At 41.7% G+C, this 72,089-nt stretch overlaps 1 protein-coding gene and 1 pseudogene across 2 annotated transcripts; both read right to left on the bottom strand.

The window, feature by feature from the left end:
* Positions 1 to 16,991: 16,991 nt before the first annotated feature.
* On the bottom strand, positions 16,992 to 68,372 carry THEGL (theg spermatid protein like). 2 transcript variants are annotated; one of them, XM_004775483.3, is made up of 9 exons: positions 67,763 to 68,372; positions 54,283 to 54,313; positions 45,113 to 45,178; positions 37,957 to 38,085; positions 34,215 to 34,352; positions 25,928 to 26,042; positions 21,516 to 21,647; positions 18,545 to 18,720; positions 16,992 to 17,360 (listed from the first exon to the last, which is right to left on the bottom strand). In XM_004775483.3, the coding sequence occupies exons 1-9, from the start codon at positions 68,253 to 68,255 to the stop codon at positions 17,273 to 17,275; spliced, it is 1,368 nt and encodes a 455-aa protein (XP_004775540.1). In that variant the 5' UTR covers positions 68,256 to 68,372; the 3' UTR covers positions 16,992 to 17,272. The 2 variants fall into 2 exon arrangements, with proteins under 2 accessions (XP_004775540.1, XP_004775538.1); XM_004775481.3 differs by having other exon boundaries at positions 16,992 to 17,334; positions 67,763 to 68,371.
* On the bottom strand, positions 22,355 to 22,528 carry LOC123392069 (annotated as a pseudogene).
* Positions 68,373 to 72,089: the final 3,717 nt, after the last annotated feature.

Raw genomic sequence — 72,089 nt, 5'->3', positions numbered from 1 at the left:
TCATCCCTCAGCTGCAAAGTGTTGCTGGTTCCCTATCTTCCAGATCCTTGCAGATTTCACGCCACCAGGAGTTTGGCTCAGGAGTTTGCTGACTGCTCTTTAATCTCAGAACTGACCATGCGGAGGCGCCTGGGTGGCTCAGTGGGTTAAAGCCTCTGCTTTCCTCTCAGGTCATGGTCCTGGAATGGAGACCCGAGCATCGGGCTCTCTGCTCAGCGGGGAGCCAGCTTCTCTCTCTCTCTCTCTCTCTCTCTCTGCCTGCCTCTCTGCCTACTTGTGATCTCTGTCAAATAAATAGAATAAAATCTTTAAAAAAAAAAAAAAAAAAACCTGACCATGGGAATTCTCCCTGTTGGTGAGTGAAAAATGATACAACCACTTTGGAAAAACCCTTCTGGCAGGACAGTGGATAAGCCTTTATATTATGAAAAACTACACAGCAATATCAGAAGAACAAACTATAGATACGCATAACAACATGCGTAGACCCCCAAGACCTTATTCTCTGCAAAAGAAGCCATGCACAAACCAACCCATGCTGTGTAATTCCATTCATATGAAGTTCAAGAACAGGTACAACTAATCCATAGTGATAGAAACAAGGACAGGGCTACTTCTGGGTGAGAGGAGGGGCTATGACCGGGAAGAGTTGTAAGAGACTTTTCTGGGAAGAGGGGAACATTCTCCATATTGATTTGGCCCGTGGTTTCAGAGATTTCTATATGTGTACAAAATCACTCAGCTAGATTGAGACGTGTGCTTAATTCTAGAAAGTTAGTTGGTTTCCACGGCTCTCAAGAAGCAGATCCACATGTCTACACTTCCTACTTCCCTACCCGTCCTGCATTCCACAAGCCTCCGCGATTTTTTGTGTTCTTATTTACCAGAAGTTTCCTGAAGTCGTCCGTCTCTGCCTAGTGTTCCTTCGAGAGTTTCCTCTCATCGCTGTTGCTCTGAGTGGCGCCAAGGCTGATCCCGTGTGTTTACTGCCGTCACCCACCTCAAGAGAGGGTTACCAGCCAGAGCTGCACAGGCTTGACCTTCAAAGCCTAAAAAGTAGCTGTTGCTGATCCTTTTCTTTTTTTCTAGTTCTTTTCAATTTTCTATTTTTTTAAGTTCTTCACCAATTTCTTTTTCACAAATTGCCTCCAGCTTCTGGGGAAGAATGAAAAAAAAGGTTAATACTTCGGTTGGTTGGTGGATTTCATGAGGGCCCCTGTGATTTGAGACCCGATCCCAGAGAGTTTAGCCAAACAGTGCACGTGGCGCCAAAGCAAGTTGGTGATCTGCTGGGCAGCGGAGGATTCAGGACCCAAGAGGCTGGGGCTCTGGAAGGCTGAGATTAAAGACGGTTCAATAAAGCCGAGACTTAAACAGCTCGATTAAAAATAAAAAGAGGGGTCAGCAGCCCGGTGTAAAAGTCTTCACCTTCCCGGCTCCTTGCATCTTATTTTTTTGTTCAGAACTTCACAAACTATAACATCCAGATTTTTCAGAGCAGAAGTACCAACCCATTTGGACAGAATCCAACTTCAGTTCCACGTGGAAACAAAGATGCTCGCTGAGGAACAAAGATGCTCGCTGTCCGCAGCTGAATCCCAGCAACCCAACCCACGGTGAGAGAAGAATGGGAAAGCATAAAATAGGCCCTCTTGGAGGTACCAAACATTCCGAGTCATCCCCAGAAAGGAAAATAGCAGGGAATTAGGGGGGGGAGGTTAAGGGGCCGTATTGACTTGGAAGAGAGGCTTGTCCTTGAGGGCCATGCAGCTTTCCTTGCCCGTTACAGTTACTGGAAAGGAGATTGAGCGGGAGAGTGGTCACTTCTTTATTTTTTTAAGATTTTTATTTTAATTATTTGACAGAGAGAGAGAGATCACAAGTAGGCAGAGAGGCAGGCAGAGAGAGAGAGGGGAAAGCAGGCTCCCCGCGGAGCAGAGAGCCCGATGCGGGGCTCGATCCCAGGACCCCGAGATCATGACCTGAGCCAAAGGCAGCCTCTTAACCCACTGAGCCACCCAGGTGTCCCTCTTTTGCATATTTTTACATGGGATTATTTTTCTTTCTATTGTTGAATTGTAAGAAATCTATATGTTGTGGATATGATACCCTAACACATGTATGGTTTGTGGGTTTTTTTCTCCCATCCTGTGGGTTGTCTTTTCACTTTCTTGATGCATAAAATTCTTCATTTTGATGAAGTCCAATTCACCTAACTTTTCTTTGATGGCTTGTGTATTTTGTGTCATATTTAGGTCATACTGCTTTGATTACAAGTGAAATGGTCACTTTCTTTCTCTCTAGCTGCTGTAGGCAGCACCAAAGATGGCTCCAGTGACCCCTGTCACCCGATACTCATTCCATTGCAGAATCCCCTTCCCTTGACCATGGGCAGGACCCTATGGCAAAAGCGATGGCATGTCACTTCCAAGATTAGGTGACAAAAAGACCATGACTTCTGTCTTGCTCTCTTTTGCACACTCTTATTCACTCTGAGGGAGGCTGCTGCTGTGTCGTGAGCTGCCTTCTGGAGAGACCCACGTGCCAAAGAACTGAGGGGAGCCTCTGGGAGGGGGAGCTAAGTCACCTCAGCTGCTCCTAGAATTCAGACACACAGAAACTGAGCTGCTAAGTATTCACGTTAAGCCACTGACGTTCGGGGTAGTTTGTTACCCAGCAATAGGTACCTCATACAATGAGTTTTTTGCAAGGGCGAAATGAGGGAAATTACTAAGCTGAACTAAACCCCAGCAGTTAAGCCCTCTTGCCCGTGAAGGTCAAGTGAATGGAATTCAGCTGGTTAGCACGAGCAGTCAGTGAGCCCTCATTGCACAAGCATTTCATTTACTAAAGGGATTTCCAACCAGATAAGTATATATGGTAATTTAATATATGATATGCATAATAGAAATATAATGATACATAACTAGTTGCAGCTCAATAACACCTGTATCTCTGAAACACTCTTTCAGATCATCTGAACCATTTTCTCTCTTCCTTGCTTCCCCTCCCCCACAGCTGTTTCACTACCTTCAGGCTGGTGTGAGGTTACAGAGAACAGGTAATTATACTACCTAAGCAAGGCAAGGTTAGGGAAATGACTTAGTTACCTAAATAATATGCAACATACATCAAGTGATTATATCTCTTGCTCCCAGGGCAGTCTTGATTTCAAGTCCTTCTCATGCTCTGAATGTGTCCTGTTTGGGATTCAGAAAATGGGATTATAGGGGCGCCTGGGTGGCTCAGTGGGTTGAGCATCCAACTTTTGATTTTGGCTCAGGTCATGCTCTCAGGTTTGTGGGATCAAGCCCCCCACCCACCCCACCTCCCCGCCCCCCAACATTGGGCTCTGCGCTCAGCATGGTGTCTACTAGTCCTTCTCCCTCTGCTCCTCCCACCGAATGTGCTCTCTCTCTCTCTCTCTCTCTCTCAAATGAATAAATAAATAAAATCTTGAAAAAATAAAAATTAAATGGGACACCACACACAGACTATAAGGTCAAACAGTAACCATTTGGAATCTCCTACAGGTGTATATAATTCACTTCTGTTTCAACTCACTCAATCCATTTGCACCGTAACTGGGAGCTTTGGGGGCTCATGAGTGAAAACTTGACCAAGAATTCGAGATTCTATAATTCAAAAATAGGTCACAGACCATCTTCAAAGCCCAGAAAGTTCCAAAAGAGCAGCAGCAACCTAAGGGCTCCTGTGTATGGATTTAGCTCAGTCTACACAAGGATAATAATAAAAGAACTTGCCTTACACTGTCTGGGGGAAAAGCCACGGCAGGGTCATGTTTAACACAAATCCCAGACAGAGGGTTGTTTGGCTCTGCGGAGCGGAGCTGCTGGCTGGAGGGAAGAGGGAACCTTTGGTGTTCTGTCCCAGCCAACTGTCATTCCTTTCATCTTTCCTCATCAGGAATCCACTATGTTGTCCAGTCCTGGTGCAAAATTCTTATTCCATAAAAGCACATGCGTGTCTGGTCTGGCAATAAGAAGGGCTCTCTCCCCTCACTTTCTACTCCTTTGCACGATGTACTCTTTACTGTTTGGGGGGAGCGGAAGAATGTGAATCTTCTGAGTCAATTAATAAAGTTAATTTCTCTTTTAATGAGCCAGAAAATTGGGGGGATGTTAAAAAGCTTGGTAAAGTAGACCCAGATCCCATAAATGTGGGTTAAATGCAGTTTCATTTCATGATGATATATATCTACTGAGCAACTCTGGGGTGGCAGGTCTGGGGCCAGAAACTGGGGTGCAGGAATGAACGCTCCTAAACCTACTCTCACCAGATAGATCGCTCAGCATCCAGCCCCGGCACTGCAGCTGAGTCCCAAGGGCCGTGGGCTCCGGCCTCATGTAGTACAGCTGCTCCCTGAGGCCGCGAGCAGCTTCAGAACTGAACTCAGCTCAGGATCAGGCAGAAGTCCAGACAGGGTTTCGGTAAGGGTCTCTGCCTTCCTTGCTTTTAAGAGGGGCAAAGCCGGAAATGGATATGCTCAGCCCATTATGAGATGTCCCAGCAGGGACCTCTTAGCCGCTTTTCAGCTCATATGGGGATCAGGGATCACCCCAGAGCCACTTAAGTGGGAACTGGAGAGGGGAAGTTGATCGCTCTAAGCAGCCGGTTCTCCATCTTCCGCACGCGACAGAAGGTTGGGCACCCAAGTCACTTGGTGTGATCCAGCTGGGGCAGGATGGACCCGTTGTTGGAGAGGAAAGGCTAGAGGACTAGAAAGGTTTAGAATGAAAGAGTTAATGGCCTTGACAAGGTTGCAGGTGGCCGTGGCTATGGAGAGCACCTCCAGCCCTGCTGTCCCAGGACTGGCGGCAGACTGGGCGGCTGGAGCAAAGAGCTCATTCTCCCTTCCTAGTCAGCATGGCACCTGTCAGTGGTGAGACACCCACCCGGGGCCCTGGGACTCCAGCGCACCCAGCCTGGGGGGCCGCCTATCCCTACTGAGCGGAGCGGGGAATGAAAAAGCTATCATTGGACAACTCACACTGAAGAAAGTCCATAGGCTCATACAATCCCTTTGCCCCAGAAATAGGGTCTCTGTATCCTGGACCAAATTTTGAACTTTTGTCCTGGTTTCTGAGCCCCTTTCATACTTTATTTCTAATTCCAGTCACCCATGGGAGACAGTGGCCTTTTCCTTTTCAAGTTTTCACCCTTTTCCATCACAATGTACCTGTCCTGTCTCATTCCTTCAGGGTTTCTGTTCCGCTGAGTAACTACCAAGATAATCTAAGACCATCATCAAATAGCACGTTCACATTTTAAGATGGGCCTTTGGTGCCTCAGTTTAAAGGAATATAATATGTGAAAATTTTGAATCAACACAGCAGCGTTTTGGGGGTAGGAGACTCAATGTATTAAGGTTTCTGCCTCTTCCCTCCCTGCCTCCCACACACTAATACTAATATGATGACTTATACTCCCTATTTAATGATTTAATGATTTAAATCACCCTATTTAATGATTTAGACCCAAACCTTGCCACCTGATGAAAAAGTTTTAAAATTGCATCCATTCTGATGAACTATGTTCAGATATATGCAGTATCTCCAAAGGTGACCAAAAAGGTAATAGTTGTCAATGAATGAGAAGGGAAGTCTTGTGATTTAGCGTCAGGGATGTGACCATCATAACCCTACAGGAGCACTCCAGAGCCTTCCTCAAAAATGGACAAGACGTAAAGAATAACAACCCAAGTTTGTCAGAAGACACATCTTCTCTCTCCACAGGCATTGTGGAGGACACAAGAAAACAATTCAGACTATCAGAAGGCTTAAAATATACTAGGGGAAGACAGACCTACATACAATTAAAATATATGGCCAAATACTATTTTGAAATGCGGATTTCTTCCCTTTCTTCTCTGTAAGGCTCCTTTCCATCCCTGTAGGCTTCAGCCTCCTTGCCTTGGGGGAGGGAGGTACCAAGGGAGAAAAGAGATAGAGTTTGCAAGTAGTTTTGCTCCTTGTTCCAAAAGCTTATATGTCCTTAGGGAATCCTTGGGGTGGGGCATTGCGGGGGGGGGGGGGGGGGGGATGAAAGAGAATCTGTGTCATCCCCAGACTGGAAATGTTTGCTCATAGGTGGGAGTAAAGGGGCAAAAATGAGAGGTCATGGATTCCAGGAGCAGAAAGGATCTGTGTCTGGCTTTGCAGAATAGTCACTACTAAGGCAAGCAAATCCCGGGGAATATGGCTGTGTTTAAGCAGGCAGGATCAAAGGCGGCCCTGCCAGAGACTCCCACATCCCCGCCCCAGCAGGAAAGCAGCAGAAAGCTGGAGGACCTGCCGGGAACATATGGAAAGGGGATGACAAGTCTTGGCAGTAACTGTGTGGACCGAGCCCAGAGGACCTTCCCCACCCCACCCCACCCTCAAGCCCCAGTACTCAACATCTTGGCACTGGGGAGGCTCCTGGAACCCCAGAAAGGTGTGAGGCTGTTTTTTCCACCAGCTCAGTGGCACAAGGCTCAAAGTTAGAAAGCAAGCAGAGTTACAGAGAGGAAAAGAATGTTTTCCACAGACCTGAGTGTATGTCCATGACCAAAGGCAGAGAAGTGAGTGGTCCCAGGGCTGGGGGAGACTGGGGTCCAGTTGTGGACACCGAGTTTGAAGTCTCCTGGATTACCAAACTTCCATCCCAGGGAGGGCGTTAAGGAGCTGGTTCTCTGCCTGAGTAAAAACTATGTGTTCTGATGGTGAACTTAAATGAGGGATTGCTGATCAACGAGATACTAACAATTAAGCACTTTGTTAAACACCTTCATATATGTCTGTTGATGCGGTGAATCCTTTAATAAGAATCACTAAGATACAGCCTTTATTTACTGAGTAAACTGAGGGAGATTTGGAACCTTTCCTAAGGCTGAGATTTACTTCTCTGAGACTGATTGAATGTTCATGGTTGTTAACCTAATGAGAGAGCTTATTTTGGCAGTGGCTGTGAGACATGCTATTGCTCTCGTTTTGTTCTTTTATGCCCTTGCAAAATAAACAGTGCACCTTTATGCAAAGTAAATGAAGAACCAAAAGCATGTTTTAGCCTGATTTGTGTTGGATGATTCAAAATTTCCTCAAGAAGGTACCTACCACGCAGCAATCTCCTTCTCCTTAATAATTCCATTTGGGGGGCAGCTTTAGGTTTTCAGAAAAGTCGAATGGAAAGTAGAGAGTTCCCATGTCCAGGCATACCTCCTTTTATTGAGTTTCACTTTATTGAGATTTGCAGATACTGTGTTTTTCACCAGTTTAAGGTGTGTGGCAGCCCTGAGCAAGTCTGTCGGTGCCATTTTTCCAGCAACACCTGCTTTGTGTCTCTGTGACACATTTTGGTAATAGTCACAAATATTTAAAACTTCTTCATTATGATTATATTGCTATGGATGATTTATGATGAGTGATCTTTGATGTCACTATCGTAATTGTTCCAGGCACCACGAACCATGCCCATATGGGATGGCGAACGTAACTAACAGATGTTGATGTCTTCTGGCTGTTCCATCTATCAGCCACTCCCCAGTTTCTCTCCCTCTCCTCAGACCTCTTTGCTCCCTGAAATTAGGTCTATTAATAACCCTACAATGGCCTCGAAGCATTCAAGTCACATATCTCTCATTTTACATCAAATGCTGGGAATGATTAAGCTTAGTGAGGAAGGCATGTTGAAAGCCAATAGGCTGAAAGCTGGGTCTCTTGTACCAGTCAAGTTGTGAATGCAAAGGAAGAGTTCTTGAAGGAAACTGAAAGTGTGACTCTAGTGAACATATAGCTGATAAGAAAGCAGAACAACCTTATTGCTGATATGGAGAAAGTGTGAATGGTCTGGACCAATGATCAGGCCAGCCAAAACATTCCCTTAAATCAAAACCTAATCCAGGGGCACCTGGGTGGCTCAGTGGGTTAAGTGTCTGCCTTCAGCTCAGGTCATGATTTCAGGGTCCTTAGATCCAGCCCCACATCGGGCTTTCTGCTCAGCAAGGAGCCTGCTTCCTCCTCTCTCTCTCTGCCTACTCATGATCTCTCTCTCTCTCTTTATCTGTCAAATAAATAAATTTTTAAAAATTTAAAAAAAAAATCCAAACCTAATCCAGAGCAAGGCCATGATTCTCTTCAATTCCAGGAAGGCTGAGAGAGGGGAAGTAGCTGCAGAAGAAAAGTCTGAAGCCAGCAGAGGTTGATTCATGAGGTTTAAAGTAGGAAGCTGTTTTTATGACATAAAAGTGCAAGGTGAAGCTGTAAGTACTGATTAGAAGCTACGGCAAGTTCCCCAGAGGATCCAGCTAAGAATGAAGGGAGGAGACTAGAAGAAACAACAGACTGTTAATGTAGATGAAACAGCCTTGTACTGGAAGACGATGCCATCTTAGACTTTCATAGTCAAAGAGAAGAAGTCAATGCCTGGCTTTAAAGCTTCAAAGAACAGGCCTTTGTTGGAGGCTAATGTAGCTGGTGACTTTTAAAGGAAGCCAGTGCTCATATGCCATTTCAAAAGTTCCAGGGTCTTTAAGAATTATGCTGAATTGGCTCTGCCTGTGCTTTGTCAACGGAACAGCCCAGCCTGGATGACAGCACATCTGCTTCCAGCACGGTTTACTGAGTATTTTCAGCTCCCTGTTGAGACCTAATGGGCAGAAAAACAGATTCCTTTGACAATATGACTGCTCATTGACAATGTACCTGGTCATCCAAGAGCTCTGATGGAGATGGACAATTAGACTGATGTTGCTTTCATGCCTGCTAACACAATGTCCGTTCTGCCGCCCACGGATCAAGGGATCATTGTGTCTTTTCTCAAGTCTTATTACTGAAGAAATACATTTCATAAGACTATAGCTGCCACAGATAGTGAGTCCTCTGATGGATCTGAGCGAAGTAAATTGAAAACCTTCTGGAAAGAATTCACCATTCTGGATATCATTTAGAACATTTGTGATTCATGGGAAGAGGTCCAAATAGCAACATGAATAGGAGTTTGGAAGAAGTTGATTCTAACTCTCAGGAGGACTTTGAGGGGTTCCAGACATCAGCGGAGGAAGGAAGTGCACATGTGGTGGAAATAACAAGAGAACTAGACTAAGGGCTGGAGCCTGAAGAGGGGACCGAATTGTTGCCGGCTCATGAGAAAACTGAAGGGATAAGGAGTTACTTCTTATGGGTGAGCAAAGAAAGTGGTTTCTTGAGATGGAATCTACTCCGTGAAGATGCTGTGAAGACTCAAAATGACAGCAAAGGGTTTAGGATGTTACATAACCTTTTAGAGCAGCAACAGGAATTAAGAGGATTGACTCCAGTGCAAGAGAAGTTCTACTGTGAGCAAAATGCTATCAAACAGCATCACTGCTGCACAGAAATTGTTTGTAAAAGGAAGACGACTGATGTGGCAACTTCATTGTTTTATTTTAAGAAACTGCCACAGCCACTCCAAACTTCAGCAACCACAGCAGCATTCCACCATCAAGGCAAAACCCTCCACCAGCAAAAAGATTATAACTCACTGAAAGCTGAGATAGTGCTTAGCATTTTTTTTTTTTTTTAGCAATAATTTTCTTCTTGTTCTTCTCCTTCTTCTTCTTCTCCTTTTTTTAAGGCAGACTCCATAACCAGCATGGAACCCAAAATGGGACTTGAACTATGAAACAGAGATCAGGACCTGAGCTGAGATCAAGAGTTGGATGCTTAACCAGCTGAGCCACTCCAGTACCCCCGAGTATTTTTAAAGTAAGATATACACAGTGTAGGGGTGCTTGGGTGGCTTAGTCAGTTAAGCCTCTGCTTTTGGCTCAGGTCATGATCCCAGGGTCCTGGGATGAGTCCTGCATCGGGCTCCAGGGAGCCTGCTTCTCCCTCTGCCTCTGCCTCTCTTCCCCTGCAACCCCTGCTCATGCTCACTCTCTCTCACAAATAAAATTTTTTTAAAAATATATGTACAGTGGTTTTTAGACATTAATGTTATTGCACAGTTAATAGATACAGTATAGTATAAACATAATTTTTATGTGCCCTGGGAAACTAAAAATAATGTCTCACTTTACTGTGATACTCATTTTATTGTGGTAGTCTGGAACCAAAGCTGCACTATCTCTGAGATGTACCCGTACCCCAACACAGGTTACTTTCTCCCTTAACGTGCTACTTAACACACTACTGCCTTCAATCATGTAGCTCTAGGAAGCTCTAGCCTAAAAAGATGAAGTTGCAAATAACTTTTATCCCTGGAAGTATTTCACTGGTCTCATTAATTCTCAAAGCCTCCTTCAGAAACTCTTGCCCTGCTGTCTCTATCAATCCGTCACCCAATCCTAACTGATCCCAAACTCATAAATACCTCGCCACTGCCCTTTCCTTACTAGATGCGGCTAACATTCCATGATGGTAGAGATCTCCCTGATCTTAGTAAGCTATAAATTCAGCTTTGCCTCATTCACAAGCTCTTTGGTGGTGCTTTGAGGGGAAACATTTGGCAATACTAGTCTTACCTCCATTTTACAAGTGAGGAAATTGAGGCCCAGAGAGGTTGGTTAATTTATCCAAGACCAGAGCTAGGAAGTGGTGGGTCCGGGGCTGAAATCCTGCCATTCTTCTTCCAGAAAGTGCACTGCCAGCCACAAGTCTATACTTCCTCCCTGTATATTTGAAATCATGCAGTGCAGTCATTTATTCCTTCTACACCAATGGTCAGCCTTGCAGTAATGATCTCAAAGAAGCCAGATCTCAAAATGGCTTCCTGAGCTAGGCTATGCTTTAAGCTTGCTGAAGCCAGGAATGTGGTGCTTTCAAAGTCTCTAAACCCTGAGGCCCTCTCACCTGCTTAAATTGTTACACAAAAAGAGGTGTATTACCTGGGGTCTGTTACCGCTTTCCTTTGATGTCCACCTGCCTAGGCCACTGCTGCTTTCCACAGAGTGGCTACCTGACCACCACCATTGTGTCTCTACTATCCTGGGGCGACTTTGCCCCCCCCCCCCCCCGCCGCTTCACACTGAAAGCAAACTGCTTCTTTCTGCTCCCCTACGGCACACAGCCACCCTTCTCTGTCCCCTGTCTTATGCCTGCCCTGTCTTGCAATCCAGCCCAGGATGCTCAACGTCCTGGAAGTTCCAGCAGACTACGCCTTGGCAACAGAGAGGGGGCAGGCAGACGCAAGCTGCCATGGGTGGGGAAGTTTCCCCGTCTGGCAGCCCCTCCCAACACAAATTAAGAAAGAACATGTATCTTCAGGCTCTCTCTGCTTGCCGCCTGTGGTATGTCTCTGCTGCCAAGGGAGGCCATGGGCGCCAGGACCTCTTCAGATAGGTCCTTAGGAAGCAAAACACTCCAGAAGGAGGAGTGGGAACTAGTTAAGGTGGAAGGTTTAGCTTTGTCAGCAACCAGCACACTCCTCTGCCTCAGTTCATAAAGGTTCTCACTGGCCAACTGTGCATCACTTCAGCTCAAGCCTGCTGTGGGTTGCAGGTTATCTCACAAGTGGAAAAGGGGCTTAAAACACCTAATTGAGGGAGAAATGTCTGCCTGCTCATTGAGCAGACCAAGACCAAGGACATGCTCACAAGCCTAATGGAAGCCAGCTGCTGCCATCAGAACCCCTTACTCCTCCCCAACCCTCTTGGCATCAGCACGAGGCTCCACCAGCGTATTACCAGTCTCAGTTAACTACTGCTGAATAACCAGTCAACCCAAACTTAGTAGCTTAAACCAATAACCAGTTTTTCCCGACAATTCTGTGGATTAGCTGGACAGTGCTTTTGCTGGTCTTGCTGCCTCTCTCACATGAGCACACTTAGCCAAGGGTGAGCCGGAGGATGGGCCCAGATGGGGGGTCTGAGGGGGCTGAGCCTCAAGACGTGGTCCTCAAGGAGGCTGGTGTCTTCCCAGGCAGCCCCAGGGCAGCATTCAAAGATGGCAGGAGCAGAAGTCACAAGGCTTCCTGAGGCCTGGGCGTGGAAGTCATACAACGTCCCTTCTCACTTCGGCCACAGTCTCTCAGTCTAAGCAAGTCACAGGCCAGCCCAGCCTCAAGGCATGGGGAAGCGGACTCCACCTCTGGAGAGGGCTGGGTTTCACTGGGACTGCAACGGGCAGCACCAAAGGGAGTAAACCCCATTATCCAGAAAGACAGGAGAAGCTTCTTAATCCCACTAAGAAGGCTGAGAAAACAAGACCCACTTCCTATGTACTGGATAAGTACTTCCCAAGAACCCAGTGAGGTAGGGGTTAGAGACGAACATTTATCTCCCAGCGTTCCTTGGGAAGTCCCACTCTTCCATGTGGAGCGGCAGAATTCCCCAGAAAAGGACTTCTTGCCTCTTGCCCTCGCCCACCCCATTCCCTCCTACCCATGGGAGCAGTGACCCCTCTCCTAGTGATTCTAGGAGGAGTGCATGTCTTCCTTCTCGAGATCTCAGAGCCATGGGCGATTGCATTCTTTCTGCTCCTGGGGGTCGGGTGTGGCCCGTGGAGGGTTTTCAATTCAATTCCGGAAGAGGGGTACATTGGCAAAGCCATTTGATTTACCTAAACCGCCTTCTCCAAATAGCTTTATCCTTTGTAAAGGAGTTATTTTGAACTCCATCTGCCTGGGTTTCTCAATTGTGTCTGAACTCAGGGAGGGAAAGGGGAAGTGTAATTTATTGGCAACTTTCAAATCCCAGCAGTGAATACTGTTGACCCCTTGTCATTGAGAAGGCAAGGAGCTTGTACATGGTTGCATAGCTAATACTTGGTGATGTTTCCTTCCAGCACCAGCCTCCTCCACCGGATCCCTGACTGCAGGAAGTCATTTAACATTTTTGTCCCCATTGTCCTCCCTTCAGTCAAATCCTGGCTGACAAACAAGTATCTTTAAATCTTCTCCTTCCCACTTATTCTTTACATTTCACATGTCGAGCATTTGCAACCCAGAGGTCAAGGGAAGCATGCTGACCCTTGAACATTCAAAGAGAATTAACTTCAAAACCCTCCTGAACCATAAGTTTGGTGAAAGTCCTGAATCCCTCCCATTCCCCTGAATGTGGGGTAGAGTACCCGTTGATCTTATATTACCTTATTCCCAGCGAATTGTAACCCCACAAACCTACTTCCACCAACTTATGAATTAACTCACCATTTTGTACATGCGATACATGTACAAAAGGGTGAGTATCCCTGTATCCCTGGACATGGGATAAAGACAAGTTGCCTCGAATTCCCCCGCTTAAACAGCCATGACACCAACCATTTGGGAGCAAAGCGGACCTCATTGAAAGTACCAGTGTTGGGGCAGTTCTGCATTGCCGAGGACCCCAAGCCTCTGCTGAGACCTGTCGCTGTCCATCCTGGCTCCCCTTCCACTTTATTATGCAAAGCTTGAAACACGTCCAATAGAAGTGAGAGTGCTATAATGAACCCTCTGTCCCTGTCACTTAGTTTCAACAATCAACTCACACTCTCATCCACTCCCTTGTTGAGGCTGCTTCAAAGCAAACTCTGGCGATCCCTTCATACACAAGTGCTTTAGCCCACACCTCTAAAAGACTGCTTTTATACCATACCAATACCCTCCTAAGTATAATTAGCAATTCCTCAATATCAGCAAATACCAAGTCAGGGTTCATACCTTCCTGGTCCCTCTTCTCTCCCCCCTCCACCCCAGGTTCAATCACACTTGACAGAGATGACTTGCACCTGTTAATCCTCAGTAGACAGGTCCACTCACAGCAACACAGACCCATATATGGACTGCCTACCTGAACAGGGCCATCTGTCTTATTGGGGACAGTAGGCCCAATGCCCGTAGCTCACAGTATTTTCAGGAGCTCACAAAGATGTTGCAGCTTTAAATGAGAATGAAAAAAGAAACTTTTAGTTAAAAAAATATTTTAATATGCAATATTAATATGTCCATCTTTATAAGAACAGTCATAAAATGTAATTTTTCATATTAATATAAGGAAGAACCCAGAAAGGCAAAAGTGCCCAGGAACCAAGCAAGTCTTAAGATAGCCCGGCACCTGGCATCTCCTTTGATCTCAAAGCATCCAAAAAGCGTCTTCTAATCTAAGTGTCCAGAACTGAACACATGCTTCTCTAGTTTCCTCTTCTGGTCCTCTCCCACTGAAGGGATAAATTGTGGAAATCAAGATTACCCAAATGAGGACACACCAGGCTATTTATTTAGAGCTTGTATTATGAGTCAGACATTGCTGCTTGCATCTGGCAGAGACTCAAAGACAGAGTGTTAAAGCTTTACAGGGGACAAGGAGGAGGTTTGGGCATGCTCTGATTAAAGGCTGCTGGTGGGGGGAGCTCAGAGATGAGCTAACCAGAAATAGGGCATCCTGTGTGACTGGCCTGGGGAGTATATTTGGCTCTCTCTGGTTGGCCCTGAAACTTGGAGGTGGGGGCAAAAATTGGCAGCAGTAAGGACCACTGACCAAATCCTGACCCTTCTGGGCTAATTGCTACAGGGGTTGTGGTTTAGGTCCCTAACCTGGTGATCGCTGCGAAGGCTGTAAGTCAGAGTCTACTGTCGTAACGGCCCGGCCATTGTCCATTTGTGTATTCAGACGCTTCTAGCTTATTTCATAACTTAGAAATCCAGGAGTTCTTAACTGCTTCCCTCTCTCCCACACCATATTCATATTCAACCCATCACCAAATGCCATAAAAATTCACCTCCTCAAATCTCTTGTCAGTTTGTCATTTCTTTCCATCTTTACTATTGTACCACCAAACTGTTTTCTTCTTTCGTCCAACCTACTAAATAGCCCCCTTGTCTACCTACTTCTACTGTCTCCCTTCTGATTTATTTGTCCAAGGACGTTTTTTCAAATGGCAACCCTGGTTACATTATCCCTGTGTGTACATTACTCCAACAACTCTCAAGGGTTTTAGGATAAAAAGCATAGCCTTCAACATGGCCTCCAGGGCCCTGCATGGTCTGGCTTCCCTCCTTCTGCTCCTCTTGCAACGTGCAACCCCGTTTCCACCTCTGTTTGAATGAAACCGGCTTTCCTTCAGTCCTCACTGCATCTGTCCGCCTGCCACAGGGGATTTACTAGAAGGCTGCGGGCACCTGCTGAGTCAAAGGAGTAGGCGAAGGGTCACGGCAGCTCCAGGGACTCAGGGGGTAGGAGCAGAATAAGTCTCATCAGGGCACCGCTACTGGGAAACACCAGCCCTTGCACCACTCTGGATAAGCTTCAAAGCCCCAGGGGTGCCTGGGTGGCTCAGTTGGTTAAATGTCTGCCTTTGGCTCAGGTCATCATCTCAGGGTCCTGGAATTGAACCCTGCTTTGGGCTTCCTGCTCAGTGGGGAGTCTGCTCCTCCTTCTCCCTCTGCCCCTTACCCCCTGCTTGTGTGCTCTCTCTCTCAAATAAATAAAATACTAAAAAAAAGTACCAGTAAAGCTTTAAACAATGAAGACAAAGTAATTCTCCAAAAGCAAACTGGGAGTTCTTATCAGGAGGAGGAGAAATGGATGTAGGATGGCTCCCAAATCAACAAATGTCCACTAAACACATGTTCCCACTACCTGGACTGACTTCCCACCTCCTATGTGGTTAGTTAACCTTACTCAATTTTTAGATTCCAGCCCAATTATCCCTTCATTAAAAAAATATTCCTCTGCCCTCCCAAGGGAGTCAGAGTTCTCTATCCTGTTATTTCCAGGATTATAATCTCTCTGTCATGGCACTTTGCCACCTGTGTAGTTTTACATTAGTGAATGTGTGAATTACCTCCATCTCTCCCAATTGGCTCAACAGCCCATGAGAGCTGTTGGGGTTAGTGGGATGATCTCCAATGCCTGGTACAGTACCTGGCAAAGCAAAGCCACTCAACAAACATTCACTCGATGTATGAATCAAGCCATAAAGGTTTTTATTTTCCCATTGATATGAACTATCCCTTCCCCCTCTTAGAAGATAAAAGGAGCTAAATTTGTAAACAATTTTTTCCCAATTCATACTTTTTTACATGATTTTCTTTTTTTAAAAGATTTATTTATTTGAGAGAGAGTGTGAGAGAGAGGGAGTGCAAATGGGGGGAGGGGTAAGGGAGGGAAAGCAGCAGACTCCCCACTGAGTGCAGAGCAGGATGTGGGGCTCAATCTCACAACCCTGAGATCGTGACCTGAGCTGAAATCACAAGCTGGATGCTCAACTGACTGAGTCACTCAGGAACCCCCATAATTTTCTTATTTAATCTTTACAATAATGCAGCAGGAACCCATTTTACACATAAAGAAACAGGCACGGGGTGGGGGCAGAGGTTAGGAAATGTGTTCAAAATCACATACCTGCCATAAATGATCCATGGGGAGACTAAGCCAGGTCTGCCTGATTCCAAAATGCAAGTTCAAAATTACTACATGATATTGCCTCTCCATAACACTAGTTATCTCCTTAACACAGAGCATTGGAGACAGAACTCAGCCATCTGTAAAACTGGTTATCAGATAAGATCATTTTCATGTAAATCTAAATATGTCATAAAACTTAGTTTCATTTGTAAAATACTGATCCCTAAAGAGAATAAAACAATTAAATTTTAAAAACTCTGGGCAGATGTAACTTGACAGAGAATCCAATGCTTACCAAATACCTTGCTTTTTCTGTCATTCCTGATAAATGACGCAGCCTGAGTGAAGGAACAGAGATTGGGGCAGGGGTGATTATTTAAGGCAACCTGTTCCCTAAATTTCATCTACGGATCATGAAAAGCATTTCAAGTTATCCCAAAAGGCTTCACCGTTTCGGTCTTACTTCTTGGTTAAGGAGGGGAGGTTGGAAAAGCAACACAAAGAATTATTCCCGTTCCCAGGATTTACTAGAGCAGAGACTGAGCAGAGACCAGCTGCTGGGGAATCTGGATCTCTCCAGGCAAAGGAAAACAAAGTCAGCAAACACAAGGAATTGTTTGCTCAGGTCAGCCAGAGCAATGAGATGGCCAAGATGCTTGTGAGGAGATAGAGCAAGGATAAGGCAGGCTCTCAGCTTCTCTTTTATTGTGTGCTCGAGTCTCCAAATCTGCTGAAGACATGACTGCAGGTAACACCAGGAATTGCTATTTGATGGTCACAGTGGTGTTCCCTGAAGATCTCGATGGTTTGGAGAGGATGCGGGAATACGAGGTGATGAGCTCAGAGTAGGGAACTAAGTCACCTCATATGTTTTCTAGACACATAACTAGAGTCTGACTGATGCGGCTTTCTGTATTTAATGCACAACTGGTTCTGCCAGCTCCTGGATCCTTGGAGAACACTGACTTTTCAAAGCAGCTGGCTTGACTTTAAAAACATCTGGATCGTAATATATAATATGCACAGGAGACCTGAAATGGGGGAAAAAGAATGTGACCTGAAAAAAAATGAACAGAAAATGGAACTATGGTATTATTCTGTTTTGATTTTTCATAAGTGCCCCATGAAACAGGTGTCAGGACCCCCATGGTACAGATAAGGACGTGAAGGCTCAGGGAAGTTATAATAATGACCTGTGGTCAAATCCCGATTCATCTATCTATCAGATTCCAAAGCCCTGGCTCTTTCCACAGAAAGTTAATTCTGGAAATTTTTCAATAATCTGACAATGTTAAAACAAGCCCAGCAGTCCGATGGTGGCCTAAAAGAAATCAAATTTTTGAAGTTCCCACCCGTAGCACCTTCCCACCAAATAATAGCTTTGCCACTGGGGTAGACCCTGACACCGTTATCTTATTCTTCCCTTTCCTTTGTCAATGAACAGAGAAAGAGCTTCATTTCATTGCTGTTGAACTTTATTTCTTTAAAAGGCAAAACACATTATAAAAATATAAAAAGATTATATAAGAATGAACATAGTCCCAGTTCCCCAAGCTGAAGACTTCTAAGACTCTTTCAGCTTCTCCTAGGTCTTCCTGACGATGCTTAAAAGGGGGATCAGGCATCATCTCATAAAGGAAACAATATGACCTGAGATTCAGGCAAGTTAAGAAATCTTCTAAAAAGTAAACAGGAATTAGAGTCCCTTTCTTCTTTGTGGAACGTATTATTTATTTCAAGTAGGTCATAAACACACACGATGCAAAGATACGGAAAAACACAAAAGCTCTGTTAGGTAAAAGAGTAAATCTTTCTCCCATCCCCGTTCCCTTGGGCTCCCCAAGAGCAAGCGTTGTTACTAGACTCTTGCATACTTTTCTGAGATATTATAGGCACATGCAAGCAAACATATGGCACATACCTGTTTTCTTAGAACATTCTTAGCATTGTGTGCTCTGTTATGTACTTGTATCACCTAACAATATGTTAGATAAATAGTCCCATATCCATCCTTAGAGTTGTTTCCTAGATTAAGTATCAGTACTCGTCCATTAACCCTTTAACTGCTGTCTTATATTTATGGTAAGACCATAGATTTGTCACAATCAATATAACAGGTGATATGTTTTTGAACATTTCTTGTATTTCTATGATTATTTTCTTCGGTCTTATTAGGTTAATTTTCCCCCCTCCCTCACACCCCCAGCTTTCCTGTCCCATCTTAGTGATAAATTAACCTACCTTTTATTTGGATTGGCTAGTTCTTGAATTCTGGGAGATAGCTTGCAATGGATAGCAGCATAAGATACTGGCCAGTGGGCATCACGGTCAGGTCGATAATCTCGATGAAGAGGCCTGGCCTTAGCTAGAGCTATTATTCGAGGGGTAGGTTTGTATAGCAAGGCAGCACGGGGTATCTATAGTAGAAGAACAAGACACGAAAATAGATCCCAATTTTCCCATCTCTCTCTCTTTACAATGATTGCCCTAGTTGAATCACCATCCAGGATTCTTTCCTGGATCACTGCAGCAGACTCCTCATTAGTCTCCTGTTTCCATTTTTGCTCTGTACGATCTAGCCTTCACATACCAATTACTGAGGGAGAGAATGAGCATTTTAATGAGAGCAGTCCATGAGCCAGACAGTGTTCTAAGTGGGGCACCTACATCATTCCAGCTAATCATCATAATAACCCTATGAGGTATGTACTTTCTGAAGCCCAAGTCAGATTATGTCACTCTCGGGGTCCAGAACCTTTCAACGGTTTCCCATTTTGCTGTGAATAATATTTAGACTCCTTATTGAGTCTCCTAGAAGGCCCCACGTGACCTGACTGCTATCCCATTCCTCTGACCTCATCTCCCTCCCCTCCCCACCTTTATCACGATGAGCCTTGCCACACAAGGCCCCGCAGGCCCAGCCCTTTCCACCTTGGGACTTTTGCACCCGCTAGCTCTTCTGCTTGAAATCCTCTTCCCTCAACGGTGTCATGGCTGCCTCTTCCTCATTCAAGCCTCTAGACTCAAACATCACAGTCTCAAGGACATCCTCACTATCCAAAATACATCAACCTTTCTGAAAACCTCTACAGAACACTTACTCAATCTTCTTTTTTTTTTTTTTTTAAAGATTTTATTTATTTATTTGACAGAGATCACAAGTAGGCTGAGAGGCAGGCAGGGAGAGAGGAGGAAGCAGGCTCCATGCTGAGCAGAGAGCCCGATGCGGGGCTCAATCCCAGGACCCTGGGATCATGACCTGAGCCGAAGGCAGAGGCAGAGGCTTTAACCCACTGAGCCACCCAGGCGCCCCTCAATCCTCTTTATAGTACATACCAACACCCTACTTTGTGCACTTATCTCTTTGTTAGTATGTTTATTGTCTGCTTTTCCCCATTAGAATTTAAACTTCTTGAAAGAGGTACATGTTTGCCAAAAGCTAGAGTAAGTGCATAACTGGTGTGGAATATATGTTGACTGACTGATCAACTCCTTCTGCTCTTACTTTGAAAATCACACCTGCCAGGTTGCCTTTCTTTCTTTCTTTTTTTTTAAGATTTTATTTATTTATTTGACAGAGAGAAATCACAAGTAGATGGAGAGGCAGGCAGAGAGAGAGAGAGAGAGGGAAGCAGGCTCCCTGCTGAGCAGAGAGCCCGACGCGGGACTCGATCCCAGGACCCTGAGATCATGACCTGAGCCGAAGGCAGCGGCTTAACCCACTGAGCCACCCAGGCGCCCAGGTTGCCTTTCTGTTACGTTGCTGTATCAGTGAAACTGGAAGGATGACATGGAGCCCCTGGTCTCTCTCTCTTAAATGCTCACTCGAAAGAATCACGATGGATAAAAACACCCCCTCCGCAACCCTGAAAGTACTATTTTGCATTGGTACAGACTTGTTTTGGGTTCTAAGAGTATGATTATCCACAGTGGTATCACTTTTTTAAAAGATTTTTTGCATAAACTCCCAAACAAACCTAGCAACCAAAGAAAAACAACTGTAGCCCCATTTTGTACTCCAAAAAAACTGAAAATAAAGTGATTTGTCCAAGGGCCACAAGGCAGGTCATTTTAGCAAACGCAAATCCTGAGGGGTTTTGAATCCCAGGCTAGTTTTCTTTCCTAACAGAACTGCATATTATATCCTCAGTTCTCAGAGGGTAAAATTTATCCAACCTCCTTGGCAACATGGTCACTAGATATTTACTGAAAATTAAGTGGGGACTGGGCACCGAGTTGGCACTACAATGAATAGAGGGGAGTGTCAAGGAGAAAGAGGGAGGGAAGCCACTGAGTGTGCCAGGCTCTATGCTGAGCACCAACGCCTTCTCAATGATTTCAGACCGCAACAGTCCTCCCAGTGTTACCATTATAATCTCTCTGCTCACCTTGCTTCACCCAGCTTCAAGGTCATCCCCACTTCAAGATTTTGTCACGTGCTCTTCCCTTTACTAGAATATTCTTTTTTTTTTTTTTTAAGATTTTATTTATTTATTTGACAGAGAGAGATCACAAGCAGGCAGAGAGGCAGGCAGAGAGAGAGAGAGGAGGAAGCAGGCTCCCCGCCGAGCAGAGAGCCTGATGCGGGACTCGACCCCAGGACCCTGAGATCATGACCTGAGCTGAAGGTAGTGGCTTAACCCACTGAGCCACCCAGGCGCCCATAGAATATTCTTTTCTCAGACCTTCACCTAGCTGACTCCTTCTTGTCACTCAGATCTCACACCAGCTAGTCCTTCCTTAGAGAGGCTTTCCCTGACTACCATATATAAAGTAGATTATTCCCCACCCTCACCCATAGTCAACCATTTCCTACTTTATTTTCATCGCACTTATAATACCTGACCCTATCTTATCTGTTTACATATTTTTTGCCTCCCTCCATCTGGTTCACTGGGAATGGTAGCTGGCATACAGTAGGCCCTCAAATATTTGAATGAATAAATAAGGTTCAGGAACACTGTCACAACATCACAGAGCTAGTGGTGAGGCTGGAATCTGAACTCAGCTCTTACAGATTCCAAAGCCCATGCTCTTTGCCCTCTATCCTCAGTTTCTCAACATACTTCCAGCTAGGTCTTCTTCATACCACAGACCACTCTTTCAAGACTATCTTTCCCAACGACTTTGGCCTATGTCCTATAGTAGCAAAATAGCACTGGAGAAACAACCAAAAAATGAACTGAAGGATGTCAAGGCAGTGGAGGCTTACAGGACGGATGGGCAGTTCACTTTGTTCTCTTTCAAAGCACAGACCCTCTATCTTGATCCTTGGATGGGCAAGGTCTATAGTTCTTGGAGTGGCAACAGCAGTCAGGGCAGGTACTGAAATCTCGGTTCCAATCTAGGGGAGAAAAATAAAATAGGGTCTGTAAGTATTAAATCATAAATACCATCTCCATCAAGGTTCCAAAGAACGGTCTGACCTCTGGACCAGACTTCTCAACAAATCCAGCAGAAAAGATGAGAGTCTTGCAGTAACCCATGGTCATGGCTAAGAGGATCAATTTCCATCTTTCTCAAACTAGGTTGTATGAATTTCAACCCAGCTTTTCAGGAACTTATTGTTAAACTAAAGATGGGGAGGAAATGGCAACATTACATATTGACTAAGAGATAAACAGTAATGCTGATTTGTGGAATGAAAACTCAGCCAAGAGGATAGGCTCAGGCCTGCTACATGAGAACACCATAAAAGGGAGAGCTCTGTTTTGTTTTTAACTATTTTTGGCCTTTGGAAACTGGGACTCACGTTATCACAAATCCCCATGTTAAAATGAACTCAAGTGGTTCTCTTCTAATTGGAACAGGTAAGAAAAAGAAACCAAAGCCAAGAGGAAGAAAGGTAGAATCACATTCTCCATAGACAATGCTGTGCTAGTCCCCCAAGTCATTTCTAACTATCTGAATTGTGGAAATGTACTCAACTTATACGGTCTTCTATTTCAATTATGAGTATTTCAAACTCAAAACTTACCACAAGACTTTAAGAGGGAATATAATCAATAACTGGAAATAAAACAGGATTTTAACTGTGGGCAGAAAAACAATATACAAGGTATGTTGCAAATCTCTTTTTGTGTTAAGACAATGATGATACTAATGCTGACAGTGTTTTACATGTACTAATTCATTTGTTCTTCACCTAGGGTATCATTTTTCAATTAGCAATAATCGCGCCTCAGATAAACCTCATTGGCTACGATACTGCCACTGTGCAAAGCTAAGGTATCATTTTTATTTGTAGTTCACTCATGGAGAAACTAAGGTACTATATGAAGTTCAGAAATTTATTTAAGTTTTTATTGTGAATAAGTTGCACAGCTGGGATTCAAACCTAAGGTCTTATTTGTCTGCACAATTCCACGATAAGAAAGTCTTTCTTGGATTTTCCCACTCTTCCTTTGATATCTCTCAATACTTTATTTATTCTCTTTTATGAGTACCAAATAATCTTAATTATTTACCTATAGGTCTATGGTTTCCTCTAAATTGAAATTTCCTTTAAGGAAAGGAACCATTTTGTCATTCTTATTGTATCCTGTATTATATAATTGATTAAGAACTATGTGTTTAATGAATTGAGTAAATGAGTGATTTATTTCCTTTCTTATTATAAGCCTTAATTGAAAACAGCGGTTGTCATATATTTCTTTGATTTTTCCAGAGCTTTTTGGAGACAAAGCTTTATTCACTGGAAATGATTAATTAGTATTTCTAGTTAGTATAGACACTAAGCCCAGACTGCTTCAGTGGTAAATTCTATCAAATATTTAAGAGAAAGAAATAATATAAATTTATATTAACCTACAAAGAATAAGAAATACTATTAATCTATGGTGATAGGAATCTGGAAGTGGTTGGCTCTAGGAAGGGATAGAGTGGGATTGACCAGAAACGGAGGAAATTTGGGGGGATAATGTTTTGTATCTTGATTGAGGTTGTTATTGAATGGATATATACATTTGTTAAAAGCTCACTAAACTATACACTTAAGATCTATGCATTTTATATAAATTATAACTCCAGAATTTTAGAATATAAGCTGGGAAAAATACATATCTATATGGTGAAGAATATCTCTAATATGTAAAGAACTGTTATGAATCAATAAAAAATATACAGACCACTAGAAAAATAAATACAGCCATGAATAGACAAAAGTTTACAAAAGGAAACTACACAGGTAAATAAATGTTGGGAACTATTGAATTTATTAGCAATCCAAGAAGTTGAAGAGTTTTATTAATGAGATAGCATTTTTAAAATTAATATTTTATAAAATAAATAATATCTAATGTTGCCAAGAATGTAGTGTGAAAGTCAGCCAAATAATCCAAGCAAATATGTAAATCAAAATCACTTTTGTTTGAACATATTTTGGGATAATATATGAATCACCTCAAAAATGTTCATACCCTTAGTCTGGTAACTTTACTTCTCAAATTTTTGTTCTCAGAAAATAACCAGATTGATGTCTTCGCCGAAATAGCTCAGTTGGGAGAGCGTTAGACTGAAGAAAATAACCAGATTGAGAATGATGGGGGAGGGGCACATTGGCAAAATGACCTTATAAATTAAGACAGTAAGTTAGACAAAGGCACGTGAGATATGCAGAGTACAGATGGTCAATACTCAAAGGTATCTGCTAAATATAAAATAAGAGTCTTCAAAGGCAAAATCTCTTGAGTCAAAGATTTTAAAAATCTACACAGGTCAATCAGTCTGAATAGGAGCTGCAGACTGTAAGTAGAGAGAGAATGATGGATAACAACTAAGTGAGCTATGAAACCAACCTTTTTTAAAAAAGTGTTGCAGTCTCTGTCCAAGTCACCATAAGAAGAGACAAAGTATGACATTCACAGAGGTTAAAAGACCTTCTACAGGGACACCTGGATGGCTCAGTCAGTTAAACATCTGCCTTCAGCTCAGATCATGATCCTGGGGTTCTGGGATGGAGCCCCACGTCAAGCTCCCTGCTCAGCTGGGAGCCTGCTTCTCCCTCCCTCCTGCTCATTCTCTCTCTCTTGAACGGTTTCTCAAATAATTAAATCTTTAAAAAAAAAAAAAGACTTTCTACAGTTCATCCATCCAAAGTCTCTGGTGACAAGTAACCTAAGGTACTTATGAGAGTAACTTGGCTTCCTTCATGGGCATGTGTATATTAAAACTCTGGAAGATTCAGCATTAACTGTAAAAAAGTTAAGAGAATTTAAATAATAGGATTAATACTTTGTATTAAGAATTGCAGGCGCCGGGGTGGCTCAGGGGGTTAAGCCTCTGCCTTCAGCTCAGGACATGGTCTCGGGGTCCTGGGATCAAGCCCCGCATTGGGCTCTCTGCTCAGCAGGCAGCCTGCTTCCCCCTCTCTCTCTGCCTGCTTCTCTGCCTACTTGTGATCTCTGTCTGTCAAATAAATAAATAAAAAATCTTAAAAAAAAAAGAATAAGTTTATGCAATGGATCACCTGGGTGGCTCAGTTGGTCAAGTGTCTGACTCTTGATTTTGGCTCAGGTCATGGTCTTGTGAGATGGAGCTCTGTGTCGAGTTCTGTGTTTTGCAAGAAGTCTGCTTAAGATTCTCTCTCTCTCCCTCTTTTTGCCCCTTCCCCCTGCTCTGTCTCTCTCTCAAATAAATAAATAAATCTTAAAAAAAAAAAAGAAGTATGTGCAAGAACTGAGGAAATTTGGACATGGACCATGGAGTAGGTATAGTATTTCTCAATGAAACTTCCTGATTTTGATAATAATTCTGTGGTTACATATGATGATGATCTTGTTCTTAGGAAATACACACTGAAATATTTAGGAAAATGAGTGTATGATGTCTGTACCTCTCAAAAATTAAAATACACCCACATACACACATTCATACACACAACCCATATGGAGGAGATAAGATGATACAACAAATGGAACAAAATGTTAATTCTTGCAATTTTTCAGTAAGTTAGAAATTGTTATTAAAATCAAAAGTATGTTTATATTATTAAAATTAAAAGCATGTGCATGGGGGCGCCTGGCTGCCTCAGTCAGTGGAGCACATGACTCTTGATCTTGGGGTCATGAGTCTGAGCCCCACATTACTAAAAATCAAAACAAAACAAAATAAAAGCATGTTGATGTTTAAGAGAATTTGGCTATTAGAGTGATCACCCTACAATGGCAACTTGAAACATATAATTGAGTATGTGACTTAGAATTATAACATTAAGTTGAAATCTTAAGTTTATGTCATTGTAGTAATATTGAGCCCTGGAAGTTACAGAAGAGAAAAGAACTGAGTGAAACAAGTATGAATTCCAGTAACAGTAATTTCTAATGCTGACCACCAACTCCAGGCCTGGGAGGAGGTATGACATTTTACCCCTTTATTGCTGAGCCATTTTCTACATGGAGAGAAATCAGAAATAAGGTCTAATTTTGCACTGTTGTTCTGCTTCTCTGATCAAATCCTAAGTGACACAGTAGCATAGAGGAGGTAGGTAGAAAGTTCATTTGATGAGAGGAGAAAATAGAAAGGGAGAAAAGTAAAATATACCTAGAAATAAGAGGAGAGCATGTTACAGTTATAAATGTGTTGTTACAAAATCAATTAGGAAGTGTTTCACATGGACCCACTTACCGTTTTTGGAGGAACATAGTTTGGATTTGTGGCTTTGGCTATAGAGAGTTGTAATATCCGGGCAGAAGGACAAGAGATTTGAAGAGAATCTCTTGTTAAGTAATCACTGTAGGGCCTATATGCAAATGGAACATGAAATATTAAAATCATTGGAGGAAAAATAACTGCATTTTTTCATTGCTGTACTCAACCTCTGATCAATTATGTATAATTTTTCCTATTTCAGAAAACTTTTTCCCCATAATCATTACCATAATCTGCCATATTGGTATTTTGTAAAAAATTTTTTTTACTATGATCCACAGTAAGACATTATATTGTGATACAGTACATGTAAATCTGTGTGTGTGTGTGTGCACGTGCACGTACCTGTATCTAAAACAAAATTATTATGAAACAATGCTTGCTCTGAGCAAGGTATTCAGATTTTTAAAATTTCATTTGATTTCATTAAAAAAAACTGGAATGAGTTTCATGATACCCTGATGGATTGAGACTTGCAGTTTAAAAACACTTCACTTCCTACCAAAACCTTGTATTAAACTCTGAGATAAAAATTCCAGCTACCACCAAGGACCCCTCTGTGACAGCCAGTCTCCTCTGCAGTGCAGCTTGAGATGGTACTGGTCATAACTCCCAGCAACTTGGCCAATTTTCATAGGCTGTTCCCCACATATTCCTTTCCTGGTACAAAAATCTATCAACCAACAAACCTACAAACCTAATTTGAAAAAAGTTTTTAATAAATAAATATATGTTGCACTCTAGGGGTAGTTTGTTAGTTTTTAAAACTGACACAAAATTAACATACCATAGAACTTACCTTTTTAAAGTGTACAACTCAGTGGTTTCTAGCATATTCACAGAGTTGTGTAAATACTGTCACTATCTAAATTCAGAATGTTTTCATCCCCCCAAAGAGAAACCCCATACTGATTAACAGTTCCTCTCCATTATTTCATTCCCTAAACCTGTGTCCCCAGAGCCACCAATCTATTTTCTGTTTCTGTGGATCTGCCTATTCTGGAAATTTCAAATAAATGGAAACATACAAATATGTAGCCTTCTGTGTCTGGCTTCCTTCACTTAGCATGTTTTCAAGAGTCATATATAAGCACAGTATTCTTTTTATGGCGGAATAATAGTCCATCAAATGATTTATCACATTTTGTTTATCCATTCATCCATGGTGAACACTTGAGTTGTTTCCACTTTTTGGCAATTATGAAATGCTGCTATGAATATTCAGTACAAAATTTTGTGTGAGCATATACTTTTAATTCTCTTGGGTACATGCCTAGAAATAGAATGCTGATCATTCTATTTCTAGGCATGTAAGAATAGAGAGAATATTCTATTCTTACTCTATTCTTAACATTTTGAGGAGCTAGAAAGTGGTTTTCCAATTAAACTGCACATTTTGCGGGCGCCTGGGTGGCTCAGTGGGTTAAGCCGCTGCCTTTGGCTCAGGTCATGATCTCAGGGTCCTGGGATCGAGTCCCGCATCGGGCTCTCTGCTCAGCAGGGAGTCTGCTTCCTCCTCTTCTCTCTCTCTGCCTGCCTCTCTGCCTACTTGTGATCTCTCTCTGTCAAATAAATAAATAAAATCTTTAAAAAAAAAAAAACTGCACATTTTGCATTCAAACCAGCAATATATGATGGTTTCAATTTCTCCACATCCACACCAATATGTAGTACTTTCTATTAATTATTATTATTATTATTGCCATTCTAAAAGGTTTGAAGTAGTAGCTTGTCACTTTAATATGTATTTTGAAAATGACTAATGATATTTGGTATCTTCATGTGTGGTTTCTGTTCATCGGTATGTCTTCTTTGGAGAAATATCTATTCAAATCATTTGTCCATTTTCTAAATTATATTGACTTTTTTTTGTACAGTTTTAAAAATTACATATATATACATTCTGAATATTAATTCCTTACCAGATATATGATTCTCAAATATTTTCTCCCAATTTGTACACTGTCTTTTTACTTTCTTGATAGTGTCCTTTGAGACACAAAAGTTTTTACTTTTGAGGGAATCCAATTTGTTATTTTTTGTCACTTATTTCTGTTGTCATATCTAAGAAACCATTGCCTAGGTCGCAGAGATTGAGGTCTATGTTTTTTTCTAAGGGTTTTATAATTTTTTCTCTTATATTTATAGGTCTGTGATCCATTTTATTTTTTAAGATTTTTAACTTTTTAAATTTTATTATTATTATTTTTTAGGTAGGCTCCACGCCCAGCATGGACCTGAGATCAAGAGTCTGACACTTAACTGACTGAGCCACCCAGGCACCCCCAAGATTTTTTTATTTTTCAGTAATCTCTACACCCAGTATGGGACTCAAACTCACATCCCTGAGATGAAGAGTCACATGCTCCTCTGACTGAGCCACCGAGGTGCCCTTGTTATCCACTTTAAATTAATTTTGGTTTGGGGGCACCTGGGTGGCTCAGTGGGTGGCTCAGTGGGTTAAAGCCTCTGCCTTCGGCTCAGGTCATGATCTCAGGGTCCTAGGATCGAGCCCCGCATTGGGCTCTCTGCTCAGCGGGGAGCCTGCTTCTTCCTCTCTGCCTGCCTCTCTGCCTACTTGTGATCTCTGTCAAATAAATAAATAAATAAAATCTTTTTGAAAAAATCAATTTTGGTGTGAAGTAGGGGTTTAACTTCATTTGGATGTCCAGTTATCCCAGCACTAATTGTTTAAAAGACCATTCTTCCCCAATTAAATTGTCTTTTTTTGGCATTTTTGTCAAAAATAAATTGACCATAAATATAAGGGTTAACTTCTGGACTCTCAGTTCTATCCCATAGATTTACATGTCTACTGTTACGTCAGTAACAAGCTGTCTTGATAACTGTAACTCTTAAATAAGTTTTCAGGGGCACTGGGATGGCTCAGTTGATCAAGCGTCTGCCTTCAGCTTGGTCATGATCCCTGGGTCCTGGGATAGTGCCCCACACTGGGCTTCCCACTCAGCGGGGGTCTGCTTCTCCCTCTGCCCTTCCCCTCACCTGTGCCCGTGCTCTCTCTCTAATAAATAAATAAATCTTTAAAAATAAATAAATAAATAAGCAAGCTTTCAAATAAGCTTTAAAGACTGTTTTTTGTTATGCTAGGTCCCTTCCTTTTCTATATGAATTTTAGAATTGCCTTGTTAATTTCTACCAAAAATGGCAGCTGGAATATCAACAGGGATTGCACTGAATACATAGAGAGAGTTACCAGCATAACAAAATTAAGACTTCCAATTCATGAACAGGAAATTTCTTCACATTCATTTCAGTCTTTGATTCTTTTTTTTTAAAGATTTTATTTATTTATTTGACAGACGGAGATCACAAGTAGGCAGAGAAGCAGGCAGAGAGAGAGGAGGAAGCAGGCTCCCCGCTGAGTAGAGAGCCTGATGCAGGGCTCGATCCCAGGACCCTGAGATCATGACCTGAGCCGAAGGCAGAGGCTTTAACCCACTGAGCCACCCAGGCACCCCATGTCTTTGATTCTTTTAACAATGTTTATAATCTTCAGTGTACATGCCTTGAACTTCTTCTAAGTATTTTGTTTTTTATTATTTTTAATTTTAGTAAAACATATATAATATAAAATTTATCATCTTAGCCATTCTTTCTCTTAACATTTATTTATTTATTTGAGAGAAAGAGAGCACAAGTAGGAGGGGGCAGAGGGAGAGACTCTTCAGGCTCCCCACTGAGCATGGAGCCTAATGTGGGGCTCAATTTTATGACCCATGAGATCATGATCTGAGCCAAAATCAAGAGTTGGATGCTTAACGGACTCAGCCACCCAGGGGCCCCCAACTTACCCATTCTTAAGTGTTAAGTGCATTCACATTGTTGTACAACCCTTCTGCAGAACTCTTCATCTTGTGAAACTCTGTAGTAAAACAATTAATTTCCCCTACCCTCTAGTCTCAGCCAGCCATCATCCTACTTTCTTTCTTTACAAATTTGACTACAGTTGCTACCACATATAAATGGAATTGTACAGTATTTGTCTTTTTGTGACTGGCTTATTTCATTTAGCTTAATGTCCTCATGGTCCATCCATGTTGGAGCATGTGTCAGAATTTCCTTCCTTTCTAGGGCTGAGTAATATGGCATTACGTGTATTATAATGTTCTTTCTGGTGCTGCTACAAATAGAATTGTTTTCTTACCTTCATTTTCAGATTGCTCATTGCTAGTGGATATACTTTCTTTATATATTGCTCTTAAATTCTGTGCCTTCCTAATTAGAAATAGTTTTACTTTTTCCTTTCCAACCTCAATGCATTTTACTTCCTTTCCTTGCTTAATTGCTCTAACTAGAGTCTCCAGTATGATGCTGAACAGAAGTGGAGAGAGCTGACATCCTTGTCTTATTCCTGATCCTAGGGAGAAATCATTCAGTCTTTAACCATTCATTATTCCGTTAGCAGTGGGCTTTTTGTAGTTGTCCTTTATCAGGCTGAGGAAATTCCTTTCTTTTTTTTTTTTTTTTTAAAGATTTTATTTATTTATCAGAGGGAGAGAGAGCGAGCACAGGCAGACAGAATGGCAGGCAGAGGCAGAGGGAGAAGCAGGCTCCCTGCTGAGCAAGGAGCCCGATGGGCGACTCGATCCCAGGACGCTGGGATCTTGACCTGAGCCGAAGGCAGCTGCTTAACCAACTGAGCCACCCAGGCGTCCCAGGAAATTCCTTTCTGTACCTAGTTTGTTAAGAATATTTATTGTGACAGTCTTTTTTTTTTTTTTAAGATTTTATTTATTTATTTGACAGAGAGAGAGATCACAAGTCGGCGGAAAGTCAGGCAGAGAGAGAGAGAGAGAGAGAGAAGCAGGCTCCCGCTGAGCAAAGAGCCCAATGCGGGGCTCGATCCCAGGACCCTGAGATCATGACCTGAGCCGAAGGCAGCGGCTTAATCCACTGAGCCACCCAGGCGCCCCCTATTGTGACAGTCTTGTGTTGAAATTTGTCAAATGATTTTTCTGACTCTATTGAAGTGATCACATGGTTTTGCTTTTCTTATTCTATTAGTTTGATGTATTATGTTGATTGTAGTCTGTTGATTCCAACATATTCTTGTATTCCTGGGATAAATTCAACTTGTTTATGAGGCTTTGTTAATTTTATTTCAGTCTTTTCTCTTTCTGTTCCTCAGATAGCCTCAATTAACCTATCCTACAGTTTGCTCATTCCTTCTTCCAACTATTCAAGTCTGCTGTTGAGCTCCTCTAGTGAATCAGTTAAAATATATGACACAAAGTCCAAGTTCATATAATACATTTAATGGAGAGCCCTGTGTGTCTTCATTAAATGCTTGCTTTTTTTCCCCTTCACATAGTTCTAACAAGCTTAGTTATCTGTTTCTAATGCACAGAATTGGGGGGGAAAAGAGGCTAGTTAAAATTATGGAAGCAGCTAAGTGTCCATTAGCATATGAATGGTTAAAGAAGATGTGGTATATATACACAATGGAATATTATTCAGGCATAAAAAAAGAATGAAATCTTGCCACTTGCAACAACATGGATAGATCTAGAGAGTATAATGCTAAGTGAAATAAATCAGTCACAGAAAGACAAATACCATATGACTTCTTCCATGTGTAGAATTTAAGAAACAAAGCAAATGATAAAGTAGAAAAAAGAGAGAGAGAGAGAAATAAAAAACCCAGACTCTTAACTCTTAATAGAGAACACACTGTGATTAACAGAGCAGAGATGGGTGAGCAGAGGAGTGAAAAAGGTGAAGGGGATTAAAAGTTACACTTATCTTGGTAAACACTAGTGATATATTGAAGTGCTGAATCACTATATTGTATACCTGAAACTTACATTACACTGTATGCTAACTACACTGGAATTAAAGTTTTCATAAAGAGGCTAAAGCCCATTCCCCTGACCGCCCCCCCAAAAAAGGACAGGAAAACCATAAGCAAATATCTAATCTAAAAGCATAGAAGTCCCCCTGGGGATAAAAATATATGTTTATAAAAAATAAAAAATTTTAAAAAAATAAAATAAAAGCATAGAAGTCAGGATATTTAGTCTAAAGAAAAACTGTGCTTCATACTTGAACAGCTCCTGGGAGGTTTTCCATATTGAAATGTAAGAGTTTATGTTCATAATAAAGATTCAAGCCAATGAACGAATTCAAGCAAAGAAATCTCGTTAGGAAAGTAGGGAAACAACTTAGAAATACAGAAAGCTCTAGCATTCAAGAGGGTTTCACTTGTATGAAACAACAAACTCCGGTCTCTCAAAAAGTGGTGACATATTACTACTGGTTATTTATCCCAAAGATACAAATTGTGATCCAAAGGGGCACCAGGACCCCAATGTTTACAGCAGCACTTGTCCACAAAAGCCAAACTATGGAAGGAGCCCAGATGTCCATCGACAGATGAGTGGATAAAGAAGATGTGGTCTATGCATACAGTGGAATATTACTCAGCCATCAAAAAACTGATACCTTGCCATTTGCGCTGACACGGATGGAACTGAGGGTGTTATGCTAAGCAAAGTAAGTCAATCAGAGAAAGACAATTATCATATGATCTCACTCATATGTGGAATTTAAGAAATAGAGCAGAGGAACATAGGGGAAGGGAGGGAAAAATAAAACAAGATGAAATCAGAGAGGGAGACAAACCATAAAAGACTCTTAACTACAGCAAGCAATTGAGTGCTTCTGGAGGGGAGGTGGGGGGGGATGGGGTAACTGGGTGATGGATATTAAGGAGGGCATGTGATGTAATAAGCACTGGATATTATGTAACATTGATGAATCACTGACCTCTACCTCCAAAACCAATAATACATTATATGTTAATTAACTGAACTTATATTTTAAAAATAAATTAATTTTAAAAAGTTGTGACATTAACAAAGAATTTCTCTGGATTATATATACAGATATATAAGTGTATAAGTAAATATAGATCTATAACTATCAAATTATATGTATATTTTAACAAAATTAGCAGATTTTGTTGAATGAACTAATAAGCAAACAAAGAAATTTTGTTTGAGGAATTGGGGCTCTTTTGCTGGAGTCTATGATGGAAAAAGACCCAAGTTGTCCAGCTCGATCTTTCTATGAATGCAGGAATGTTTTCTAAAATCCATGTAAACTCATCATTCCAGCCTGTGCTTGAGTGAGCATTTTCAGGGGTTGGGGTGAAGGTGGCAGTTGACTTCTCCAGATAAACCTTTCCATTACTGGAGAGCTGGTCAGAAAGATCTTCCTACACCTAGCTGACACCTGCTGCTCTGTAACTTCCTTGTTCTAGATCTAATTCTAGCATCAACACGAAGTAATTTTATTTTTCCTCCTTCCCTTGTTCAGACACTGACCCTTTCAATATCTGCACACAGCTACCACTGCTTTCCTTGGTCTGTTCTCTAAGCTAAACATGTCATTTCTCTTAACTATATTTCATGCAACATAGTTTCCAGAGGCCTCAGTATTTCACTCAGCTTCTGAATACTCTCAGATTTATTATCAGTTTCTTAAGGTAGTTTATCAGTTTCTTAAGGTAGAACATCCATAAGTGAACACACACACTTAATGCATCTTAACTAAAGTACTAGACAGTAGTGCTGTTCCATTAATGCAACTTAACATTTTTCCAACAACCATATCACAATCTTAGCTCCCATGTGGAAGTACTACCTAAGCTGTCTTTTAAAGACAAGGAGAAATTCAGCATTCAAAGCAAAAGGAAAAACATCTGAAAAGTCATAGAAACATAAGAGGAACATCAAGTTCTACAAATTGCAAAAATTTATGTTTCATTTGCCTCTTTCCTTTGAATTGGCTGACAATGCTAAGTTCAGAGTGAATTTGAGTTTCACCACAATTTGAGTCAAATGTGATTACTGGTGGGGCGCCATGTGGCTCATTCAGTCAAGTGTCTTGACTTCTGATTTCAGCTCAGGTCTGAGGGTCGTGAGACCAAGCCCCAAGTCAGGCTCCATTCTGGGCAGGGAGTCTTCCTGAGGTTTTCTCCCTCTCTCTCTGCCTCTGTCCCAACCTGCTCATGCGTGCTGTCTCTCTCTCTCTCTCTAAACAAACAAAACCCGCAAATATAATTACTGGTGAGGATTCTCTGATTACTGACAAGTGCAGCATACAGTTGAGTTTTTACCCTGATCCTCCGAACCACAAGTTGACTTCTAGTTTATGAAACTACATACGCTAAAATAAGAAAGATATTGTGAGGTTTAATGAAATTTAATTAGAATTTATGGAGATTATCAAGGTACTCTACCTATTTATTAGATATTCTTTCCTGAATCTGTTGGGCTGTGCCAGCTTCTGGATCCTTTTGGAGGGTTGGCTCAACAGGGCAGAAGAAGGGATCTCCCAAATTCCAGACTCTCTACCGCAGCTGTAGTAATATTGAGCCCTGGAAGTTACAGAAGAGAAAAGAACTGAGTGAAACAAGTATGAATTCCAGTAACAGTAATTTCTAATGCTGACCACCAACTCCAGGCCTAGGAGGAGGTATGACATTTTACCCCTTTATTGCTGAGCCATTTTCCACATGGAGAGAAATCAGAAATGGTTGCAGCCCTCAAGCTCCAGCTGGCTTCTAATATCCTATTCCAAAGTGGATTAATTTTCTTTAATAAACTGTGTTCTTTTAAATGACCAAAAAGGGGGTCTGGGTGGCTCAGTCAGTTAAGTGTCTGCCTTTGGCTGGAGTCATGATCCCAGGCTCCTCCGATCAAGTCCTACACTGGGCTACTGCTTAATGGGAGTCTGCCTCTCTTTCTGGGGCACCTGGGTGGCTCAGTGGGTTGGGCCTCTGCCTTTGGCTCAGGTCATGATCTCAGGGTGCTGGGATCAAGCCCCGCATCGGGCTTTCTGTTCGGCAGGGAGCCTGCTTCTCTCTCCCTCTCTCTCTCTCTCTCTCTCTCTCTGCCTGCCTCTCTGCCTACTTGTGATCTCTCTCTGTCAAATAAATAAACAAAATCTTTAAAAGTAAGTAAATAAATAAATAACCAAAACATAACTAATGGAAAGGGAAAATTTGCTCCTTTAAAACCAAATATCTTATTAGTCTCTCAGAGACAATCAATAGAGTTTGCACAGATCTTAAAAGGAAAATTAAAGGCTATATGAACAACTTTATGCCAACTCATTTTAAAGCTTAGGTGAGGGGCGCCTGGGTGGCTCAGTTAGTTGAGCCTCTGCCTTCTGCTCAGGTCATGGTCTCAGGGTCCTGGGATCAAACCCCGCATCGGGTTCTCTGCTCAGCGGGGAGCCTGCTTCTTCCTCTCTCTCTCTGCCTGCCTCTCTGCCTATGATCCAAAATCTTCAAAAAAGAAATTTAAAACGTAGGTGAAATAGATAAAACTCTTTGAGAGACACATACTACCAATGCTCATTCAGAAAGATATAATCTGAAGGGCCCTTGTCTCGAGTTTCCTAAGCAATTCCATGGCCTTGCTGCCACAGCACCAGCTTTGTTTGACCAAGCAGCCTCCAGGCACCTTAAACTGACCTTAGCCCCCATCTCACAAGCACATGCCCTAGATATCAGTCCACCAAGTCATAAGTTAATGTACATTCCTGATATGACTTCACCAACAGCCCCGTGACCAAGTCTCCAACTCCCAATGCCTTTCTTTCTTTATGCATCCTTTAGATATGAGTCCCAAGAAGCTTACCAAAGCCCTGCTCTTTTGTTTGAATTGACCAGTCTGGCCTTGGCCTAGGAAGCCCAAAGCACTCCCGCTGCAGATCCTAACGAGGCAGGGGCCCCGGGTCCTGCATCTCTCTACAATCTGCTTTAACTTCACATGTGACTCCTCGAGGCATGCCACATACTTCTAGGATCTGTGAGGAACAAACTTCTCTATTTTCTCTATTTCAATTTCTGTTATGGTTTGTTCTTGAACTGTGACCCCATACCTCACTTAACAAGCGTTATTTTAACATATTCATAATAGCTGTATATCTATTAAATAAATCAAATTTATAGTTAATGAACTAGAGGGCATTATGCTAAGTGAAATAAGTCAGTCAGAAAGACAAATATCATATCATTTCACCCATATGTGGAATTTAAGAAACAAAACAGATGAACATAGGGGAAGGGAAGGAAAAATAAAATAAGAGGAAGACAGAGAGGGAGGCAAACTGTAAGAGACTCTTAACTCTAGGAAACAAACTGAGGGTTGCTGGAGGGGACGGGGTGGGGGGAACAGTTAACTGAGGGATGGGCATTAAGGAGGGCACGTGATGTGATGAGCATTGGGTGTTATATGTAACTGATGAATCACTAAGTTCTACCTCTGAAACTAACAATACAGTATACGTTAATTAAATTGAAGTGAAAACTTTTTAAAAAATCTTTCCACCAAAAAACTCCAGACCTAGATGACTTCATTGTGGATTCTATGAAATACATAAACAACAAATGCAAATTTTATATACTTTCCAATTGATTCTATGAGAACAGAATTACCAAAAACAAGTAAAGACACTACAAGAAACAAAGACATTACCACAAAGACACTACAAGAAAAATCCAGACTAACAACCTTTGCAGGCACAGATACAAAAATTTTAATCTTATTGGAACACAGGCATGCTAGTTTTCATAACATCTGTGACTGCTTCCTGCTACAATAGTGGAGTTGGGGTAGTTGCAATGGAGACTTTGTGGTCAACTTTACTATCTACCCACTTCCTGAAAAAGTTTGCTGACTTTTGACTAAAGTTGTAATCAAAAAGAGGTGAGAAATGGCTGCCTTGATTATCTTAGAAAACAAACTTCAGATAAATAATGGTATCTACACCTTTTTCTATTACTTTTACCTCCCTCACTACTTGTGCTCATTCCCTCCCCCACCCCACAGTCTTTCTTCAAAGAACCAACCAGCAGAAAGCCTAGTTATTCAACAAACATGCACTAAAAGCCAATTGGCAATGGGTATCGATTATTACCTTTACATCTAATGATTAACTAATGGTAATCAAGCCCATGGCGGTATACAAAATCCACCAGAAGCTGCCTGGATAAATAGTTCATGCACAACAATGTTGTAGATGGTACATATCCCAGCCTAATATTTCCAATTTATTAAAAAATTCAAGGGGCACCTGGGTGCCTGGCTTGAGGAGCCAACTCTCAATTTTGGCTCTGGTCATGATCTCGGGCCATGGGATCAAGCCCCATGTGGGGCTCCATGCTCAGCAGGAGTCTACCAGAGATTCTTTCTTTCCCTCTCTCTTTACACCCCTACCACTTGCTCTCACTCTCTCTTTCTAATAAATAAATAAAATCTCTTTAAAAATATTTTCATGCAGGGGCGCCTGGGTGGCTCAGTGGGTTAAGCTCTGCCTTTGGCTCAGGTCATGATCTCAGGGTCCTGGGATCGAGCCCCGCATCGTGCTATCTGCTCAGCGGGGAGCCTGCTTCCTCCTCCCTCTCTCTCTGCCTGCCTCTCTGCCTACTTGTGATCTCTCTCTGTCGAATAAATTTTTAAAAAAATCTAAAAAAATTTTTTTATGCATTAATTTTTTATTCTTAAAGATTTAAAAAATTTATTTATGACAGAGAGAGAGAGCAAGAAAGGGAACACAAGCACAGGGGAGCTGGAGAGGGAAAAGCAGGCTCCCAGCTGAGCAGGGAGCCTGATATGGGGCTCGACCCAGAACACTGGGATCATAACCTGAGCAGAAGGCAGACACTTAGCAACTGAGCCACCCAGGCGCCCCTACATAAATAAAATCTAAAAACAAAAACAAAAAACCCTCAAAATCTTGGTAAGCCAAAACATTATAAGATACAATACAAGTTAGCAATAGCTAAATATTAGTCTTGCTCTGGAAAAGGTTTACTGTAGCGTCAGATTAGAAAATGTATAGAATCTTTAATCCTCAATAATTTTTTACTACAGATTGGATCATTAACGGCTTTCAGATAAAGGGGCTAGGCTCTGTGTTCCTTTTCCCTAGGGACTCCTGATAAAGTAACCCGATAACACACAAACACTAACCTGTTAGGTACATATTGGTGGGAGACTTCTTTGGGATGGGCAAGCTCCTCCAGTCTCTTGGTCAGCTGAGTTTTCAAAGCAGTATGGGCGATAGGCCAAATAGGATCTTGATTCCCCCAAAACAGTTTTCTGTTTAAAAGCAGAAAAATCAAATGGTAAGGAATTCACTACTAATGAACATCTTATGATGTTCTCATCTTATGATGGCTTCCACACTGATTTTACTTCACTTCTAGAACTATCTCTATTACAGAATTTAACAATTCCCAGTCATTAGAAACAGGTCAACTATTTATACAGTTAAAATAAAAATAAAAGAAGATTGTTTTACCTACTGTCCTAAAACATGGTGACCAAAAACGAACCTATTTTCTGAAAGAGTTCTGTTTCTTCCATTATATAATTAACACTGTAATTTATAATCAGGTCAACATAAAAGAGGCATTCCATCTACCTAACACTGAGCTCCCGTGTGGGTGAAGCCCTATAGCAGGGGGTCAGAAAATCAAACAGGATCAGGGTAACATTAGTAGCTCCCATTTGTGAAATACTGTGGGCCAGGCAGTGGGCTCCGTACTGACATCAGATCTTAGGCATGTTTCCTGAGGAGAGAAAAGGAGAATCAGTGAGGGATTCACCTGAAAAGGCTTCATGGAGGAAAGTGAAAGGCACAGATTTCCAGAAATGAGGCATATTCCATGTTGGGGTAACTGAGAAATGGGAATCATCAAGTACGGGTCAAGGCATGTTTGGACAGAGGCATGTTGGGAAATAATTAAGTAACATTGTTACAATGGGTAGGGAAGGCAGGTGGTGTCAGAAGAAGGTACCTTGGTAACCTAACTGAATTAGGCATATAACTGAAATTGCCACTTAATTGAGCTTAACTATTTAAAAGGCCCTGTTTTTTCTAACTTTATCTATATTTTTGTATACAATGTTTATTTCTCTACTTTGCAAGCATCAGCCAGTCACCATTAGAAATATTAATGAATGGGGGCGCCTGGGTGGCTCAGTGGGTTAAGGCCTCTGCTTTTGGCTCCGGTCATGGCCCCAGGGTCCTGGGATCAAGCCCCACATTGGGCTCTCTGCTCAGCAGGGAGCCTGCTTCCTCCTCTCTCTCTGCCTGCCTCTCTGCCTGCTTGTGATCTCCCATCTGTCAAATAAATAAATAAAATCCTTAAAAAAATTTTTTTTAATTTAAAAAAAGAAAAAAAGAAATATTAATGAATGAATTAATATTCCCATCCCCTACATTCTGCTGATTTCGTTTCCTATATATGGCTTAAATCTGTCCATTTCTCCTTATCCCTGTTGCTACTTTCCTTGTCCAGATCTCATCATCCCCATCATTGCCAGAGTGATCTTTCTAAACCCCAATCCAATCAAGTCACCCCCTTGTTACCCTTGTTAAAGAGTCTTTAACAAGGACTCCCAACTCCTTACCATGGCTTACAAGGTCCTCCACAATTTTGACAAAGAGCACCTGCTGCTCCAGCCTGTAAGTTCACCCGAAGGGAAGGAGCATGACTTAATCTTTGGAGATTTCCCCCAGGACAGTTTAGGGCTGTACATGACAGGTGTCCTGTCACAGTCTGATGAATGAAAGAATGGTGAAAACTGGGGAATCACCTGCTGGTGATGTAAAACAAAGGAGAGAGGAGACACTGACCACAGGGAGAAGAAGAGGCTACAGCAGAAGTCAGGGCCTCAGGTGGCAAGGGTCAGAGTGGGAGTGACTTTGGGGAAGATAGTAACTCTGTTTCCAAAAGAGAAGACTGGTGGAAAGAGGCAAGAGCACCATGGAATGGGAGAGGAAGATTTCAAAAGAAGACACATCAAATACATCAGAAAGCATCAAATATAACTTAGACATCAAGAATGGAAATGGGGAAAAAAAAAAAAAAAGACAATGGGACTTGGCGAGAAATAGAAAAAGTGAAAAGCTTCTTAAGGGTAAATACCAAACCTCTGGTGGAGAAAGGCTAAGGCAGTCAGGGATTAGGAAGCAGAGGTGACATATATACAGTTGACCCTTGAATAATGAGGGGTTAGGGGCACTCACCCCATGCAGTTGGAAATCTGCATAGAACTTCTGACTCCCCCTGAACTTAACTACTAATAACCTAATGTTGATCAGAAGCCTTACTCATAACATAAACAGTCAATGAACACGTATTTTGCTGTATTCTTATAATAAAATAACCTAGAGCAAAGAAAATGTTATTAAGAAAATCATAAGGAAGAGAAAATACTTTTAAGTACTGTACTGTATTTATCAAAAAACAAAATCTGGGGTGCCTGGGTGGCTCAGTGGGTTAAGCCGCTGCCTTCGGCTCAGGTCATGATCTCAGGGTCCTGGGATCGAGTCCCGCATCAGGCTCTCTGCTTGGCAGGGAGTCTGCTTCCTCCTCTCTCTCTCTCTGCCTGCCTCTCTGCCTACCTGTGATCTTTCTCTGTCAAATAAATAAATAAAATCTTTAAAAAAAAAAAAAAACAAAAAACAAAATCTGGTATAAGTGGACCCATGCAGTTCAAACCTGTGTTGTTCAATGTTCAACCCTGTATATTGGTTTTGTATTCATTGTTTCAAATTCAAAGCAAAAGGTACTTTAGACACAGCAATTATGTCAGTATAAAATATATGGTCCTGATGATGACTTCTAGGGACTGAACCTTTATAAGATCATTATCTGCTTGAAAATTTTGGCCATAGGGCACCTAGGTGGCTCAGTCGGTTAAGTGTCTCATGATCATAGGATAGAGCCCTGTGCTGGGCTCCACAGTCAGTGAGAAGTCTACTTGGGATTCTCTCTATCCCTCTCTCTCTACCCCTCCCTCTCATGCTCTCTTTCTCTCTAAAATAAATTAACAAATCTTAAAAAAAAAAAAAAAAAAGTGTCACTAAGTACTGATGTTTCCAAAATAGTATCTCCAAGAATTCTCATGTATTCTCCTGAAGTGTTTAATTTGTATTTCCAAATGCTTACTAATGTCTCAAAAGCATCCCATATGACAAAATGTACCTTCCTCCCAAATCTGTCCCCCTCTCATATTTCCTTTTGCAGTTATAGTAACATTTTCCACTTTATTTCTAAAAACAGAAACCTACAAATCATATTTGACTCCCCCTCTCCCTCCAGTCTCTTCAAGTGTCACTAAGTCCTATCTATCTCCATCTTGCCTCTAACTTTTCCTATAACCCTTAAAGCCACTCTCTTAAGACAAAACTTCATTATTTCTCTCCTGCATTATTGTAATAGCCCCAAATCAATCTTCTTGATTCTAATTCTCCATGCTATCAAAGGGACCACGCTTTTCTAAAACAGCCATTGTGATATAATATAGGTAAATGGGCTTTGTGTGCAATGAACATAGATTGAAATCCCAGTTTGGGTACCTGCATTCTAGGTTGCTTAACTTTTTTGAGCTCAATTACCTAATAAAATCAAATTTTTTAATGGTTTCAAATAGGAGTAATTTGGAGAGGAGTGTTCTAAGATTACTGACAGTTCTAGCAATATTCCTTAACACATCTCTTATCAATGTTTATGTGTATGTAGCCATCCACGAAAAAGAGACAATTTAAAGGATATTATATTCTTTGGCCAAAATTAACAAGACAGTAAACAACATGTGTTGGAGAGGATATGGAGAAAGGGGAACCCTCTTACCCTATTGGTGGGAATTCAAGTTGGTGCAGCCCCTTTGGAAAATAGTGTGCAGGTTCCTTAAGAAATTAAAAATAGAGCTTCCCTATGACCCTGCCATTGCACTACTGGGTATTAACCCCAAAGATACAGATGTAGTGAAAAGAAGGGCCATATGTACCCCAATGTTTATAGCAGCAATGGTCACGGTCGCCAAACTGTGGAAAGAACCAAGATGCCCTTCAATGGACGAATGGGTAAAGAAGATGTGGTCCATATACACTATAGAGTATTATGCCTCCATCAGAAAGGATGAATACCAGCTTTTGTGTCAACATGGACGGGACTGGAAGAGATTATGCTAAGTGAAGTAAGTCAAGCAGAGAGAGTCAATTATATGGTTTCGCTTATTTGCGGAGCATAAGGAATAACACAGAGGACATGGGGAGATGGAGAGAAGTGAGTTGGGGAAATTGGAGGGGGAGATGAACCATGAGAGACCGTGGACTCTGAGAAACAAACTGAGGGTTTTGGGGGGTGGCGATTGCATGAGCCTGGTGGTGGGTATTACAGAGGGCATGTATTGCATGGAGCACTGGGTGTGGTGCATAAACAATGAATTCTAGAACATTGAAAAGAAATTTTAAAAAATAAAAATTTGATAAAAAATATTATGTTCTTAATTTTAAAAACAAGCACTTTGAAAATTAAACTTTCAAGTTATAGTAAAGTTTCAGGATTAATATTCAAATTCTATTGACTTCATATACACCAGCAATGAACAATGGGAATTTGAAACTAAAAGCAGAAGACTACTTACATTAGCACCAAAAAAATATAAATACATACATGTAAATCTAACAACATAAGTATAAGATCTCTATAAAGAAAACTACAAAACTCTGATGAGAGAAATCAAAGTAGAACTAAATAAATGGAGAGAGAGTCCATGTTCATGGATACAAAAAGAGTCAATATTGTCAAAATGTGAGTTCTTTCCAACTTGACCTACAGATCCAGTGCAATCCCAATCATTGTGGGATAGTGAATATCCACAAGTCACATCGTGGATATTCTTTCACAAACTGGTTCTAAAATTTGTGTGGAGAGGCAAAGGACCCAGAATAGACAATGCAATATTGAAAAAGAAGAACAAAATCAGAGAACTGCCAGTACCTGACTTCAAAACTTACTATAACCCTACAGTAATTAGACAGCGGTATTGGTGAAAGAATAGACAAAGAGATCAAGGGAAAAATACAGATCTAGAATCTAGAAACATCTTTCACAAAAATTAACTTGAAATGTATCAAAGCTTTTAGTGTACAACCCCAAACTATAAAACTTCTAGAAGGTAATGTAAGAGAAAATCTAGGTGACTTAACTTTAGCAACTCATTTTTAAATATGACCAAAGCATGATCCATGAAAGAGAAAAATGGATAAGTTGAACTTCATTCAAATTAAAAACTTCTGCTCTGCAAAAGACACTGCTAAGAGAATGAAAAGATGAGCCATAGACTAGGAGAAAATACTTGAAAGACACATATCTGGTATCTGACAATCTTACAATACCAATACCACAGATGGGGTAGTTTATAAACAGAAATCTATTTCCCACAATTCTGGGAGTTGGGAAGTCCAAGATCAAAGCGTCAGCAGATTTGGTGCCTGGTGAGGACCTGTTCTCTGGTTCAAAGTCAGGCATCTTATTGCTGTATTCCCACATTGCTGAAGGAGCAAGGGAGTTCTCTGAGGTCTCTTTCATAAGGACATTAATCCCATTCATGGGTGCTCCATCCTTATGATTTAAATCACCTCCCAAAGGCCTTACCTTCTAATACTATCATGTTGGGGATTAGGTTTTCAATTTATGAATTTTAGGGGAACATAAACATTTAGTCTATAGAATCTGATAAAAGATTGGTATTCAAAATAGACATAGAACACTTACATTTCAACATTAAGAAAAACACCCAATTAAAAAGTGCAAAAGAGCTGAATACATATGAAATATGCTCAGCATCAGGTCATCAAAGAATTACAAATTAAAATAATGAGAGAGATACAACTATACACCTTTAGACTGGCCAAAATACAAAACAACAAAGGTTGGTGTGGAAGCGGAACAACAGGAAGTATTTTATTCATTGATGATGGGATTGGTAGATACTTCAGAAGATATTTACAATTTCCTACAAAGCTAAAACATTCTTACCATATGATCCAGAAATTGCATTCCTCGGTGTTTACCCAAATGAGTTGAAAACTTTTATATACATGAAAACCTGCACATCAATGTTGATAGCATCTTTATTCATAATTGCCAAAAACTGGAAGCAAACAATATTTCCTTCAAGAGATGAATGGATAACCAAACTGTGGTACAATGAGATAATGGAATATTCATCACTGCTAAAAAGAAATGAGCTACCAAGCAATGAAATGACACAGAGGAGCCTTAAATATATATTTAAGTTAAGCAAAAGAAGCCAATATGAAAAGGTTATATACTGTATCATTTTAACTACATGACAGCATCGAATAACTGTCAAAACTGTAGATAGAGTAAAAAGAGCAGTGGTTGCCAGGGTTTTAGAGAAGGGAGCACAGAGGGAAAGAGGCGAATAGGTAGAGCACAGGGGATTTTTAGGGCAAGGAAAGTATTTTACATAATACTGTAATGGTGAATACATGGCATGCATTTGTCAAAATCAATTGAACTGTACAACATAAAAAGTGAACCCTAATGTAAACTACAGACTTTAGTGAGTAATGTGTCAATATTTCTTCACCAACTGTAATAAATGTACCACACTAACACAAGATGTTAATAATGGGAAAAACAAGAGGAGTGGTAGTAATACAGAAACTCTCTCTGTACTTCTGGCCAGTTTTTCTCTACACCTAAAACTGCTTTAAAAATAAAGTGTATTATTTTTAAAAAACAATAGGAGATCAGGGGTAAAAAAGGAAAAAATTAAAGCTTTCCTCAAGAGACAAGAAAAGTGGGGATCCTGTGATCAAGGCTCGGAGGTCACCAGGTCCTACTGGCCGGAGAGCCAGAGAAGAGGTTTGCTCTAGGCAGAGGCTTAGAGACGGTATGTTAGAAGCAGCAAAGTTGAATCCAAAGGATGGACTCAAGAATTTCAAAGTGGTTTTCAAACCCGTCTGCTTATTAGAATCATCTGGGGGTTTTTAACACTCCCAAAGCCAAGGCTGGACTCCAGACCAAGTAAATCAGATTTCTGGGGAATGGGCCCAGGTATCAGTGTTTTAATAGGTCCCCAGGTGATTCCACATGCAGACTAATTTGAGAACACCGACTTAGGGGTAGCCTTCCATGTGTTGACTTAACTGAAGGGACAATATTGGTTCAGTGGGTCCAGTTGACGACAGAGTAGATAAACCTGGGATGCAAGGTTAGTGGGCAAGTAAAAACAATACTTACCTATTTAATGTAGGGAACACAGTCCTCCCAAACAAGTCTATGGGATGTTGTCTTACCTATCTGGGGTTCCCCATTGTTTTTTGGGCCTAGAAAGATCTTGGATTCTCTTCCTAGAAAATAAACTAACAAATACCAACTGATTAATTCAGAGAGAATGCTTTAAATATGATTATATCAGATAACTCCCACTCAAACAAATCCCATCTTGTGGAGGGGGGGGGGAACCCAGAGCCCTATTTGATGTGATCTGAAGAGTAATGAAAGTTCAAAGTATTCAAAAATATTGTGGACCCCAAATTCTCACTCCTGAAGTCATGATAAATATGCAATAAAACTAAGAGTTTATTGTCTCCAGAAGACCTCAGATAAAATGCATATTTCATGGGAAGAATTCTCAATTCCCAAACTAAGTTAATTTGTAAATGGCCTGACGGCACTGGATTCTGAGGAGATTGCATAGATAAGTTTCAGACAGAGTATTTGGCTTTGGGAAAGCTATGAAATAGGCAAAATATGCTTTGAGTACCACTCAACCCCCTTTTCTTCCCTACTCTGCTCCTTTGAACCTTCCCTGTTTGTTCCAGGCGGGGGGGGGGGAGAAATATACACACACACACGCACACACACACACCTATATGTGTTCCTCCACATTTCCAAGCCTCCCTTCAGTTGCTTATTTTCTTTATTATCACATAATGTATTATTTGCTTCAGGGGTACAGCTCTGTGAATCATCAGTCTTACACAACTCACAGCACTCACCATAGCAAGTACCTTCCCCAACGTCCACAACAGTTGTTTAATTTTTTATTTTTATTATTTGTTTGTTTGTTTGTTTGTTTTAGAGAAGGGGGAGGGGCAGATGGAAAGGGAGAGAGAGAATCTAAGCAGACTCCATGCGCAGTGTGGAGCCCTCCATGGGGCTTGGGCTCACGACCCTGGGATCATGACCTGAGCTGAAATCAAGAGTCAGAAGCTTAACCAACTGAGCCACCTAGGCACCCCTCCCTTGTTTAGAGCCATGTGCATAGTTACATCCAACTTCAGCAGAAGTGTGGAGTATCAATTCCAGGGCAAGCTAAGAGCTTAGGAGCTAGTGTGCCTCCCCATCTCCCTCTTCCCCTGTTGCAGTGACTCTGGAAGCCATATATTCGAGATGGCATAGCTAATAGAAGAGCCCAGCCATCTGACACTGGACTGCGACATGAGGGAGAAATAAACTTTTACTGCATTAAGTCATTACTGCATTAAGAGCCTAGCATCTTGTTACCGCAGCATTGCTTGCTATTGTGTTTTGTAGAATTGCTGAATTCCCTGTTTGTATTCATGATCTAATAATTTTCCTTCCCTCTTCTTTCTGGCTTCATTACTATCCATGATTTTATCTCCTATATCACCTACTGATACATGAGATACCAGTTTTTCCCATCCAGGTTAGGATTGCATCCAGTCATTTCTGCATCTTAATGAAAGCATTTTTTTATTTCAGCCTGACAAGTTCTTAGGTCTTTTATCTCTGCAGACAGGGTCCGGTGTCTTCTATACTTCTTGCAAACCCAGCTAGTATGCTTAAGCTGCTATCCTAAATTCTTGTGTAGGTATATTGCTTCTATCTGTTTGAGCAAATCTCTGGGGGAGAATTCCTCTGCCTTGTCATTTTGCCAAAATTTCTGTCTTTTGCATGTTGTGGAAGATGGCATCTGCCCATTCTCTCATCTGCAGGTAGGGGGAACTCATGGCTGCTCAGGAGGCCCTCACAGAAGAGTGAATAATCTCCCCTCCTGTGTCCCAGGTTTCCGTCAGGTCCTTGTCCTCAACCTGTCTGGTCCCGGGCTGCTGGCATGTCCAGCGCCACAGTTCTGTGTTTTATCTCTGGCCTCTGGCAGGGATTCAAAACCCCCAATCTTAAAAGACCCAGAAAGTGCAGACCTGCTCCCCTCCCCCAGAGAATAACCGCGCCATACGGGCACCATTCAGTCCCAGAAAAGCAGTTGCAGGGCCACACAGGTGCGTGAAGCATATGGTGAATGAAACGCAGTGAAGAGTTGTGACCAGGTATCTGCCCTCTGTGCACACCTCTGTGCACGCCTGTTCCCAGATGTGGAACAGCCACTCAGTGGCGCCCAGCGGATATTTTGTCCTTGCAGAGGCAATATGCCCTCTTCCAAATGTACTGTGGGAAGGAGAACATTCTCTCCCAGTGTAACTCAGAGGATCCCCGCACCATGATGCCTTGTGCAAACCCTACAAGCTGCTCTCTCTTCCCCTCTCTGAGAAAAGGGCTCCCTTCCCTCCGCAGCCCTGTGGCTTTTCTCTCCTCCAGTTCATGGCTCCGAACCAAGCAACTGCCACATTCTCTCTCTCTAATTGTGCGGACTGTTTTCTTAATCCTTAGCTCCATTTCCTAGATGTTCAAAATGATATGTTGATCTGGCTGTGTTCAAGGGATGAGGCAAGCTCAGGGTGCCCCTCCTACTCCATCCTCTTACCTCTCCTCCCAAGATTTCATTCTTTTGATAGCTGAGCAATAGTCCATTATTCCACATCTTCTTTATCTACTCATCAGTCAATGCACATTTGGGTTCTCTCCATGACTTGGCATTTGTTAATAATGCTGCAGTAAACAACATCAGGCGGCGTGTATCCCTTTGAATCAGCATTTTTGCATCCTTTGGGTAAATACCAAGTAGGGCAATTGCTGGACCATAGGGTAGCTCTATCTTTAACTTTTTGAGGAACTTCCAAACTGTTCTCCAGAGTGGCTGCACAAGTTTGTATTCCCATCAACAGTGTAGAAGGGATTCCCTTTTCCCTGCATCCTTGCCAACATCTGTTTTCTGTGTTGTTGATTTTAATCATTCTGACAGGTGTGAAGTGATATCTCATTGTAGTTTTTTTTTTAAAGATTTCATTTATTTATTTGACAAAGACAGTCAGAGAGGGAACACAAGCAGGGGATGGGGTTAGTGGGAGAGGGCAAAGGAGGCTCCCCATTGAGCAAGAAGCCCAATGCGGGGCTTGATCCCAAGACCCTGGGATCATGACCTGAGTGGAAGGCAGCTGTTTAACGACTGAGCCACCCAGGACTCCCTCTCATTGTAGTTTTGATTTATATTTCCCCAATGATGAGTGATGTTAAGCATCCTTTCACGTATCTGTTAGCCATCTGGATGTTTTCATTGGCAAAATGTCGGTTTATGTTTTCTGTCCATTTTTTAACTAGGTTATTTGCTTTCAGAGTGTTGAATTTGATAAGTTCTTTTTTTTTTAAGATTTTTATTTATTTATTTGACAGAGAGAGATCACAAGTAGGCAGAGAGGCAGGCAGAGAGAGAGAGAGAGGAGGAAGCAGGCTCCCTGCTGAGCAGTGCCCTATGCGGGACTCGATCCCAGGACCCCGAGATCATGACCTGAGCTGAAGGCAGTGGCTTAACCCACTGAGCCACCCAGGTGCCCTGATAAGTTCTTTATAAATTTTGGATACGAACCCTTCATCAGATATGTCATTTGCAAGTATATCCTCCCATTCCAAAGGTTGCCTTTTAGTTTTGTTGATTGTTTCCTTTGCTGCGCAGAAGCTTTTTCTCCTTGACGAAGTCACAATAGTTCATTTTGCTTTTGTTTTCCTTGACTCAGAAGACATATTTATTTAGTAAGAAATTGCTAAAGCCAGTGTCAAGGAGGTTACTGCTTGTGTTTTCCTCTAGGATTTTGATGGTTTTCTGTCCCACAGTTAAGCCTTTAATCCATTTTGAATTTATTTCTGTGTATGGTGTTAAGGAAGTGGTCCAGTTTCATTCTTCTGCATGTGGCTGTCCAATTTTCCCAAAACTCTTTAGTGAAGAGACTTTTTTCCACTGGACATTCTTTCCTGTTTTGTTGAAGCTTAGTTGACCATATAATTGTGTTTCTCTATTCTGTTCTCTATTCTGTTCCATTGATCTATGTGTCTGCTTTTGTGCCAGCACCATACTGTCTTGATCATTACAGCTTTGCGATAGAGCTTGAAGTCTGGAATTGTGATGCCTCCACCTTGGTTTTTCTTTATCAAGACTGCGTTGGTGATCTGGAGGCTTTTGTGGTTCCACACAAATTTTAGGATTGTTTGTTCTAGCTCTGTGAAAAATGCTGGTAGTATTTTGATAGGGATTGCATTAAATGTATAGATTGTTTTGGGTAGTATAAACATTTTAACAATATTTGTTCTTCCAATCCTTGAGTATGAATTTTTTTTTTCATTTCTTTGAGTCATCTTCAATTTCTTTCATAAGTGTTTCATAGTTTTTGGAGTACAGATCTTTCACCTGTTTGGTTACGTTTATTCCTAGGTATCTTATGGTTTTCAATGCAGTTGTAAATGGGATTGATTCCCTGGTTTCTCTTTCTGTTGTTTCATTATTGGTATATAGAAATGCAACAGATTTCTGTACATTGATTTTATATCGTATGACTTTGCTGAATTCATGTATTAATTCTGGCAATTTTTTGGTGGAGTCTTTTGGGTTTTCTCCACAGAGTATCAAATCATCTGCAAATAGTGAAAGTTTTATTTCTTCCTTGAGAAGGATTTGGATGCCTTCTCTTTTTGTTGTCTGCTCGTTGAGGCTAGGACTTCCAGTACCATGTTAAATAGCAGTGGTGAGAATGGACATCCATCCCTGTCTTGCTCCTGACTATAGAGGAAAAGCTCTGTTTTTCCCCACTGAGGAGATATTAGCTGTGGGCTTTCTGTATATGGCCTTTATGATGTTGAGGTATGTTCCCTCTATCCCTACTCTATTGAGGGTTTTTTATCAAGAATGGGTGCTGCATTTCGTCAAATGCTTTTTCTGCATCTACTGAGAGGATCATATGCTTCTTATTCCTTCTTTTATTAATATGGTGTATCACATTGATTGATTTGTGAATACTGAACCCCATATGGTTTTATATATTCCTGCAGCCCAGAAATAAACCCCACTTGATCGTGGTGAATGATTCTTTTACTGTACTGTTAGATTTCATTTGCTACTGAAGAAAGTAAGTCATCACATTTTTGTTGAGAATTTTTACATCTACGTTCTTCAGGGATATTGGCCCTACTTCTTTTTCAGTGGGGTCTTTGTATTAAAATAAGCACTGGCCATGGTGTCCGGTAGGATTCAGGCCTGACACAGTGTGGGCAGATCCTTATGTGAAAGACATGGTCTCCCTAACTAAATGGTGACTAATGCCTCAAGAAGATCCTTTTAGGGGCACCTGGGTGGCTCAGCAGGTTAAAGCCTTTGCCTTTGGCTCAGGTCATGATTCCAGGGTCCTGGGATCAAGCCCCACATCAGGTTCTCTGCTTACCAGGGAGTCTGCTTCCTCCTCTCTCTCTGCCTGCCTCTCTGTCTACTTGTGATCTCTGTCAAATAAATAAATAAAATCTTTAAAAAAGAAGCTCCTTTTAGAAGAGTAGGAGGAGGCAAGGCAGATTAAATCTTTAAATCAGATTATCTATTTCCATGTTCCTCTGTCTAATTCATTTGTGCTGCTTCAGCCTTTAAGTTATAAAACAACAGGAGGCCAGAATGGTCAGTCTCATCTATAAATGAAAATAACTATGTCCATCTCAAAGGGTTGCTTGCCTAGCAACTTCTAACCATGAAGTATTTAATAAATGTTAGTTACTTTTTCCTTTCCCTCCCACGACATCTAGTATGACATCTTGTCTATAGTCAACGCTCAGCAAATGCTAATTGATTTAAATTAAATTGGTACTTAGTGGCTTAAAATACAAACTTAGGGGCACCTGGGTGGCTCAGTCAGACAGCAAGTCAGTATCTGACTCTTGGTTTCAGCTCAGGTCATGATCTCATGGGTCAAGAGACAGAGCCCTGCATCAGGTTCCATGCTTTGGGAAATCTGCTTCAAGATTCTCTCCCTTTGCACCTCCCCACACACGTGCAAGCATTCGCAAAGGCACGCGCTCTCTCTAAAATAAATAAATCTTTAAAAAATAAAGAAAATATAAACTTAGTTTAAGTGCTTATAAGGGAAAATCATGGAACCGTCACTAAACCTTTATCACTTGAATAGGTTTCTAGACAAAAGACAGGTTTAAAGTTAGTAAGAATGGTACCTCACCTCCATGCTCTTTTTTCCCTAATGTCCAATACTCTGGACTCCTCTAATTTTCCCCCTTTGCTATTGAAGTTAACCTATTTGCTTTTTGTCCCTCAGGACTCTGCTGCTTAATTCATGAGTTCCCAGTACAAAGTTCTCAAATCCTTAAGGGACCTATGAGGATAATAATGGGGGTCCACAACCTTTAGAATAATTCAAAAGGTCAAGTGGCATCCTACACCACCCACAGTCAGGTTGTAGAGGCTACCCCAAATACCCAGTTTGTTTCTGAACTATATCATCTCCATGTTACTTCATGCTATTGGAGGGTCTGATTATATGTACATCCGCCCTTAATTTTTAAAAAAATAATAAATGTGGCTTGTTTTGTAAACAACAACAACAAAATCTTTCAAAACACGAGATTGTAGTTGTTAAGTAGAGAAAAACAAAATATTTTTTGGTGGTAAAACATTTGTGATCAGCTATGTAACTGATATAATGCAACCCCCAAGTCATTCCTGTTAATATCTAGAAACAAGGAAGATACTGTCAATTGGAGGGAAATAAAAATCTACATTCTTATTCAGCAGCAGAAGGGCTTCATCAAGTCAGCCGGGCATGAGCCAACTTTCCAGGGAGGAGGGCTAGGTGGAGGAAAAAGAAAGCCAGAGTTGCAAACGAAACATCTTAGGTACCTTAATCTTAGAATACAAGTGAGCTTCTGGCTTCTGTCATCACTTCCAACCCAAGGTTTCTCTCACTACCTTTTTTCACTAGATAAATAAAGTTTTTTTAAATGTATTGTTTTATAGATCAATGACAGTTGCCTCATTTATTCCTATTGACATGTTAACGGAGTTGTGACTTCAACTGGAAATAATCTCATTAACATTTGCTAATTCCTAGTGGAGGTCTGCCTATCACCTATCCTCTTCTTTCACTTCTTGTGGGTTTTGTCAGCACAAATCCACGCTGTCTCTTCATCTTAACACAGTTTCCCCCTTCTTTCATGCCATCACTACCTCACAATGTGTAGTCAGGGTTGTGGACGGAAACAAAAGAATGTGGTTGAAGGGTTTTCACTATTGAAAGTTCGGGGGTTTTTTGTTGTTTTTTTTTTTTTAATGAGGATTACATTGCTGTCCCATGTCTTCATTGGTTATTAGTCTCCTATAATTTGCCAATAGCTCAGAAAGTTTTTGAAATCCTTACCTTGAGTGCAGAACAATAATATACCTTTATGTAGCAGTAGTTATGGAAATGATTGCAGGTCAAAACTTTTGGGGTAATACAAACAAGTCTCTCAGTCAAATGCTCTTTTACATCTAACTATGTTGTTTATTTGGTTTTTTGTTTTGTTTTTGTTTTGTTTTGTTTTGTTTTAAGATTCTATTTATTTATGTGACAGACAGAGATCACAAGTAGGCAGAGAGGCAGGCAGAGAGAGAGGAGGAAGCAGGCTCCCCGCTGAGCAGAGAGCCCGATGTGGGGCTCCATCCCAGGACCCTGAGATCATGACCTGAGCTGAAGGCAGAGGCTTTAACCCACTGAGCCACCCAGGTGCCCCTACATTTAACTATGTTTTTTATATTCAGAAAATATTTTCTTCCATAAAAATCAGGCACAGCATATTCCGTTAACAAGATTCTTTTTTTTTTTTTTAACAAGATTCTTTTTAGACGACAGGAATAAATAATAAAGATAGCATAGTTTTCTCATAGAATCAAGCCAAATTAACCACCCAAATAAAACACTTTCTTCACAGTCTTTTTTTTAAGTATAATACTTATCAGGTATAAACTATTTCATTGTCTAGTTAGGAGAGTTTGCTCACCCAGAATACATTTATTTGCAGTAGTGTGGTATTTTAAGTGGGTACTTGGTAATACTTGGTAAATGTTAGTTCTACCTGCTCTTCTAATTCAGCCACCAAACAACCTTGAGAAAGTGACATAATTTATCTGAATTTCATTTTCCCTCAGTAAAATCTAGCTGGTTATATCTGCCCTATGAACTGAGGATTCTTGTGAGAAAAATGAAAAAATTTTAACTGCAAAGTATTACATAAAGATAAGGTGGTACTATTTACTTCCTGAAAGCGCTGAGGAGGAAAAACAAACTAGAAAGCATAGCAAATAAACCCCCAAAACTCTAGGGGTGTCTGGGTGGCTCAGTAAGCTGATCATCAGATTTTTGGTTTTGGCTCAGGTCATGAGATCAAGACTCAAATAGGGCACTGAGCTCAGCAGGGAGTCTGCTGCTCCCTCTACCATTACCCACCCTTGCCCAAGCTTCCACTCTCTCGATCTCAAATAAATAAATCTTTAAAAGAAAGAGAGAGAGAGCTCTCCCTATCTCAAGGATGGGGGGGGGGGATCCAAAAACTCTAAATAATAATTGTAAATGTTAAATAATAACAACAAATATGAATGATTTAATCCATTTTTTCAAAGAACAGATACAAATGAAATTATTATTATTTACTTCTCATCTAGATGAGCCATTGATATTAATCTTTGGTATTTCTCTTTAATGATTCTACTCTGTTACTTCTTCTAACTCCATTCTTAGCCAAACAAAGAGTAAGCACCAGTTTTCAGGAGGCATCTGTTTTGTGTACTATACTTACACGCTTTCTTTTTTCTATAGTGAGCACTTTCTCAAAATTTCATTAGCTACTGTACTTGAAATAGAGACAAGGGGAGATGGAGATACAATGACATGGAGCTTCACACAATCTGTGACATGAGATTGTCAATGCAGCATCCCAAGTCCCTTAAAGGTTTAGACCCAGCATGTGACATACACCTAGGATTTAGCAAACCAGTAAAACACTGAGTGAATCTGAGGAGAGCTCTCCTGCATCTCAATCTACACCTAGGATTTAGCAAACCAGTAAAACACTGAGTGAATCTGAGGAGAGCTCTCCTGCATCTCAATCTTCTTTCCCCATCTCACGTCTTAATCAGTTTATCTCTCATTTCCTTTTTACACAGGAACTTTCATGAAAAAATGGCCTAATGACGAAGAAAAAGTACAGGAACCCCTCAGATAGGCTTTTCCTTCAGATGCCCCAGATGGAGTATGCCCCATCAGCTAGCTAGTTGGGGAGACTACTACTATCCCTACAGTCTTACCGTTTTCTTGCAATGCCACAGACACCAGGTTCTACAAAAAGAAAAGTAAAAGCAAACATTAGATTTGATAAGAACAGAGAGATGATAAAGACAGCATCACAAATCAATAAAAAAGAGACTGTGAAAAGTACCTAGGGGAATGGCTAAGTTAAATATGTCACACCATGTACCAAAATAAATCACAGGTTAATCAAGGAGTTAATTTTTTTTTTAATTGAACTGGAGCTAAAATAAGAGAATATCTACTTAATCACTAGATTTTAATCTGAGTTAAAGGTGACAAGAGAATACAGGAATAATATAAATAAAAATATTTAAAACTTAAAACTTTTATGTGCCAAAAAGTAAAACCTGAAGAGGAAATGAAAATATCTGGCAGCACATATGACAAAGGCTTAAACTGAGATTATAAAAGTATAGAGGAATAAGAAAAACACCGAGGTATGTGTCAAAACTTGAATGGACGAAGGACAGAAATTAAATTCATATATGAAGACATAAACACGCATATAAAGACATACAAATAAAAGTTCACTCTTGCTTGTAATTAAAACAATGTAAGTAAAAAAAAAAAAAAACAATGTAAGTAAAGAATGAGATTTTTTTAAACTATAAAATTAGCAAAAAAAAAAAAAGTTTTGCAGAGGATAATGAAACTAGATGGGTAAGATGAGATGAGTACTCTTTTGTACTGCTGTGGAAACCTAAACTAGTATACTTTATGAAAAATGATTTGGAAGTATAAGTCAGCAAGGCTGACATCCTTAATGTAATTCTACTTGTAGAAATGTACTCTAAAGGGGCACCTGGGGGGCTCAGTCAGTTAAACGTCTGCCTTTGGGTCAGGTTATAATCCCAGGGTCCTGGGATCCAGCCCCACATCGGGTTTCCTGCTCAGCAGGGAACATGCTTCTCTCCCTCCCTCTGCCTCTCCCCCAGCTTGTACCTCTCTCTTTCTCTCAAACAAATAAAATAAAATCTTTAAAAAAATTATTCCAAGCAAAGCAAAAAATCGATGCACAAAAATGTTCACTGTGGTATCAGTGGAAAATTGGATACATCTTAAGTGTCTAAAACAGAATAAATGGTTAAGAAAATTAAAAATCATGGTTCAGGGGCACCTGGATGACTCAGTTGGTTGAATGTCTGACTTCAGCTCAGGTCATGATCTCAGGTCCCTAGATCCAGCCCTGCATTGGGCTTGCCACTCAGCAGGAAGTCTGCTTCTCCCTCTCCCTCTGCCCCTACCCTTGCTCATACTCTCTCTTTCTCTGTCAAATAAATAAATAAAAATCTTTAAAAGAAATCATGTTCCCTGGTTGGCTCAGTTGGTCAGGTGTCTGACTCTTGATCTTGGCTGGTCTTGATTTCAAGGTCATGAGTTCAGGCCCACACTGGGGCTCAGCATCGAGCCCACTTAAAAAAAAAAAAAATCATGTTTAGTTTTTTGCTAAATGTGGGAGAACATAGATCATACGGGCCAAGTTATGTAAAGGCCTATTATAATAGGCCTCATAAGGACAGCTCGTTCCAGTTTTTTTGGTGGGGGGAATTTTTAATCACATCTGAGAGTTCTGAAGTACCACTGCCTACCCTCTGAAGTATTTTAGGTAAAGGAAAGTGGGTGTGCTCTGGCATCAGACAGGCACAGCTCAAGCCCCAGTTCTGGTACTGAGCCATACAAACTTTGGCAAACTGCTTAACTTCCCTGAGACCCAGTTTCCCTTTGTAGATAGGAAGGTAACGGGTATATCTGTATAAAGATTAGTGACATATATGTGAAGTACCCTGCATATCGTAGATGAGTGGTGATCCGAATCATTAGTGACAACTTCAGAGTGTCAATGTGGGAGCACTGCAGGAAACACAGCAACCCAGTAGTGACTGGGTTTCTTTCTACTATGCGCAGCATGATGCCAGTGTTGAGAGAACAAAAGTGAGTAAGATAAGTTCACCTCTCAAGGAGTTTACAGCATAGTAGTAGATAGGTTACAAACTTTAAAAAGATGGAATTTTTGAATTGGGATGTTTTCTATTACTCTACTTTTTAAAAAAGATCTATCTATTTATTTTAGAGAGGGGAGCACAGACAAGTGGGCGGAGGGCCAAGAAAGAGGGAGACAGACAGAGAGAAGCAGACTCCCCACTGAGCATGGAGCATGATGCAGAGCCCTGTCTAAAGACCCTAAGACCAGCACCTGGACTGGAATCAAGAGTCAGATGCCCAACTGACTGAGCCACCCAGGCGCCCCATCTATTACTCTACCTTTTAAGGCTCAGCTGACTCAGACCTAAGGAAAAGGGGAGAATGGTCTACAAATACTCCCCTAGTGTCCAGTCATAATGTCACCCATCACAGATGCAACACTTGTTCCGTGGATTTTTAGTGTTTCACCAAGCTTGGTTCCCAGCTTCTATACACAGGTCAGAGAGTCACTATAACACTGAATCAATCCTAAAAACACTTCTACAAATACTGATAATATGAATGACTAACATTTCTCCCATAGGCAGAGATTGCACCTTTTTTTTTTTTTTTTTAAATTTGACAGACAGAGATCACAAGTAGGCAGAGAGGCAGGCAGAGAGAGACAGGAGGAGGAGGCAGGCTCCCTCCTGAGCAGAGAGCCCAATGCGGGACTCGATCCCAGGACCCTGAGATCATGACCTGAGCCGAAGGCAGAGGCTTTAACCACTGAGCCACCGAGGCGCCCCACTTTTTTATTTTTTTTAAACAGAGGAAGAGAGGAGCAGAGCTCAGAGAGGGAGAGAGAGAATCTCAAGAGGCTCACACCCAGTGCAGAGCCTGATGAAGGGCTCAATCTCATGACCCTGAGATCATGACCTGAGCCAAAATCAAGAGTCGGACACTGAACAGACTGTGCCACCCAGGCACCCCTTGCACTCTTTATTTTAGAAATACTTTTGATGTTATTTTACCAATTGGTGGGACAGAATAGTTCTCAGGTGGCTAATGTCCCAAGCAAAACATTGTTACAACGGTTTCCAAATTTGTCTGCAGATTAGAACCACTCTGGGATTTTTAAAAAATTGTGGAGCCCAGGTCACACCCTAGGCCACCATCTTTGGAGATGGAACACAGGCACTGGTATTTTTCAAAGCAGACAATTTTAGGCTCTGCCACAATATTGTTTAATGGGTAAGACTACTGACTTTGGAATCAAACAGGCTGAAACCAAATCCTGCCTCTAATCAGACAGAGGAAAAGCATTTCAGACTGAGGAGATGGCAAGTATAAAGGTCCTGAGGTGGAATCAAGCAAAAAACACAGGAAGATAGCTGGTCAGGGTGGCTGGAGGGAAGGGAGCAAGCGAGGGCAGCAGGATTTGTGGTTGGGCCAGAGCCCGGTGAGCCTTGCAGGAGTCAGGCTTTTATTTAAATGCTACCAGAAGGAAGTCCCTGAAGGATTTTGAGCAAAATGATGAATACCAGCCTCCTCTAAGAGATAATCAAAACATTATGGCTGCAGTAGGCCCTTTAAATGTTGGTATTTTATTCTGTATCACACAAACTACACCACTCACATTGCCACCTACAGCTAAAAAATGCCATGACCCAAGCCATTTGATGGAAAAGGCTGCCATCTGCTGGGAGAGAACCTCATGAAACCCGCTCTTCCCTGATGGCAATGATGAAGCACTGTCCGCTGTGAGTTCCATTGCAAGCAGAATAAAGCATTTTGTGATACAGAAGGATGAAATGTCTAAGTATAACTGTTCTCCACTTGGTCCTCCACTCTGCCTCCTAAAGAGCCCATGTTTGAGATGTTCAGCCTCGAGCCCTGGGTTGTACTGAATGGGGTACCACTGACCTACAAAGAAATGGCAGGAAGCCTCTCTCAGAAGAGGGGAGAGAGAGGCAAGCAGGAACTTGAGAGAAATAGAAGAGGTATTTTTGGAGATAAGCTGTCATGAAGATTGGGACTTGGGAAAAGTGGTGTCTCAACATTTTTAGTAGGTTTCACTTTATGATCGATGGTACAGTTACTTGCCTGTAAGATACTTCAGTAAGATCTACTTTAGTTAGTTTTCAAGGCTTTATGAAGTAAAATCTGTGCTTGCTCTATATGCATTATTGTTCTAGAGACTGGCCGTGAAGCAGTCCACTTCCACACTGGGTATGACAACGTAAACAGACAGTGGGATATTCTTCAATATGATGTAATAAGCCATGTGATCTATCACTACTGTTTATTCTCCTAGGCACCGCTCCCTGGCACTGTGCTCTCCCTACTGTCTTAGCTCAAGGTCACAGGCAAGAGATAGGAGACTGAGGTTGAGAAGGCAGAGGCAGAAAAAGGCCAAGTCCTTCCATCTGGTGAAACGACAAGAGCAACAGAAACCAGGGACTTCTGCGCAAACTAGAGCTCAAACTATTACATTCTCCAGCTAACTATGAAGCTGGGCCTCTTCTCATATGTACACTTTTGTGACCCTTTTCTCATATTTCAAATCTATTTTTCATGTTCTTTTTTACTCGATTTCATCTATGTGAAGACAACACTGGCAACCTGGGTAGTTGCTAAGAAAGCTGGATGTATAAATCACGCCAAACAGCAGGATAAATTCTGAACAGATCAAAGATTTAAATGTTTTTAGGAAAAAAAGATTATAAAAGAAAACACATGGGAAATTCCTTCATAACCTAGAAGGGGAAGAAGGCCTTTCTAATTACGATTCCAAACAGAAGCCATAAAAGAAATGATTGACAAATTTTACCATAAAAACATTTTTGTAGAAGAATAAAATGAAATAAAAGCAAGTGAAAACAAGGAGACCAACAAACAAACAGAAAAACAAAAAACAAAAAACAAAAAAAGGTCATACATATCCTAGACAAACAGCTAATCTCCTTGTAAGGAAGAAAAATACCTAGCAAGTCAAAAGGGAATTAGGCAAAGGACATGAAAAAACATGTATCAAAAAGGATGCTTAATGTTATCCACATAGTAAGATAAATGTAAATTAAAACTTAATTGATACACTAGCTTTTTATCAATTAAATTTTTTAAAAGTCAGAAGTTTAACCACACACTACAACGGTGAGTCTATAAGAGAACAGACACTTTCATTGCCACTTTCATTGGACATACAAAATGCATCGACTCCCATGGAAGGCCATTTTGTTAAATCAAGTTCCTAGTGTGGGGCATCTGGGTGGCTCAGATGGTTAACGGTCTGCATTCAGCTCGGGTGATGATCCCAGGGCCCTGGGATTGAGCCCCGCATTGGGCCTCCTGCTCAGCGGGGAGCCTGCCCCTCTGCCTCTGCCTCTCTCCCCTGTTCATGCTCTCTCTCTCTCTCTCTCTCAAATGAATAAATAAAATCTTTAAAAAAAAAAAGTTCCAGGTGTGTTTACCCTCCAGTAACCCACTTCTGGAAATTTATTCTAAAGGCACACCTGTATGATGTGTACTAAATTACATCATGTACACGTTTATCTATTACAACATTGCTTGTAATAACAGCAACATCCTGGAACAAATGAGGTGTTAAACTCGTAGTGGCACAACTGTGCCATAAAATATGAAGCACTGGATTTTTTTTTAAAAATGAGGAAACTCCCTATGTAGTTATTTGGGAAGTTATACTGTCAAGTGAAGAAGAGGATAGCCTGTGCTACTCTTTGATAAGAAAGGAGGAACACACACATAAGCTTGTACAGTATTTTCTTGTATTTATATAAAGATGCATAGAAATGAATGAAAGTGGCTACTTGTAAAAGGGGACAGAAGGACAGAGTAGGAAAGCAGAATTTCCTTGTAGTCCTTTTTTTTTTTAGATTTTATTTATTTATTTGACAGAAAGAGACACAGCGAGAGAGGGAACACAAGCAGGGGGAGTGGGTGAGGGAGAAGCAGGCTTCCCATCAAGCAGGGAGACCGATGCAGGGCTTGATCCCAGAACCCTGGGATCGTGATCTGAGCCAAAGGCAGCTGCTTCAGGGACTGAGTCACCCAGGCACCCCCTCCTTGTAGTCTTTTGAGATTGTTTTGTTTTTTTCATCATGTAAATGTCTTACAAATTTCAAAAGAGTTTTAAATTAAAAGTTTACTCAATATGATTTCCCTCCATACTCCCACACTTGCCTGAGATTCTTTCTTTTAAATCACTTCCCTAATCCCTTATAAATCCAAATTAAAGGGAGCCTGGGTGGCTCAGTCAACTAAGTACATCTGACTCTTGATCAAAGTTCAGGTCTTCATCTAAGAGTTGTGAGTTCAAGCCCCACACTGGGCTCCAGACTGGGCATGGAGCCTAAATAAATAAATAAATAAATAAATAAAACACAAATGAAGTACCCTTAGTTCTGTATACTTTGAGAGTAAATATTTAATCTCTATTTCAGCCTATTTTAGGTAAGTACCTTAAATGAATACTTTGGTCCTATTTTTTTCCAAGTCTTTCTTCTCCATTAAAAGTAGAGGTTAGTATTGCCATTCAACTCAGGAAATTAAGTGATTGTGCTGTGGGATACTCCAATCTCCTTTACTTTGTATGCTATGTGGATGTGTCACTGTTACAGATGTGTTTAGCCTCCCCAACCACACTGACAGTCCTTCAAGGATGGGATCCTTGTCTTACTCATCTAAGGCTCAGTGTCTGCACCCTGATAATAGTAAGTACCCTATAAATTTCAAGAGGGACACTGAAGATTAGGTGATGATACACTAGTCAGGTGTTAGATGATGGGCCCTATTCTATAATACACATTTTAAAAATAAATTCACAACCAAACTGCCATGTGTCAGTCATCTTTACAGCCCCACAGGGCACAAAGAGTGCCTTAGCAGATGTGCAACAAATGTTTGTTGGAGGAAGGAATTTTATTGAGCAGAAGCAAGGTGACATGCTGACTAAACATTTCCTAATATTTACATGATTTTATATAAATATTGTATAAATATGCTGGATACTTATTAAGCTTTACTGAGGGAATTAATGTAAAGATAGGATTTTTAACCAACTGAGCCACACAGGCACCCAGTAAAGATGGGATTTTTAACAAGGAAAATCTAAAATCTAAAAAACAAATGGGTAAGATAGGAAATTTTAAAGTAGTATTTTCTAGGGGCACCTGGGTGGCTCAGTCGTGAAGCGTCTGCCTTCGGCCCAGGTCATGATCCCAGCGTCCTGGGATTGAGCCCCACATCCTGCTCCCTGCTCAGCAGGGAGCCTGCTTCTTCCTCTCCCACTCACCCTGCTTGTGTTCCCTCTCTCGCTGTGTCTCTCTGTCAAATAAATAAATAAAATCTTTAAAAAAAAAAAAAAACAGTGTTTTCTAAAGCAGAGTCTGAAAACTTTTGAGAGTCTCATCATGAAGCTACTTCTGAGAGGGTTTCTACAGACATCATGAACAGGGAAGGCCCTCTAAGACTAGGCTTTCCCACCTTTTTAAAATGTGGACTGGCAGAGAAAGACCAGTAACATATGATTTCACTCATATTTGGAATTTGAGAAACAAAACAAATGAACATGGGGTGGGGAGAGAGAAGAAAACCATAAAACAGACTCTTAACTCTAGAGAACAAACTGCTGGTTACCAGAGGGGAGATGGGTGGGGGATGGGTGAAATAGGTGATGGGGATTAATGAGTGCACTGGTGAAGAGCTCCCGGTATTGTATGGAAGTGCTGAGTCACTAAATTCTACACCTGATACTAATATTACACTGTTTGTTTTGTTAACTAACTGGAATTTATTTTTTTTAAAGATTTACAAAAAAACTTTTTTAAGATTTTATTTATTGAGGCACCTGGGTGGCTCAGTGGGTTAAATCCTCTGCCTTCAGCTCAGGTCATGATCCCAGGGTCCTGGGATTGAGCCCCACATCAGGCTCTCTGCTCAGCAGGGAGCCTGCTTCCCCCTCTCTCTGCCTACTTGTGATCTGTCAAATAAATAAAATCTTTTAAAAATATATTTATTTATTTGAGAGAGAGAGAGAACATGAGAGGAGAGAGGTCAGTGGGAGAAGCAGACTCCCTGCTGAGCAGGGAGCCCAATGTAGGACTCAATCCGGGGACTCCAGGATCATGACCTGAGCCGAAGGCAGTCGCCCAACCAACTGAGTCACCCAGACGCCCTTAAAAATTTTTTTTAAGTAATCACTACACCCAACGTGGGGCTCAAATCCACAACCCAGAGATCAAGAGTCACACACTCCACCAACTGAGCCAGCCAGGCACCCCATAACTAACTGGAGTTTAAATAAAAACTTGGAAGACAGAGAGACAGATAGATAAATAAATAAATAATTTAAAAAGAAGAAAGAAAATTAAAATGTGGACTGGGACCTGAATAGGAAATAATCATGAGACAATTCTGGAAAAATAATAACCATCTAGGGAGAGGAAACCACAAATACAGATTCTGAAGCAGGGACAAATATGGAATTGGCCTTTTATAGAACAGAAAAGAAGCCAGTATGACTGGGGCAGAATAAGCAGGCAGGAATGGAAGGGAGTGAGGTCAGAGGGCCCACGGAATTCTAGATACTCCTGCAAAGGTCTGGTTTATCCTAAGAGCAATGGGAAGCCACAGGCAGGATTATATAGTAAGGGTGGCATCCTTACTTTTTAAAATAGCATCCAGTTTGACCAAGCCCCCCCAAATCCACTATTGCTCCCTAACTCCCCTTCCTTCACCTTCAAATCAAATGCTTCCAATGCAAGTTGTTACTTTTTCTACTTCTTGAATTCATTCATTTCCATTGGTACACCCTCACCCCAATTATAGCCATTTCTCATCTGGATTTCTAGATGAGCTTCTCAAGTAGTCTCTCTGATTCTGTGCATTTCCCCTGAAATCTATTTGCCATTTTCTGGAAGCATTCAGTTGGAGGAGTGAGGGAGGAACAAGACTGGGAGAAAAATCAAGACTTCTATCTCAAAGTATATTATTTTTGTGATGCCTATGATATATCCATGGAGATGTCCAGTAGGCAGTTTGAATACATGAATGTGGGACTCAGGAAAGAGAGTAGAGCTGGAATGTGTAAATTCAGGAGGCAGCAGTATAGACATGCTATTTAAAGCCGTTAAGTGTACATATGACAGCCAGGGAGGGAAAAGTGAAAAAAAAAAAAAAAGGAAAGGGGTCAGAATGGCGCTCCTTAGAGCTCAGGAAAATAGGGAGGGCTCAGCAAATGAGCCCAAAAAGCAAACAGTCACATAGGTGATAAACTGAGGGACTGTTGTGTCACAGAGGTCAAGATTAAGAGGTATATGTGTCAAGAAGGGTGTGGTCAATTGTATTAAATGCTGCCCAGAGGTTAAATAAGATAAAAATACTAACACCACTACTAATAATGGCTAACATCTACTAAGCACCTACCAGTACCACAATCGGCCTCTAAATGCTTCACATGTATTAACTCAATTAATTTTCTTAACAACCCTAAGGATAGAGAAGGAACCATTGCACTTGATGACAAAGAGACTGAATGAAGAAATCGTTCATTTAACAATAATTGTTAAGTCCTAACTTGTTCCAGGCACTGCTTGAGGCATTGAGGATGAAACAGTGGAAAAGGTTTTTTGCCCTCTGTGAGCTAAACAGTAAACAAACAGACACATAATATTGTACAGTCAATAAGTACTTTAAAGAAAAGGAGCAGGCTAGAGAGTGTTCTTTTTGACAGAGTGATCTGGTATATCTTCGTAAGGAGACAAATACTTGAGGGATGGGTGTCCTGCCAGAAGAAAAGTCAAATGAAATGACTGCGAGGTGGGAGCAAGGAGGCCCACATGGTTGGAGAGTAGAGATGGTGGGACTTTTGAATGGGGAGGCAGGTGGGGGCCAGATCATGTGGGGCACTGCAGGGTTGCTGAGGACTTTAGATTACCAACCATGTGAGATGAGAACCCACTCTCGACAGATGAGAGCAGGAGAGTTGCATATAATTAATTTATGTCCTAAGACCCGTGACCACCGTTTGAACAATAAACTGGAGTGGGGCAGGGGAATGGGGCAAGAGTAGAAGCAAGAGCAAGCTGAAAGCTACTGTAGTGGATCAAGCAAGAGATGATAGTGGCTTATAAAGATGACGAAGCTTTAGGGGCGCCTGGAGGGCCCAGTGGGTTAAGCCTCTGCCTTCGGCCCAGGTCATGATCTCAGGGTCCTGGGACTGAGCCCTGCATCGGGCTCTCCGCTCAGCAGCAAATCTGCTTCCCCTCTCTCTCTCTCTGCCTATTTGTGATCTCTCTGTCAAATAAATAAAATCTTTTAAAAAAAGAAAGATGATGAGGTTTTAGATGTTGATAAGTGTTCAGTCACGATATAGCTCAAAATTAAGGACACATTCAATTTTACATGCCTACCAAGTACTCAAGTAGGGATATTAAATAGATAACTGGTTAGAAAACTCTGGAACTCAAGGGAAAATTTTGAGAAGTTACCAGCATACAATTAAAACCATGGAAGTGAGGACGTTGCCTAGGGAACAAGGAAAGTTCTAAAGAATCTAAGAAAACGAGCCATCTCTCACTTCAACCTAGAGGCTGGGAAGAGGAGTTCCTGACTCAAAGAAAACTGAATCAGATAAAATTGATGAGGTAGGAAGACAATGAAGGCATGTAAAGAAGGACTTCCAAGAAAGAGGGAGTGAATGTGTCAAATGAGTAAGATGAGGATGAAGAATTAACCATTGATTTTGGCAAGGCAGAGGTCATTATGACCTCAACAAGAGCAACTTCAGTCAAGTTAGAGGAGATGAATGTTAAAGTGGTTCTCAAGAGAATGAGAAGTGAGGATATGGAGATAATTACAACTGTTTTTGAGGGATTTCCTCTAAGGAGTAGCAGAAGAACAGGAGTGGTACATGAAGGGGCACATGGGATTAAGGGAGGGTGTTTGGTTTTAAGATGGGAATTACTGCTGCATGTTCATGTGCTGAATGACCCAGCAGAAAAAATAAAATGATGCTCATTTTAGGAGCAAAGAGCTTAAAGTTAGATAGGATGGGATCCAACACACAGGTTGAGAGAATGGCATAGCAATAAAGACAGTTCATCCACCATTAACAGGAGAAAAGGCAGACTATATAGGTACAGATGCTTGTAATTTGATAGATTCTATGTTGGAAAATGAGTTGACAGAAGAAACGTAGTATGTTTGCCAAGCAGCATTGAGAGCCCACTTGAATTTCAAAGTCATTAATTTAAAATCAGTCAGCAGGACGCCTGGGTGGCTCAGTTGTTAAAGGTCTGCCTTCCGGTCCTGATCCCCCACCCCCACTCCTGGGATTAACCCCCACACATTAAGCCCTGCATTGGGCTCCCTGCTCTGTGGGAAGTCCGCTTCCTCTCTCACTCCCCCTGCTTGTGTTCCCTCTCTCACTGTGTCTGTCAAATAAATGAATAAAACCATGGACTATCAAGTGAGTAAAGGGAGACGGTAGACAAAAGGTGGTGATACATAATTGAAGTTTAATAGCATCAGTAGGTTAAAGGTCCTCCTGAACCTGCAGAATTGACAGAAGGGGTACAAGGAGGAGTGAGTGAGTTGGAAAGATAGGGCAGAGTTAGAGATTAGAGCCCTTGAAATAGAAATTTTGGAAATAGCATAGCAATTGACATTACAAAGGCTAGAGAAGTGGATGCCCAAGATGGGGTGAAGGACACCATCATTCAAAGTGAGGAGGTCAAAGAACTGAGAAGCCAAGTGAATCATCCATATGGATACTGAAATCTCCATGCATGGTAACAGGGTTGGTGGTGGAGAAAAAGGCAGTAAATCAGAGCATTTTCAGTGGAGTGGAGGGAAAAAAGAAAGCTAACTAGGTGGGTTGAGGAGAGAATAAGGAGTGGGAAAATGGAAGTGAGTATAGACAACTTTTTGGACAAGTTCTGTGATGAAAGAACAGAAAAATGATGGCTATGGTAGGAGGAGGAGGGGTCTGAAGAAGACATGGGATCAAGGGTTTTTTCAAGATGAAAGGTTCTTGAGAATATGTTTATAGAGTATAAGTAAGCATTCATGGGACTGATGCATTCGAAATGGAGAAATTAAATCTGTAGGAGAGAAGGGGGATGATGGCAAGAACATCATCATGCTTCAGGAGACAAAAAGCAAAATCCAAAGCAGAGTGGAGAACTTTGCTTTTCACAGAAAAAGGCACAATTGTTCTTTGAAATATGTAAAAAGAATACATAGATGTAGATTTGGGTAAAGAATACATAGATGTAGATTTGGGTAAAGAAATAGATTAGTGGGTAAGAAAATAAGAGAGCTCGGGGTGCCTGGGTGGCTCAGTTGGTTAAGGGTCTATCTTCAGCTCAGGCATGGTCCCAGGGTCCTGGGATCGAGCCCTGCATGTGTTTCCCCACTCAGTAGGGTGCCTGCTACTCCCTCTCCCTCTGCTGTTCCCCCTGCTTGTCCTCTCTCTGTGTCATATAAATAAATAATTTTTTTAAAAAAGAAAAGATGAGAGCTCATGACTGTTTCTATTTCCTCAATAAAATAGGAGACAGTCTTTAGCTGTTTTGGGGGGTTGAAAGTGTAACATTTGGAGGAGAGTAAAGAGGACAGTTATCTTCTCAGAGATTAGGAGAATTTACCAGATGAATAAAGTGGGCTAGCTAGGAAGTACCAAGCAACCACTAAGATGTGTGGTCAAGAAATCGAAGTAAAAGAAAAGGTATCATTGTGGGATTTTGTTGCGTAAGAGTCAGCTGCTCAGGTGTAGGCAGAAGGTGGATGGTTAGGTTTAACCAGGGTTGGGGTTTTGCTTGGAGAAATATGGTGGGTAGCCAGAGTCAACAGTCAAACCACAAAATGGAGGCTGATAAAGAGGAGCCAAGGAAAACATGAGATTAAAAGTGGTCAGCTGAGGTACTGGAAGCCCAATGTGGACAAAGAATTGTTTAGGGTGGGATCATCAATGAAAAGTCCTAAGTGAACCAATGTGGTTAGAGCAAGGGATATTTATACCCAAGACTCACTAGCCCCCTAAGGTATCTTGTGAACTTGTTGAGGACCATAAACATTTAGCAAGTACACTTTGAATTCCTGCTCAATGAGTATTTTGTTCCTACAACTTTAACAATGTAATATCCTCCCTTCAAGGATGCCTCCCTTTAACTGGGGAGAAAGAGCATCGTAAGTGCTGTAACAGAGATAATGTTCAAAGTGGCAACCCAGAGTAAATGCAATGACTAACTATACGGAAGAATCAAGAAGAGCTTCAAAAAGAAGTTACAGTGAATAATCAAGGACAGCTAAGAGGTCATCAGGGGGAAAGAGAAGAGAGTGAAGAAATTCTGTTTCTCTCATTTACCAAAGTCCTCAGTTACCCATCAGACACACATAAGGTCCAAAGATAGATGACTGCAAAGCAGCAGGTAAATGACCCCAAAATCATCTTTCTTCAAATGAGCTCTTGCACGCAAGCATTCACATTCGGACTCCGGTTCCCGACAGGGCGGGATGGCGGGGTGCCTCGGGAGGGGCCCCCACACCTACCGCTCAGGGAAGATGGCGGAACCTTCGGCGGGAACCTGGTCACCAGAGAAGGGGAGATCACCATGGCGGCAGCTCTGGGAAGCAACTGGACTTCGTAGGGCCTGTGGAGCTCTCGGGGAGCATGGGACTCCTGGGGTTTATGGGGCTCATGGAGCTTACGGGGCTTGCGGGGTGCTTGAGGCTCGTAGGCTCCGTGGAACTCATAGGGTTCGTGGGGCTCATAGGGCTCGTGGAGCTCATAGGGCGCGTGGGGTTCAGATGTCTCCTCGGGCTCATCAAACTCGTCCCATTGGTCTGGGGGGCTCTGCTTGCTGGCCTCTTCAGGCTCCTCAGGTTCCTCAGACTCCTCCGGCTCCTCAGGCCCCTCATGCTTGTGCGCCTCCAGGAGCCTCAGTACTAAGGGCTTCCGAAGGGCTTCGGAGGGAGCGGATATTTTTCTCGCGCCACGCCCATCCGGAAAGGCAGAGGAGTCTAAAAACTCCTCGTTCTCCATCAGGGCTTAGGAGCTCCAGCTGCGCACCGCGCTGATCGTCGAGGGGCGGCGCAGGCGCGCTCTGTGTCTTCCGCGGGCCGGGAGGAGCCCCGCCCCGCCCCACCCCCGCCCCACCCCAGCGACTCGGTAAGGGGCCCTCCTCGCACTTTCTCCGGTTGCCAAGGGGACGCGTCCCGCTCTAGGCGCCCGTCGGAGCCAAGGACCAGGCAGGCTCCTGACCCAGCCGTTCCCTGGGTTAAGGGCAAGGACTCTGGAGTGCTTCCCGTTACCCAGGCCTTGGGGACAACATAGCAGCTTCCGGTCTAGTTATGGCACCGCAGGTCCCTGTTGGGTTCAGAGGTTCTGTGGCACCGGTTCTCCAGAGGCCTTTGTTTCTTAACCGTGCTGACAGGAGTAATATTCTAAGGCCGTGCTGACAGGAGTAATATTCTAAGGCCCTGGATCACTAAGATTGACTGCCATCAGTTTCTAATAAATGCACAACAGTCATAATGTGGGTGTGAGAGATGGGCGACACCAACATATCATCTGGTCCAAACTTAATATTCAGGAAAAATCTCAAATTCAGATTTTTTTTTTTTTTTTAAGATTTTATCTGACAGAGATCACAAGGAGGCAGAGAGGCAGGCAGAGAGAGGAGGAGGCCGACTCCCCACTGATCAGAGAGCCGGATGTGGGGCTCAATCCCAGGACGCTGAGATCATGACCTGAGGTGAAGGCAGAGGCTTCCACCCACTGAGCCACCCAGGCGCCCCTCAATTCAGATTTTTAAAGTTTTCTTTTCTTCTCATGAAGTTCTACACACAGTCACAGAGAAATACGGATTACAAGAATAAGACGTTCATCCACAACTTGTGTTTCGTTACTGGGAACCTGTCTACTAAAGTGCACTATAAATCATTGTTTTTCATAAACCCTGTAATTATCGTTGTATTTAAGTATAAGATTGTGGTATGTGCTATGGTGAGAATACATACATACGTACATACATACAGACAAATGTACAAGATTGTACAATTGTATTTAAATACAATATACCAGAATTTTTATAGCCCTGTACCTGGCAAATTGCCCCTCCTCTTTAAATCATTATTATACTAAGAGATTTTGAAAGGTAAGTCATCTGGCCCTCTTCCAATCTGGAGGAGTGCTTTCAGCTAATTTTCATGTCCATGATGATATACTAGAGGAGAAAAGAAGTGGTAGGGTTTCCCTGATGTGGGGTTTTTGATTTTGGTAGAAGACACTAGAAGTATTCAAGAATAAGTAATCTGTCCAAGTATATGATGAACCCAACTACACTTTTTGCACACTATGGGTATTCCTTGGACATACTCTGTCTCACAGATGCAAAAAGCTAGAAATATTTGGGTTGTGGATGTCATCTAAGGAGAATGAGAAGATAGTGACATATTTGAATCAGGAAATCTGCTCCCTCAGATGTGATATAGACATGTGCAATACTGTATGGAAATTCAAGAATTATATCCCAAATACTTGGAGAAATGAGAAATAAAGCTTTCAGCGTGTTTTAACTCAACATGTGAACAATGAGGTCAGAGTTCTCTAAACTCACCTTAAAGAGTCACTCCTAAGTCTGTACTAGTCCACCACTAAATGGAATGCCTTCAAGTATCATATCCTAGTGGTTATGTCTATTCAAAAATTGCAGAGAGGAGAGAGCACAAAGCCAACAGATTGCAAATGTTACATATGGCCAGTTCTTCAGGCCCTCTCAAGATGGATCTGTGACCTGATGCCACCATTATACATCAACAGATCCATGCTCACCAGGCACCTTTCTGACCGGACCCAGCTTCGCAGGGATTTCAATTACCGGGAGAGATTAGGATCACACAGAATTAATTCTGGTCCACATCACAGTTACCTATTTGCATTCTGATTTCATATACCAATCTCATGAAACTGACTTACATCTTTCCCAGGAGAAATTTAGGAAGCAATCTGGATTCTCTCTTTCCCTCACCCCTCTCCCTATCTCCGGTACACTGGCAACTCAAGTTCATCCTTCAAATGTGTTTTTAATCCATTCTTTTCTTTCCATCTCCTTTCAGCAATGCCAGTCCAGACCACAATCAAGTCTCTGGATTCTGAAGTGCCCTCAAACTGGTGGAATGACAATCATGACCCTCCAAACTATTTAGAATAAATCTCAAGCTTTGCACCACAAGATGCCCGAGGATCTTGGTCCTTGCTTCTCTCTCCAGTCTACTGTGGGCTTGCCCCAGCCCTGCTGTCTACATTCCAGCCTCCTCAGTCTTCTCTAACATATCAAACTCTTTCCCATTTCAGCATCTTACTATACCTGTCCCCACTGCCTGGAGCCCACTCCTCCCTTTTTTCACATACTGGCTCTTTTCTATCCTTTAGGGCTTGGCTTAAATATCACCCACTCAAGTCTTTCCAACCCCCAGTAATTTTAAAAATGTTCCTGCCATTACTTTCTATCTCAGATCCTTGCCTCAACACAATTTATAATTACTTCGTCTGCTTTTTTGTTTTTGTGTGTGCCTCCATAGCTAGAATATAAGTTCCTTGATGACAGGGACAGTCTCTGTCCTGGTAGTTGGTGCATGCCCAGTGCTAAGTAGAGTGGACAGCTGTAAACAGCTCTCATTCTCTCTGTTGTTTTCCTGCCTAGAATCCCTTCCTCCTCCTTCTAAAAGTAGAACCCATTCTTTCTGTAGGGAACTCATTCCACACGGTTGAGGGGGTTAATCCTGTCCCCCACCCCCACTCCCACCACCACCAGGTCTGGGTAATTTGGCAACAGGGATTGGTTCAGAAATCAATATGAGTTCAGCAGAACCAATCTCCCCACCATGAGATTTGCTGGATGGCTGTTTTATTTTATTTATTTATTTATTTATTTATTTATTTTGGATGGCTGTTTTAAAAGAGAGGATCCATTTTACTCTGGGATCATGAGCTATATGGATGTTGTAGGCCTAGTGTTGAGAGCAGTTCCTTGCAGAGGGAATCTGAGAATGAAGCCAAAGAGAAGTTAGCAGGAGCAGGAGGTGGAGAGACAGCCTTATTATCTCCAAACTCCTGAATCTGCCCATCCCTTAGATTTCCCAGTATAATGAGTGCCCCCCAAAATGCCTTTTTTGGGCACACACAAATCTAAGTTGAATTTCCATCATTTTAACTGTAAGAGTTCTGGCATATAGTTGGTGGTCAATAAATGTTGACTAAATCAATAAGTGAAAAGACAGATTCATTCTTAGTGTGCTAACTACACTTAAAGTTTCTGAGCCTGGGAAGCTGGCAATGGTTATTATTTTAAGGTAATAAATGCCACTGATGAGGCCTATTGGAAAACCGGCAGCCAAGCAGCCTCTTTGACAACCTGTCTTGGCTGAGTGTCATTTCAATAGGAACACCTTTGTCATATACTTCCCTTGCTAGCCAGAGAGCATCTCAGGCTGTTGTTTTAAGATTTTATTTATTTATTTGACAGAGAGAGAAACAGCGAGAGCAAGAACACAAGAGGGGGGGGGTGGGAGAGGAGAAGCAGGCTTCCCGCTGAGCCAGGAGCCCAATGTGGGGCTTGATCCCAGGACCCTGGGATCATGACCTGAGCAGAAGGCAGATACTTAACGTCTGAGGCACCCAGGCGCCCCTCAAGTCCCTGCTTTAATCATCCTTAGCATCAAGCAGCCACCATCATGTTGCCATTCAATAGCTCTTCACTGAGGGAAAAAAGTCCGGCCTCAACAGTTATTACCAAAATGCAGAAGCTATAATCAGAGTGTGACAAAAACAAGACTGAACAGAGTTCTCATTCCCTATCCAAAAAGCTTTTGGCAT

The sequence above is a fragment of the Mustela putorius genome, unplaced genomic scaffold (genome assembly GCF_011764305.1).
Source record: "Mustela putorius furo isolate JIRA1106 unplaced genomic scaffold, ASM1176430v1.1 tig00000430_pilon_pilon_pilon, whole genome shotgun sequence".
In the NCBI taxonomy this organism is placed as follows: domain Eukaryota; kingdom Metazoa; phylum Chordata; class Mammalia; order Carnivora; family Mustelidae; genus Mustela; species Mustela putorius.
The sequence above is the reverse complement of the archived record's forward strand: the minus strand, read 5'-3'. Positions and strand labels throughout refer to the sequence as shown.

Excerpts from the sequence above, each read along its gene's own strand:
- THEGL (XM_004775481.3), bottom strand. The coding sequence starts at position 68,255 with ATGGAGAACGAGGAGTTTTTAGACTCCTCTGCCTTTCCGGATGGGCGT. Across the intron at positions 54,314-67,762 it reads TCCGCCATCTTCCCTGAGCG|AACCTGGTGTCTGTGGCATT; the intron begins GTAGGTGTGGGG and ends TTCTTTTTGTAG. Across the intron at positions 21,648-25,927 it reads ACTATGTTCCTCCAAAAACG|ATTGGAACCGAGATTTCAGT; the intron begins GTAAGTGGGTCC and ends TTTCTCCCCTAG.